The sequence below is a fragment of the Cynocephalus volans genome, chromosome 1, assembly GCF_027409185.1.
Source record: "Cynocephalus volans isolate mCynVol1 chromosome 1, mCynVol1.pri, whole genome shotgun sequence".
Classification (NCBI taxonomy): Eukaryota; Metazoa; Chordata; class Mammalia; order Dermoptera; family Cynocephalidae; genus Cynocephalus; species Cynocephalus volans.
Genome location: NC_084460.1, coordinates 256,694,423 through 256,754,609, shown reverse-complemented (window position 1 = coordinate 256,754,609; position 60,187 = coordinate 256,694,423). Strand labels below are relative to the sequence as shown.

General features: G+C 38.3%; 1 protein-coding gene across 2 annotated transcripts; it reads right to left on the bottom strand.

Moving 5' to 3' along the window:
- Positions 1–7,275: 7,275 nt before the first annotated feature.
- MFSD6 (major facilitator superfamily domain containing 6) lies at positions 7,276–58,865 on the bottom strand. 2 transcript variants are annotated; one of them, XM_063074589.1, is made up of 6 exons: positions 57,304–58,865; positions 25,957–26,054; positions 11,853–12,014; positions 10,866–10,964; positions 9,422–9,702; positions 7,276–7,473 (listed from the first exon to the last, which is right to left on the bottom strand). In XM_063074589.1, the coding sequence occupies exons 1-6, from the start codon at positions 58,863–58,865 to the stop codon at positions 7,276–7,278; spliced, it is 2,400 nt and encodes a 799-aa protein (XP_062930659.1). The 2 variants fall into 2 exon arrangements, with proteins under 2 accessions (XP_062930659.1, XP_062930668.1); XM_063074598.1 differs by lacking the exons at positions 25,957–26,054; positions 57,304–58,865 and adding an exon at positions 19,727–19,742.
- Between the last annotated feature and the right edge of the window lie 1,322 nt (positions 58,866–60,187).

Here is a 60,187-nt window from a genome sequence, read left to right as displayed (position 1 = left end):
CAGATGTATCAACGATTGTGCTCACCAAGTTCACCTCTGAAGAGGTAGTGTATGTAGTATAGAAAATGTGTGTGAATAACATGGGAATGGTCTGCTGGAGTTGCCAGGGGACATCGCAGCCAGGAAGGTGGCCTTGCCTGAAGCCAGGGGGAAGAGGTGTTGTCCATGGAAGGAGGCCACTCCTGGTGGTTCAACACAGTGTAACTATCACAATCACAATAAAAACAGCTGAAGGAAGAGAAAAAGAACAGTATTCCAGGATATTGTTTTTTGTGTTTATTTTTAGATTTGTCAGTTTCTGTTATGTGACTACACTGTGAGAAGCTAAACAATTAAAATCATTACTTGTGATATTTTGTGTGTATTTATGTTGTTTTCATTTGATTTGGGTTTATTATAGCACTGATCACAATGCTAATCTCCATCAAGAAATGCATGAATAACTCTTGTAAGAGATTGTCCCCTGCTTTCCTTCCTCCCTTCCTTTTCCTCTCTCTCTCTCTCTGTGTGTCTCTCTCTCACTACCTCCTTTTCTCTGCCTCCCTCCTGCCTTTCTTTTTAAAGGCCTTTAAACAGTTTAAATGACCATTCAATAAAATGTCTCTGCCCTTCACAGGTGGTTGAAAGTTGGCTTTGTGCTTTACACTGCCATAGGTGTAAACGGAACCCTTTGTTGTGTTACTGCTCATGCTAGGCGCCTCGCTGTTCTTAGCAAGTTAGACTATTCGACACCAAATATGTGGGTGAGTTGTAGCATGGGTGGCCATGCTTAAACAATCATATCATTCAAATGTTATTTTTAAAAGGTTTTAAAACACATTTTACATATCAAAAAAAACTCTTTGTGAATTAGCTGTATAGTTTGCCAATAATACTTAAGGCTGAATTACAGTCAAGTGTCCATCTGACATTTAGGACAATATTTGAATTTATGGTTTTCTTTAAATCTGGAAATTTCAGAGATTGTAGATTTTAAGAGGTTTGGAATAGATGGTGATTACAGCGATATATCTAAATATGTGGATGAATTAAGACCCTGAAATGATGTCAAGAAAAATAATAGGGCCTTATATCATTCTGTATGTGATTATTCCCCAGAATTAAAGATGCACAATTTTTTAAATTAGTATTTTTTTGTCCAACTGAAAGCAGGGATCCTATGCATAGATAACATAATGGAAGTGAAATTTTGAAGCCTGCAGTAAGAGAGAGAGGTATTTTTAGGTGGCCCCAGGAGCAAGCTGCCTTCTAAGAGACTACTGGGTGGCATGACATTGATGAGTTGACCATCTGGGTGTGACTCTTGGCCTTACCAGCTCAGAACCCTGATTTTTGTCATTGCTCCATAAGAAGACCTGTCTCCCGTTAGCCACTTCATACAGTCTGTCCATTTAGTGATTCATAGCCAAAAATATAACTGGCATAAGGATAAAAGTACTTGAATTGATATGACCAGCAGATTTTCTCTTAGAAGACAGATTTACAAGGGGTCAAATTATAAGAAGCTTGCTTGGTGAATAGAAACAGAAGAGAGGGAGTTTGTTTTGTAGTTCACACGTTTAATGTCATGAGGCCAAAGAGTCTAATGCAAAGGGGCTAGCCTTGCCAAGGGGATGGGACACCCAATCGGTTGGCAAACGCCACCCCTTCCTTTACACAGGCCCTGCCAACTTTTCTTCTCAGTGACTGCTGTTTTTTGTAATCTTTTGTTATTGACCATCATCCTACCCCCTTCTGGTGGGCATGTTTTACTCAGATGTGGTAAAATCTTCAGTCTTTCTCCAGCCCAGGAGTCAAGTTGTCTTTTTAAGGTAACTTTGCATATTTTTGCTGTCGTCCCTGAATGTGATTGATACCTTATTACGTTACCAGAGATTTGGGATGAGGGTATATTTACTAGGATAAACCTTGGAAGATGCATTTGGTGAGATAACTGCTCTTTACTATTTAAATAATCTGGGAGATCTGTTTGTTTTTTTTTTTAGATTTGGCCCATTTTCCCAAAAAGGCAGCGAACAAAAGGAAAAGGGGGAAGAGTACCAACATCTATTGTAGATGCCTCAGGCACTGTACTTGGCACCTTCTGTGCCTCTTCATTTGAACCTCATAACCACTCTGGTATGCTTTAGTATTCTTTCCATCTTACAGCTGAGGGAAGACTCAGCGAAGGTAAGAAAAGGTTGCTGAAGGATATATATGGCTAAAGTGGCAGAACCAGAATTTGAGTCACAGTGTGTCTGTGTCCAGGGCCCATGCTTCTCTACTTCCTTTATTGCTATCTTCAAAAAAAATTAGTCAAGGAAATGGCCCCACAGATAATGCATTCAGAGATGACTACATCTGTTGATGTTATGCACATGCCAATCACATGGGCCTTGCAGCTATGTATACTGTTGACAATGATGCAGGTCAGTGCTTCTCAAACCGGGGTGATGGACCAGTTCCCCCCCAACCCCCAGTTCATTACAAGTAATACTGTTATAAGGTACACTAAAAATAAATTATTAGGAAAATAAATAATCTTAAAAAAAAGACACACAAAATATAAGCCCAGTGATCATGTGCTAGGATGTCATGGCAGTGTCAGATTGCCATACACATTTCAAAATGTTTAATTTCTGTTTTGTCACACACCAGCAAGTTTATGGACAACACTAGCCCACAACCACACTTTGAGTAGCACTGGTCTAGGTATTATTTTTCTGAGACTCCACTTATGTTTTCGGGAAACAAAAAAAATTCCTGACCTTTTTGGAATGTTAGTTTTCAATTTAAAAGAATAGCATCCTCAGCTTACTGTTTAGGAAACAGCATGGTATATAATTTGTTAAATGATTAAAAAGTTCTTGTTTACTTTTTTTGATGCCTCATAGAAGAAACAGTAAAATGGAAATTATGGAACAACTGTCTTATAGCCTCTCCCTCTCTGCAGACTTTGCACATTATGGAACCACCGTCATTACTTTCCATCCTCTTCAACGTATGTCTTGCTTAATTTTACCTCTTAACTAACTCATATCTCCAGCCACTTAATGTTTACAGTGCAGACTGGAACTGAACGCTTTATTATACAGCTTACTAGGTATAGGTAAATACATTCAGCATGGGACTGTAGTTTGGGAGAATGGAATATGATTATAGATTTAAATGTTAGCAGAATCCTAAGAGCTGGGCCCTGGTTAGGGAAGTGAGGCAGTACTCCTCCTGCCCTGGGCTCTTTGCCACATGATAATGGCAGTGTTTATGGAGCATGCAGTCTGTCAGGTATCTCATTTAAACATCGAAACAACATGCAAAGAAGATACCATCATCACCTCAACTTCACCGAGGGGATCCCTGAGGCCAGAGAGGTTATGGATATATGGAAGTTCTCATTGGTAGAGCTGGGACTCAAATCCAGACAGTCTGATTCCAGATCCCACACTCCTCACCCCAGCCTTAGGAGGTCCCTGGAGGTCCATCTAAAAACCAGGACCTTCTTGGAGCCACAGTGGGGCCAGTGGTCCTGTATTAGCTACCCAAAGAAGATGGCAGCAGGGTGAGTTAGGTGCCCACCTGGACTGGCTCGCTTTTTCCCCATTCTAGACATCAGCAAGTTTCCAATTACTGTCTTGTCATAAGCCACAGTTTGTCCTGGCATAAAGCAAATTACTTTCTGATCTGTGAAGCCATTCCACCTTTCTCTCACCCTTTATTCTGTCCCCATCCAGGCATCCTCTCTTGAAACTGCCCAGTGGTTTGGAATTCTTGAGCTGAGTATTCTTTAAGCTTTGATGAGATAGCACAGAAGTGGTTTGGGCTTTAGAAGTAGCTTTTGTCTTGTTCCCATGCACCAAAGGGCTGAAGAACTTCTGAATGGAAAATCACCTTCTTCCCTACAGTCAACTTCGTCACAAGAATGCCCCCATCTTCACAGAAGAACATAATTTTAGGGTCCAGCCTCATGTGAAGATGAGAAGACTGAGGCCCAGGGCTCTCCAAGAGTGATCTCTTCCTCTGTACTTGTGCTGTCCAGTATTGTAGCTTGAGCCACATGTGGCTGTTAAAAATTAGAAATCTCTCAGATGCACTAGCCATATTTCAAGAGCTTAATAGCCACACGTGCTCATGGCTGCTTTTCTGGACAATGCAAATAGAGAACTTTCCACCTTCCCAGTAAGTTCTACTGGACAGTGCTAGTCTCTAATGCCATTGCCTCAGGATACTGAGCTGTGGGTTTGCTTGCCTTTCCTGACTCGCGTGGCTCTGGTCTTCAAAATCTCTACCAACCTCTGGGTTTTTTTCTGTAGAGTTGCTAAACCATCCAAGTCATGTCCAAAGGGTAAACGATCTGGCATCAGGAGTTTGAAGGTGCTGGGTTTCTAGGTATCTGGGAATATCTAGAAATCCTAAATGGAAATACAACCACACACGTATCTAGCATGTATGGTAATGGTTCAGGCCAGGGCTGCTTCATGGCTTGCACTACCACAAAAAAAAAAAAAAAAAAAAAAAAAGGAATGGCCTCTCCATCTCCCGGGGTATGGGGAGGTGCTGGATGGACAGGGGCTTTGGAATCAGGATTTGAGTTTGAATCCTGGCTTTGTGACCTTGATCCCATAACAACCTCTGTTATAGCTCCAGAATCCTCATATTTAAAATGGAAATAGTGGTGTGAAGCACCTATGGTTTTTGTAAGGACAAAATGATAATCTCATCAGCACAACAAGCACCCAGTAACTATAAATGTGGTTCCACATTCCCTAGATACACTGCCTCACTGCAGACTGGCTGAGAAGAACAGTGCTTAATGGCCCTCAGCATCCCCACACCAGCAGCAGTGAAGAGAACTGCAAATCAGGGAGGTTTTAGCCAACTGTCTGCTTCGTGTGGCCCATGACAGGATTAATAATAAGCCAGTAAAGCAGCATGGTTCTTCCTATGAATTCCTTAGGCTTTTCATGTGGTTTACCACCTATTGGACAATGTATGTATTATAATCTATTATTCTCCTTAAGGCTTTGAAGAACAATTTAATAATCAGCAACCTCTTTGGATCCATACACACTCAGCACTCTGAGGTAATTTACTGTTTCTACAATCACAGGGGAAAGAGTAGGAAATAAATCATTAAGGCAGTGATTCCCAGCCTGGGCTTTGTAACACCCCTGGAGATTTCCAGGGATCTCAGAGGGATTACAAAATTCTCAAATCAAAATTCAATTTGAATTCACTTTAATATTTTTGAAGTGGCATATGGAACTTTGAAGACAGAAGGAAAATGTCACAAAGTCCCCAAACCCATAAAGGTTTCCCCTCAACAGGCTGGAAATTACTGCATGATCGAGCCCGCTCTCACAGTAAAGGTTGTGTAACAAAGGCATGTTGAATTTGGTCTCATTCATTACAGATTACAAGATTTTTATTTGGTCACATCTTTATCATTTAAGAAATATTTAAAAATGGTATATCTTTTTATTTCAACATGTCAACTGTGCATTTCCAAAACAGCAAGCTTTTCAAAGGAATAAATCAGGACTGTAAACACAAGGTACAGTATAAGTGTTTGATTTCCTACAGTCAGTTTCACAAATCCACATACTGTACATTCATAGGTGAGGTTCAACCTGTCACCCATTGCTTTATATCTATAATTACACAAGCATAATAAATACATCTGATTTTAAAGGTCACTTAAAATGAGTCATGATAACTTACAGTACAGTACATTTCTGTTCAAGTGCAAAAATAACTATTTGCTTAATTCTGTTTCTTTCAGTTTTTTATTTTTAAGCTGTGTTTTGTGGTGAAGCTAGATATCCAGGTGTAGAATTTCTTCTCCCAGATGCAGTATTGGGCAGAAGTATGGTGTCATGGAGAAGCCCTCACTTTACAATTGATCCTGTCTCATCAGGATCAGAGGGTATCAGGATCAGAGGGTAAGACGGGTTGCTCATTTCTAACTCTGTTCTTTTCTTTCCTCTCTCCTGTGCTCATCCACAGCTATTATGCACAATATAACAGACCTTCATTCAGCTAAAGCAGTGTTCCCTTTTCCACAGCCTCCCTGTTAACCTGCATTTTCATGTGTAGCAGCAAGCTTTATGCATGATTCACCCAGCCATTGTTCTGACTGTAGTTGCAATATTTTGTATACCCATATCTAAACTGTCCAGTGTCTGTATCTTTAAGGTAAAAGAATATACTGGGATTTGTTGCTTGAGTCATTGCAAAGTACAGTTACTTCTTATTCCCATCCCTCCCATTCCTGGTTTCCTATTTACTACCTTTTCCCCTCACCAGAAACAAAACTGATCTACTGTAATTTTTAAAAATTGTATTTCTCCCCCAGGCACTTAAATCTTATACTGTTATTTGTAAATAGTACTGCTTTAATTAAAGGAAACCTCAAGAATTCAGTGGGTTTTTTTTTTTTATTCCATAGCTAATTAGAGCCCACATCACTATAAAATAAACAGTGATAGAGGCTATTTATAATGTCAATATGTGTAGTAAACTTTTGCCTACTGCCTATCAAGACACAGGATACTGAGTTGGTTGGTTTATTTGAAATATTTCCTCATTTCTGGTCATTCTTAAAGCCCATTTGAAACAAAAGGCATGTTAAAGCTCAGCTTAGCTTGCAGTAGTAAAACCTTTTGCTGCTCAAAGGACTGACTATTTTCATTATATACCACATACATATAAAAATATATTTGCTAGAGATATGCAAAGTTTCTGATGAAACTTAACTTTTTTTTAGACAAAAACATGCTACTAACTTTTATCTGGTTACTTTTTAAATAGTTCTTGTAAATTTTTAAATGGTTTTCTTCTACAGAAACAAAATTTATTATGGGCGTATTGTTTCTTCCCAGTTTTCATTAAGAATCAAATAATTAGAATAAATAATCAGAAGAAAGAAATTTTATCAACATTCACCTTGGAACACTTTCATTCCCTCCACTTAGTGTAACTACTAGTTTCAACTCTTACTGCACTGGCAGAGAAGTTCTGTCCTCCTTAGTTTAACCTAACCAGTCAAAGAACTGAGAGTCCTCACTGACATCCTTTTCCCTTCTGTACTTCCAATGAGATTATGAAGTTGACCTTTTCCTGCCAATATGTACTGTAGCTCCTGTGTGTGTGTTTCCATGTTAATGAGTTTAGATACTTAGAAGCGTATGCAGTGCTGTGCTCCTCTGGGGGAAGCATGTCCTGGCTTGGGGGCCTTGCCCTCTGTGTCCTGGCCGAGGAGCCCAATTCCATGCAGGGTGTAAGATGAGCAGGACGCCCTCAGTGTCCTCCTGCGGCAGGCTGAGCCTGCTGCCCGGCACTCTTCTCCACGCGTGGATCCACACTGGGTTGAGTGGGGCTGTTCTGTGTCTGGTCTGCATTAGGGGATGGCTGGTCTCTAGATGGGTCAGGGTGAGTCTCACATGCAATGGGATGGGCTTTACCAGCTGGAGAATTTTCCTGATTCTCACTGGTCCCCTGGAAGGAAAAAACAGAAGATACCCCACAGTCAGTGATAGCAGATAAATCCAACTTTTTGTATATGCTTTTAAGTAAGATAATGAAACAAGGGGAAATCATCCTGAAGTGCCCATTTCAGGGGCCAGTGATAGAGGAATAAGGATAGAATGTCTTACCTTTCATCTCTTTTCCAATGTGTAACTGCCAGAGCCGCATGAAAAACATAAACACTATGAGCAGATGTACCGTATGGATAAAGGACTGTTACTACTAGGCAAACAATTTACATCAGCAAATATTTACAAGCACCCCCAGCCACATGGCAAGTCACTGGGCAAGCAACAGGGAATAACTGAAACTCAGGCCACTTGCTAAGACCATAGAACTCAAGAGCTGGAAGACACTGTCTAACAGTAAATAAAGGATTCCTGGCTTTAGAGACACGACCAGGAAAAGAAAGTCCTATAATTAAGAGTACTAATATATACTTGGGATTTCAAAATAGACTACAAGTTAAGGAAGAGAGAACATCCACATAAAGAGAATGTAAACAAGCACTTATGTAACCACCTCTAAGTGACTGTCACTATACATACTTGCTCTAGTACATCACCCACAGCAATTTCTGTAAAGTGCCATATTGGTTTTACAAGCCAGGAAATGTTTTTTTTAAAAATGGATTTTTCTCTGAGTTAGTACCCATCACTTCCAATAGGTGAGCACCAAAAAAATGTTTTATTTCTGTGACTGATTCTAAAATGACTTCTTAAGAATAACTATGCCATACCTTCCAGTTTTTACTAATCTTAACATGCCAGAAAAAAAATTTTAATGCTACTTAGGCCTAACAGGCTTCTGTGGACATGAGGATGAGTATGCAAAGTAACGAAAACATTATCACTCAAGCAGCAGATATCCCTTCTCTTGCTTCGCCTCTCTGCATCAAGGTATTAAAATCTCTATGTGCTTCCCCCACCGTGATATCTATTTCTTGACTGAGCAGAGAACTCATGTGAATTTATTATCTTGATAAATAAACAGTCATGCATGGACCGGCATGCATATGGTTATCAGTGAAGAATCAGATTTGATTTAAAATATATAAAGATTTTGTTAGTTTACAAAGTCAAGACAAATTTAATTAAGGTAGCTCAACAAATTTTCTAAAAGGTAAATTACCCAAATACCCTTTATTTTTTAGTCTTTTCCCTTTATTTTTTTCCTGATGTGTCCTCTGAAGCAACTCTAGATACACAGCTAACATAACAAGTAAAAGGGAGTGATTAACATAAAAAGGGGGGAAGTGGATTTAGAAGTCACACTCATTTTCCAACATCAGGACACAGCTGTAGTTACGTAAATACCCACACTGTTTTATCAACATGATTTGACTTTACTCAGGAGTGACCACCTCTATAGGGACAAGAAAAATCAGACTTTTAAATTTATTTTTCAGTTGAGGCCACCCACAAAACCATTCTTCCATTGAGTCACGTGTCCTATCAGACCCAGTGGCTCAGGCTGTTAATTAATTAATTCAACAAATATTCATTGTGGTCCTATTATATATTACATAATTCCCCACTAGAATTCTGGAATTACAGAGATTTATAAATATGGTCCTCAAAGGCAAGAGCCATATATTTTCACTAACTGGTATCCATCAACACTAAAATTTTAAAGAAATATACAAGATCAGAATGTACTGTTTATTTCTTCCAAGTAGTACTGTCTCCTCTGTGAAGCCTTCCTGAACTCCATAAGGCAGAATTTTCCCTCTATGGGACCTTGTACACATCTCTATAATGCAGTTATCACAGAACACTGAAATTATTTGTATGTCTATTTCCCATATCAGACTTTCGATAAATCTTGTTGGATGAACAATGAATAATTAGAACAGGCGAGCCCACTTAAGGACTCTTCAGTGACAGGTAATATTGCGAGCCCAGCAGAGGAACTTTACCTGCAAAGGCTGTATCTCAGAAGCACGGTTGTCTCTTGTTAGTTGCATCATCTCTTTAATTTGGTAGAGCGCGTAGACAAAGGTCACCCAGGGAGAAGAGCTGACCCCCCAGGCTGGTTTGTTCACATCCTCCTGTTCTTCCTGGTGCTTGGTTTTCTTGGGCGGAAGTCTAGGCTCAATGCGTGGCATGACATCTTCTGTCTGTTGCTGTACCAAGTCGATGGTTGCTATGGGAACGGGACTGGAGGGAACAGGAATCCTTTCTGCCAACATTGTCTTGTCTGGAGAGAAAATAATGCTTAAATAATTTGTCAGGTTTTCTACATATTTAAACAAAGTTTAAAAATTTAAAAAACTGACAATTCCATAAGAACATTCTAATGTGCATGGCAACATTAATTTCTGTTTACCAAGGACGACTTTACTTGGTGCAAATACTGAGCAAGTGAACATGATTTTTATCTTTCAGCCTCTCCTTATAAAGCTTAATCTTTTTTTTTTTTTTTTACTTCATCTGTTTTTCATTTAACTTAGATATAACATCTGTGGGGCATAGGTTATAGTGAATGTTGCCTTACACCCACATTTGCAGGATTGCAATTTTAAAGATATACATCAAGACAGGAAAAAAACACGATAGCTGTTTTTTATGGGTCTTTTATAGACCGCATGGACTGAAGCTGTGTAAGAGAGATGATCCAGTGAGAATTATAAAAGAACAAAAATGAGAAAAACCAGTATTGGTCAATCTGAATAACTCTCTGGGATTAAAATCTGTCTCTGGTGTTTCTGTAACAAGCTAGTTTTTCTCTTAACAGAAGCACTTCAGGTACTTGAGGCCAATGCTCCTCAAAGGATAGGACACCCAAAGAAGATGAGGCCTGTTCTGGGACCAAAGTGCTGAGCAAGAATACTTTTATTCTACTGGTTGACCTTTTTCATTAAAAAGTTGATTCATCTTGGTCTCGTGTATACATCATAGTTAATATAACTTCCCTTTTATAAAACGATTTTATTAAAGGCCATGTCTGGTTCAGGGAAAACTTCACTTTTCAGGTTTAGCCCCCCTTTTTCCCCCCAAATGAAGGTAAAGGCATAGAAATTTCAATACCACTCCCTATCCCTACTAGTAGAATTACTGAATAGCCTTTTATGTATTTGACTTAAATTTGAAATCCCCTTAGAATATCAGAGAAATTTAAAACTAATACTTTGCCAGTAAAAAACAAAAGAAAACCCCAAGCTACTGAAAATAACCTCTTTTCAACATAGTAGGTGGCTTTTCTCTAACAACAGTACATGAGTTCATCGATACAGCCCTGAAAATCTAGCCAAGTAGGCCTGTTGTACACTCTGTTACTACTTCTGGGTTTCTGAGGGGCATGTGTAGAATTCCCCATGGCTTGAACTGTTAGCACCGTCAAGGAAGAATGGGAATGTTTACCTTCATCCTCTTCTGGCACTGCCAGCCACTGGATCAGGGCAAAGAGCAGAAGGATTACCAGGCAGGCCATGCCAATTCCTCGGAAGGTCGCAGCAGCCCCTGTGAAAACAAACAGAGCACTCCACAGAGTAATTCCAGGAAATGCAGATAGCCCTCATCCATAACTGTCCATGTTCTCATGAAGCTGAAGGCAAAGGATGAACCAGAGGAAAGTGGCTGCCCATTAGCTCTATATAATGGGAAAAGCACAGGGGTGGGTAGGTGTCAGAAGACCCAGATGCTGGTATTGGATCTATTGTTGATCAATTATAAAATTGCTTTTATAAAGGATTGTCTGAGTGCCTTTCACCATGATACACAAAATTCAGTAGTGCTCTCCTCTTCATAAAGATCATTTACCTGACTACTAACAAACAGCTGTATTAATCTGCAGTTGGAAGAGCAGAGCTCAAATAGTGTTATAAATTCACACATCCCTGAGCCCACCTTCCATAGATGGCTGAGCAGTCAAGATCCCTGGGGCAGAATAATCTCATTTTCAACCCAGCCCTTATATTCTTAGTAAGAGAGATCAGACAAGGCAGATAGATTCTGTTATCACGGATGCAGTGACATTACCAGTGATATTTTTCCAGTTCAAAATCTCTTGATGGAATAACACTGGTGAATTTTCTTTAGCATTATTATCAGCGGGTTTAGGGTACTTTATTCACACTAAAATCACATATGCTTATTCCCTTGTTTGGCTCCTGTGAGGTATCTGTCTAGCATCTCTAAGCTGTTTGTCAGAGGAGTGTGCACAGTTACAGGCTGCCCCTAATCACTTTAATATTTCCAATTATGACTACCAGGACATGTAGAAAGAGAACATGGATACTGGAGTTTAGCTTCTGGTGATCTTCAGGAGTAATCGGATTTCTCAGTTTATTGAGGTGTGGATGAAAAATGATTTTTCATGAAAAAAAAGGAAAAAATAGCGATTCTTACCAAAATAATTGACTAAAACGCCTCCGATCATGGCACCACAGCCTCTCCCCAGACCCAGGTGAAGGCCCTGCAGGATGCCCTGGGCAGACGTCCTCAGCTCAGGAGGGACGGCCGCACTGAGGTAAGAAATGCATGCTGCCCAGATGGCCGCGTGTGTCACTCCTAAAGAGGAAGAAGAGTGGGGGTGCTGACTGTCTGGTCAGCACTCCGAAGGTCATTCTTTTCTAGAATGTGAATTATTTACTTAACTAGGTACCTATTTTTTTTACCATTTCAACTTTTTAATTGTACACTTTTAAGAACACTTAAAACATTGTAAAGCCATCACCACCATCCACCTCCAGAACTTTTTCATCATCCCAAACAAAAACTCTACCCATTAAACAATAATACCCATTCACCCCTCGCCCCAAACCCTGGCAACCGCCATTCTATTTTCTTTCTCTGTGAATTTGACTACACTGAGTTCCTCATGTATGTGAAATCATATAGTCTTCGTCCTTTTGTGTCTGGCTTATTCCACTTAGCATAATGTCCTCAAGGTTTATCCATCTGTAGCATGTGTCAGAGTGTGACTCTATTGTACGTATATATCACATTTTGTTCATCCATTTGGGCTGGTTCCAACTCTTGGCTATTGTAAATAGTGCTATAATAAACACTGGAGTACAGGTATCCTTTCAGCATGATGATTTCCATTCCTCTGGGTATATTCCTAGCAGTGGAATAGCTGGGTCATATGGTAGATCTATCTGTAATTGTATGAGGAACCTCCAAACCATTTTCCATAAAGGCTGCACCATTTTGCAGTCCCACCAACAGTAGAGTTCCTTTTTCTTTGCAACCTCGCCAGCATTTATCATTCTCAGTCTTTTGGATATTAGCCATCCTAACTGGAATGAGATGGTATCTCAATGTGGTTTTGATTTGCATTTCCCAAACGCTCAGTGGTGTTGAGCATTTTTTTTCATGTGTCTGTTGGCCATTCATATATCTTCCTTTGAGAAATGCCTATTCAGTTCCTTTGCCCATTTTTTAATTGGGTTATTTGTTTTTTTGCTATAAAGTTGTTTGAGTTCCTTGTATATTCTGGATATTAATTCTTTGTCAGATGTATATTTTGCAAATATTTTCTCCCACTCTGTTTGTTGTCTTTTCACTCTGTTGATTGTTTCTTTTGCTGTGCAGAAGCTTTTTAGTTTGATATAATCCCATCTGTTTATTTTTCCTTTGGTTGCCTGTGCTTTTGGGGTCATATTCATGAAGTCTGTACCCATCCCTACTTCCTGGAGTGTTTCCCCTATGTTTTAAGGAGTTTTATTGTTTCAGGATGTATATGTAATTCTTTAATCCATTTTGAATTGATTTTGGTACATGGTGAGAGGTATGGGTCTAGTTTCATTCTCCTACATTTGAATACCCAGTTTTCCCAGCACCATTTGCTGAAGAGGCAGTCTCTTCCCCAGTGTGTAGACTTGGTGCCTTTGTCAAAGATCAGATGGCTGTAGGTGTATGGGTTGATTCTGGGTTCTCTATTCTAGTCCATTGATCTGTGTCTGTTTTTATGCCAGTACCATGCTGTTTTGGTTATTGTAGCTTTGTGGTATAGTTTAAAGTCAGGTAGTGTTATGCCTCCAGCTTTATTTTTTTTTTGCTCACAATTGCTTTGGCTATGCATGGTCTTTTGTTACTCTGCATAAATGTCTAGGTAGTTTTTTACATTACTGAGAAAAATGTTATTGGAATTTTGATGGGGATTGCATTGAATCTGTAGATCACTTTGGGTAATATGGACATTTTCACAATGTTAATTCTTCTGATCCAAGAGCATGGGATATCTTTCCATCTTCTAGTGTCCTCTTTAATTTCAACAGTGGTTTGTAGTTCTCTTGGTAGAGATTTTTCACATCCTTGGTTAACTTTATTCCTAAGTATTTTATTTTTTTGGTGGCTATTGTAAATGGGCAGGCTTTCTTGATTTCTTTTTCTGCATGTTCACTGTTGGAGTATAGAAATTCTACTGATTTTTGTGTGTTGATTTTGTATCCTGCAACTTTGCTGAAATCATTTATCAACTAAGAGTTTTTTTTGTAGAGGCTTTAGGCTGTTCAATATATAGGATCATCTCATCTGCAAACAGGGACAGTTTGACTTCATCTTTTCCAATCTGGATGCCCTTTATCTCCTTCTCTTCTCTGATTGCTCTGGCTGGTACTCCCAACGCTATGTTGAATAGGAGTGGTGAGAGTGGGCACTGTTATCTAGTTCCTGAGCTTTTCCCCATTCAGGATGATATTGGCAGTGGGCTTATCATATATGGCTTTAATTGTGTTGAGATTCTTTCCATCTATACCTAACTTGTAGGGAGTCTTTACCATGAATGAATGTTGAATTTTGTCAAATGCTTTTTCACTGTCTATAGAGATGATCAAATATCTCCACATTCTCACCAGAACTTATTTTGTTTTTGTTTTAATAATAGCAATCCTAATGAGTATGAAGTAATATCTAATTGTCTTTTTGATTTACCTTCCCCAAATGACTGGTGATGTTCGGTATCTTTTAATGTACTTATTGGCCATTTGTATGTCTTCTTTGGAGAAATGTCTATTCTAGTCCTTTGCCCATTTTTGAACTGGTTTTGTTGCTGAACTGTAGGAGTTCATTATATATTCTGGGTATTCATCCCTTATTGGGTACCTACTTTGATATTAAGATTATTTTCATTTTTTCCCCTTATAATTAGCACCGTGGTTAACATTTTTGGAGATACAGTTTTTTACATACCTTCTAAGGTATTTATTTACACTGGCTATAATTTTACAAGTAAGGTTAATGATTCAAAGGATATAGCAATTTTTTGCTTTTTAATATATAGTTGCAATTTGTTTTCCAAAACAGTGTAGAGACAATTTGTAATGCCTCACTACCAGTTTCATTATATCTTCACCATTTGTTAGGCAGCAGGGAGGATGGAGATATCAAGTAAAAAAAAAAAAAAGGTCAAAAGGTCATTTTAATATATAGCAACTGTGCACCATCTGGATTAAAATCATTAAGGCACTGCTTTAAATGTAATAAAAAGATTTTTTATTTAATTGAGATGTATTGATTGTACATATTTATAGGGTACGGTGTTATATTTCAATACATGTATAGAATGTGTAGTGATAAAATCAGGGTAGTTAGCAAACTCATCATCATAAAAATTTATTTCTTTGTGATAAGAACGTTTAGGCTCCTTTCTTTTAGGCATATGACAGCATACAATAAACTATTGTTAATTATAGATGCCCAGCACTACTGTACACCAACAGAACTTGTTTTTCCCCTATCTAGCTGTAGTTTTGCATCCATTAACCAACCTTTCACTATTCTCCCTCCCCCTTCTTTTTCCCTCTCCTGCTTCCTCCCTCTAGTAACCACAGTTCTACTCTCTACTTCTAAAATTAATAAAAAGACACGTCACAACAGGTTTTATAGCTGGAGAGGATTAAGAAATCATCTGGTTCCATGTAGATTAAGTCAGGCCTCCCTCCCTAAAAAATAATCTCATTTAGAGATAATATTAACAGAAACTCTTAACCTATGTTTTGGAAAATTAAACTAAAAGATCAATATTCTTTTAAGATTTGATCTAACATTAGTTTGCTTCTGGCCAGATGGAATAACAGGGACTATATTTATCCTCTTTCTTCAAATAACTAATAAACTGGACAAAATATATGAAACAACGGTTCCCAAGACACTAGACATCAGCAACAAGGACAGTGGCCCCTGAGAGATGGGAAACAAGTGAGAAGCCCCAGCTTAGTGCCTGGTGACAGGCTGAAAGCTGCAGGCCACAGAGTAGAACCAATGTGGTGAAGACTCTAGCCAGAGTCTAGGGAGACCAAGGTGGCTAGAGTTCCAGGGCACGATATCAGAGAGGAGAGAGCTTCACAGAGAGAAAACTCCAGAGATCTACACAGGGTTCCCCTAAGGTATTCAACAGAGTACTGATCAGCAGAAGCACGTGTAGAAATTACCCAAAGCCAGGAAAGAACTACCTAAAAGTATTACAGAGAGCAGTACTCAGAACCCGTATGAGGCTGAGAATAGTACCTGTTCCCACCAGCCAACCTGGGAAAACTCATGATTCCTGGGATTGATAGAGTACTCAAAAGGGTCTTGTGTTAGAATTATGAAATTCTTAGCCCTAGACTGAACACTGCCCTGGTCTCACCTAAGTAACCTTAAAAGCAAGACCCAAAAGGATCATTTTATCTATCTATCTCCAAGTAACTTAGCTTTGTCCCAGAACAAAGCTCAAGAATATTTATAGGAAAACAAAAATATCCAGTACTCAACAAGGTGAAGTTCACAATGTCTGCCATATAATCAAATATTACCAGGGATGATCTTACTTAAGAAGATCAGTAATGAAATAAACATTATTTTTACTGGATATATTAGATTATATGCCTCACAGCTGACTGAGAAACATTGAAATAATTTTCTTAGGCCTTACATATATTTCATTTGGTCATCATTTCAACTAGGTTATTTTCTACCCAGAAAAATGGACTAGTATTTTACTAGATGATTAGCAGTAGCATGCCTTATCTGTTTAAGCAACTGCAAAACTCAAGATAATGCCAGCTGTCTCAGAATTGAATAATAGTTGGATAGAGTCTTAATTATGAGTGCTGACACAATAGTATATAATGGGAACATTTTAAAATACTCTGATTTATATTATTAAAGATGATGCTAACTCGATTTCTTTTCAGATATGCATATTTTTCATTGACGACACTAGAAAAAACTCAAACAGTCCAGGAAATAAAATAATTCATTCAAAATTAATTAGATTCAATAATAAAATCCAACATAGTTTTGGAAATCATTTCATAAAGATGAATCACCAAAGACCTGAAACCATGTCAAATGGTTGTAAGTTAACTTTAATGGTGCCGCCAAATCTACTGTTATGCTTATGTCTGAACAATCGATTGCAGGATTTACAAGCAGACAAAGATGGACCTATGTATGTTGTGACCAAAACATTAAAATATATTTTTTTGTTATAATTCTAGATCAAATATAATTCTAGCAGTTATTCTTTTAACTGTGAAGGTTTGGGTATGGGTATACACAAAATCTTCCAACAATAGGGTTTCTCTTTTTTTCCTTCAAAATTCAAAGCATTTTTCTAAAACTTTGAGTCTTCTAAGATAATTAAAGCATTTCCAGCAGGATGACTTCAGTCAGGATGCTTTTAAATTATTCTTAGAATTTGCTGGCTGGTGTTAAGTGGCAGTTCTGTACAAGGTTCTCTACAGTTATATTTCTGGAGTTTCTTTATTGCTTTTTGGGACTAATTAGATTAACTGAGAACTATATTCTTTAAAGTAACTCAGGGCATTAACTAAAGGAAAAAACAGTAAAGCATATAGTAAGAGAATTTTCTCTGGTACTAAAAGTAGAAGAATGAAAGCTACTCTGCCTGTATGCTCCAACAGTTTTCAGAGAAGATATGGGATTAAAATTGATTTCTCTGAAATGACTTATTTCAAAATATCATGTCAATGGAAGAATCAATTAAATCCATCCCACTTCCTAGAAAAGAAACTTGCAAAACTAAGCAATCCATAAGGAGGGACTGGGTTAGTAACATCACCTGTGTACAAAAGACCATTATGGAGTTCTTGTTCTTAACTTGGAAATGCAACTTTCTAGTAATCTTATTAATAACCTGAAACTTTTGCCAGTGTTTTTAACTACAGTTGTCTTCTGGTTCTCTAGTTTTAAAATAGTAAAACAGCAACCTGGAAATCTAAAAACCCTTCACCATTTCCCATATTTATAAGACAAGATTAAGGAAGTCTTAGCAATTGTGCTACCTAAAACAAATTTCTTAGAAAATTGAGAGGATAAAAGATATCATAAGCTAGGAAAAGAAAATGCTTCTACATTATTTTTGTTAGGGAACTGTGAAAAAGTAATAGATGATTATTCTCTATGTGATGAAATAAGCAAATTTATTTAGTGACACGGATAAATGTGTTTATATTAGAACTACAAATTTTTTAAACTTTAAGTATGATGTAACTACACTGGTAGATGACAGTAAAAATACAAATATTTTACCCCCTGACTGATAACAGTAACAACTGTACACAAACTGAATCTCCTTGCAATATATGTTAACCCTTGCTTGGCTACTTGTCTTAAAACTACTGATATACCTTTAAGTGGTAATTCAACACCAGCTCGCTTAATAGGTGCTTAATTAATATGTTGACTGACAATGAATGACTCAAAGACCAAATAGGTCAGACAAGCTTAGCTTCTCATTCCTTCCTAACCTTTACTAGGGTCCTCAGGATTAGCTTTGAAGCCTAACAAAGAGATATTTCCACATTACCTACTGCCACGACCTTAATTATTTTGGGATAAGTTACATTTAAATAACCTTGAGATACTAAAAATAATTAACATTATTTTTTTCACTAATAATATTATTATAGCATCTTATTCTACAAGAAATTATGCTGTTTTACACAGATTATTTCATTTGTTCCTTTCAATAATAGGTACTATTTTTTCTTCATTTTCCAAAAACGCACAGAGAGATTAGAGTGCCTTGTCCAAGGTCACACGGACAACACGGTGGAACAGGATTTGAATCCAAAGTTCTGAACTTGTGTGCTTAAGTACTATACTATATGTCCTCATAACAGCTATTAAAAGTATTCTATAGTAAATGTAACCATCTACTTTGAGAGGTTTTGTTGATATTATCAAACGTGCCGTGCCCAACAATCTACCAATTTAAAAAACGGATACCTTGCTAAAATGGATCCCTTCCTAAAGAGCTGACATAGCATATATATTACCAAGTTTTTTATATGCCCCAAATAACTCTTTACCTTAAAATATTCAACACTGGTATCTGATTCTGCAACATGCATTTCAAAATTGTTCAGTCTTGGTCCACAAGAGTGCTCTAATAAATGGCATGTATGAGCAAGAAAAAAAAATCCTTTCTTCTCAAGTAGACAGCTGCTCTTTGTAAAATGCTGCTTAGCTTGGGGAAATCTCATCAAATTGGCTGGGAGGAATGAGAACTGACAAAGTACTGGGGAACTAGTATTGTTTTGTTTTGTTTTTCTTGCTTCTGCCACTTATGCTCACTGAACAAAACATAAGTATCCCCTTAGCCCTGGCACACAGAATCAACAGTGACAAAAGTTTTCCATTGAAAAACCAAAGCATACATCTGAATTAGTTTAGTGTACCTCTCAAATGCTGAGATTAAAAAAAGCTTCTGAAAGATGAACCTGGTGAAAATCATAAAAGACTGTTCTTCCTAACAAAAGGCCTCCATTGGGCAGGCAATAAAAAGAGTCTGTATTGGTTAATGCTAACTATTGTAACAGATAAACCTTGGAATCTTAGTGTTTTCACACATTAGACGTTTTCTTTTCTCACTCACATAAAATCCAATGGGCATGAGACAGGAGGAGAAGCAGCTATGCTCCATACAGTCATTCAGAGACTCAGGCTGCAGAGACTCTGCCATCTTCAACACCTGGTTACCCCAGGTATGGATATCCAGCTGACAGAGGAGGGAGAAGAGGATAGCACATGTACATTTTATGGCTCAGGTTTAGAAGTGACACACATAATTTCTGCTCAGTCTCCACTGGCCAGGATCAGTCACACAGTCATATTTAACTGTATAGGAGGCTGGGATATAGAGTCTATCTGTATGTCCATGAAGAAAAGGAAATAGGTGAATAGCAAGCCAGTCTCTCTGCTAGACTTGGGGCTACCAACAACAATGGACCTTCCTAAAATAGCAAAGGAGCCTACAGAGAGTGATGGACCTTGAAGCAGCAGCATGAAAGACTTTATATAAGCAACGTATCAATCATTGTTAAAGGCCAGCATTCCCATATCTACCACTGTACAGCACTGCAATAATCTCCTTCATGCATTCATTCAACAACATTGAGCATCTATACCTCAAAATGCTTAATTTCTCTCATACCCTGCTATACTTTGAGAATATTACAACATACAAAAAGTGTCCCCAGCCACCAGGGAGCTTATAACCTGGTAAGTGAAAAGGGGCAAGGTTTACCTGAAAGAGGAGCAGGCTGAGCTCCTTGAGGAAAACAGACATATCCAGCACCCAGCACAGGGCTTGACACAACAGCAGCTGAACAAAAGGACACTGTACTGAAACTAGGTAGACATTGGTCTGCATGTTGGGATGTAAGAAAGAAAGCATTTATGGATAAAAGGAACGCTAGGTAAGTGTAGCGGATTCAATTACATCCACCAAAACTCACGGAAGCTTGAATTGAGTCCCTCAAATTTTCTGTATTAGAAACTTGGCCCCCACTGTGACTGTTAAGAGGGTGGGAAATCCTATTATGGTAATTGAAAGGTGGAGCCTTAAAGAGGTGATTAGATTCTAGGACCAAGCCATAGTGAATGGGTTTAAAATGGTGGTCAGGGGCATAGTTCTGAGGGCTTTAAAAGAAGTGAGAGGAGAGTCTGTCTCTGTGCTTCTGCCATGTCTACCTTGTGTCACTGAAGCCACACCAAGACCTTCACCAGAAGTATTCCATGAATTTTGGAGTTCCTAGCCTCAGAAACTGTAAGCAATAAATTTCATTTTCTTTATAAAATACCAAATTCCATGTATTTTGTTATAAGCAACAGAAATGGACTCATACGGTAAGGTTGAAGAAATCTTCCAAATCCCATATATGAGTAAAAGCGGACAGAGGAAATAAAATAGTAGGCCTTTTCTATAAGCTTAACTTGCAAGTTTAAAAAAAAGAAGTGAGTTGCTTTAAAAAAAAAAAAAAAGTCTATAACTGATGCAACAATGTTTTTGGAGCCTTCACCTTCATCTTCATGAATTTTACATGCTGGCATTATGCCTTTGGCATACCTTAAATCAGATTTTAGGAGACTATCACCCAAAACTGAGTGTGTTTAATGTCAGGACTTGGCAGTACTGTATACTACATACTCAGTGTTTTCCCACATGAAGCCATACATGAGAATTGCTTTTATATCAAAGCCAGTAAAAATTTCACTTCCCCAAAGATAACTTTAAGAACAGTGTGCTCTGACTATCATGCTTCCCTTATGCTTTGGTTACCAGGCCTCAGAGCCTAATTTATGGCCAGGCTTTAATGCATAATTGCAGTTTAACCTCTTAGAACAGAATTTCTTAAATTACATTTCCCCTGGTCCTGATTTTTATTTACTTATGATTTATATTACTTTTTTGTTATTGTATATTATCTAACATTTATTAGAGGCTAACTATGTGTCAGGAACTGGGCTAAATACGTTACATGGATTAGTTTATTGAATACTCTTATCAACCTCTTCTATAGCTCAAGAGTCCGAGGGCTTAGAGAGATTATGCATCTTGCCCAAAGACATAGAGTTTATAGGTAGGAAAGCTGGAATTCAAACCTAGATAGTATAATTCAAACCTAAGCACTTTACAGTTTCTAGATTATTGCACATTTTGGTAAGCCGCCTGAACTAACTTATAGACTGAGGTGGGCATAGAGAATGAGATGGGAATGTAAGTACATGATCAAAATACACTGATGTTTTTAGAGATGTGCCACAGATGGCAAGATGTCATCCTAGGAAGAGCTATCATATTGAAGGTTCAGCTTTTAAATTGGGTTTTCAAGTTTTCTTCAGATGTATATAAATTTTTGAGATAGAATTTCCCATATTATTCAAGAGATTTAAAAATTAGAAAACACCAACTATAGTAATGATACAGAGGACTGTAAAATCAAATAACAAGCATTTATAATATATCTTCCTATTGTATATCTCTGAATTCAAAAAGCATAAGCATGGTCCTTGTGGTCAAGGGTTTAAACTAAGTTAGGAAATAAAACTAGTATTTGTAAAATAATTGGGGACTATTAAGTGCTAAACCAGAACTAAATGTGGGATGTGATTGCCAGAAAAGGATTTTTGGACCAGAAGACATTTCTAGTGAAATCTAAATGGACAAAAGAAATTCTATTTTGAAGAAAATGTTTTATAAGAACATTCAGTAACTGTAAAACATGGGGTGGCAAAGAAAAAAATTGCTGTATTACAATTTATAAGACTATTCTGATTAAAAATTAATTTTAACAGTAACACTAATGACTTTCGTATGCCAATTTATCAATTTAAATGCTTAACTTAGGGCATTTGTCTACATTACATATCCATGTAGCAAGTTAATTGTGTTTCAAGGGATAGGCCAGACAGAAAATTTCCAATATGAATGATAATAGATTGGAATCATATCTAGAATTTCCACTGTCAGATAATGGCTGCATATTTCTTCATGCTCTTAGAGCAGAACATAAGAGAAGGAAAAACATGGTTCCCACTCAGCTGAATAGGCAAGCTAAATAAGACAGAGTAAGGCTTCATAAATGTCAGCTCAAGCCCGCCTATTGGTGACATTAAAAAGCCATTTTTCATCAGAATCTCAACCCAGCTCCCACTGGTAGAATATCCTACAGACAGGTAGCTGACCCAGACCTCAGTCTCCCCTCAGTGTTGAAGCCATTCATTCAAGTGACTCTAAAGGACTTCTTTAGTTATAGCAGCCCCTGGGCTGGCTTTACTCTCCACAAATGCATTTTAATAGTAAGAATAATCTCAATCACATTCATCTCTGAGTTTTGCTAGCATTCACAACCGATATCTGCATAGGAAGGAGCATAACAAATGAACTGAGCTTGATTTTTATCCAATGTCTATATTCCTGGTTGCAATCATGAAGGTTTAAATGTTTTTTGTATAAAAGTAAAAGAGAAAATTTCTATGGGTTCTTTAAATGAAATCTTGAAAAATAAATATAAACTAGTTCCTCACCGCCACCACCACCATCCAGCAATGTTTTTAGGCATTTAGACCCACCGTCTCTTTTTAAAATAAGTTGAAGAGTCCTTTTGGGCAAGAAATATGTCCTCTGCTACTTTATATGGTGCCATTCGTTGCCTTATAAATTGTAATAGAGCAATTTTATTCTGTGCCACCCCATGTTTTACCATTACCAAAAGTTCTTATAAAACATTTTCTTCAAAATAGAAATTATTTTGTCGACTTAGAATTTATTAGAAATGTCTTCTGGTTCAGGAATCCTTTTCTGACAATCACATCACACACTTAGCTCTCACTTTTCTGAATTGTTCTCATTATGGACTGTGTTACTTAGTTTAGCACTTAATCATTCCACCATTAGTTACATGCCACTCAAAAAAGGAAGGGATGGGCGCCAGAGATAGGGAATAGAGCACATCTCTTGTGTTCCTCCCCTTCAGCTGCCCACTAGGGAGTACTAGTTCTCATGATGGTGTGGGGATGAAGAACTGAAAGGATGAAGAGACAGACTTTACTTACATCTTTTTAAGAAGACCCTCTTGTGTGGGGCTGGTTGGGAATCAAAGAATGGACGTGCTGCTGCTTGTTCAGTGTCAAAGATCGTCAATGATGAGGGACAACATCCCACTTCCCAACCTTCCCCTTCCCAAGACTTTAGTAATCATCAGGTAACATTTCCAGTCAAGAAATTAAGGAGTATCTATTGTGACAGTGGGCTTGTCCCATAATTAAATCATTCAGTTTTGTTATAATCATTTCCTGCGTAAGTCTCCTTTAAGAACAGGGAATTTAAAGTCTTCTGGACAAGCCTTGTAAAGGTAGAAGAATCCAGACTAGCAAAACAAACCTTTTTGGTCAGAAGTGTATCCTGTGACACAGGATTTATTCCACATGCATGATCCACTGTTTTCTGTGGGGAGGGCATGGGTCAAACAAAGGCAAGGGATTTTGTTTTTGTTGTACAGCCGAAATACTCAGCACTCACTTCTGCCAGGGAATGAAACCATCTCCTCTAGCTTTTGAAACAAAGAGCTCTGTGGAAACTGGTCACAGAGCCCTCTGTTGGACTAGATGACTTTATTTACAGATCCTCTTTTTCGCATGCTTCAGATAAGTAACTAGCGCAGGGGGAAATAAAATGAAACAGAAGTATAAATTGTAGCCTGCCACGGGAAGCAAAATTCCTGTTTAGATTCAGAACATGGCCAGCTCCCTAAATCCTAGGATAGATAATATGCCCTGAGGTGCATACAAGTATTATAAAAATATGTTCTGGTTTGGCAGCTTGAAATGATAAATGCACTGAGCCCTAGCCACGGCACACCATTTATGTTCTCTGAAGATACCATTCTGTGTTCCTTATGTGCTTTGGCATATGACTCTTTCCTATGCCAGAATGCCCACACTTTTTAGACCACATGCTGGATTTCTATCTGCCCTTCAAAATCCAGCTATGTGATTTCCTTACAGAATTTTTCAATAAAATTTCATCCTCCCACACCCTACTTCAAAAGCTAATTATTTCCTCCACCAAGCTCCTTGTCTGTTATCTAGTACATTTTTCTATGATTCCATCTAACACACTGTGTAGTAATTACGTGTTTACACATCTGGCTTCCAGAACAGATGGTAAGACCTTGGGGCCTGAGTTAATTTTTTTTTTATTACATTCCCAGCAACCAGCAAGCTGCCTGGCTCTGAGTAGCCATTTAATACATCCTCAATAAACTAACAGGAAAAAAAGAATTTTAAAATTCATAACAGCATTTATTTTCCCCTCTCATGTAATTCTTCTGTTGTTCCTTTAACCATTTCATGGATACTCTTTCTTGAGTCACGCAAACTGTCCTTTTCCATGTAATTCATATTAAATTAAAAGGAGAAAAGGATATATGCATATATTATTACAATATGCTTTCTTTTCTGTAGGCATACAAATCTTTATTTATAGAGTTTGCACACTTTTGCTCACCAATAAACAAAGCAATTAAACCAGGAAAGGATAGAACAGTAACTAAAGGTAAGAAATCCTAAGAATTGTGTTGCATAGACCTTGTTATTGCACGATTCCTTCCTGTAGTTCATGTTTAGTGCTTTGTTATTCTTAAATAACACAATGCTGAGATGTGTGCCTCACCTCAAGACCCTTCCAGAGTTCTAATTACTACAAACAACAATTTCTTATTATAAGAAAAATTTCCATTTTCTGTATTTTTGTAAACAAAATCTCCTTTCACCTATTACACCATTGTATGAGACCTAAGAAAAGCACCTTTAAAGTGTGCATACATTTGAATTTTATAATTATAAGGTAAATATAAATTATATCCCCTTTCATTTAGGATAAGTTCTTTTTTTCATTGCCACGACTGGATTTGATTAAGGAGCTTGCATTTTGTACACTCTGTTTAGACGGGTAATTGTGAATCTTATCTTAAAAGATTGAAATCTTCAATCTTTCATCATGATAAGAAATTAATTATGTTGATTATACTTCATTTGGATCCTTAGGATTAGGGAAAATAATAATGGAAATCTATAAAGCTAATGAAATTGTATATAATCACAGACTGTTTAGTACAATTAATCATTTAGAAGCCTGATGGCTTACATGACAGGAGTCTCCTAGAAATTTTTTCAGTTATATCTTGATGAGAAACAGTACACTGAAGCAAAGAGAGGAACTCAAGTCAGGATATTTGAGTAAAGTTTAAAAGGTTCATGGGAAAACAATAGTGTGACTATAAAGCTTTAATTATAAATCACCAGATGTGATAAAAGTAACAGATAAAATAATTATGACAACAGTCTTTTTTTAATGAGTATAGTTAACCTACAAAAATAAAAACACCAACACGTTTAAAAGATAAGTTCTTTTATATTTAAATACTACATTTAGATGTCTAACAATTGCACACAGTTTATTTTAGAGTTCCTCTTTCTTTGTTTAATCACAAGGGTGTGGGTCATATCAAGCTTTGTTTGGCTCAACATAGAACAGCTCTCAGGGTAACTGAGGAACCAGCCCCCCTGACGTCATTTCTCCCTTAACAACCACTTCAATCATATAAAAAAGTAGCTCCACCCTTCCTTTGTAGAATCAGTGCTGAAAGGCACTGGGCTTTTTTATACAGTCATAACTCAGGTAGAGAAGTAATTCTAATCCCAGCTGTTTACTCACCTTGAAGAACTTCCATGGGGAGAACAGTCCAGGCATTTTCCAGGTAGGAAATATAAATATAGCGAGCTGTATTACAGGCCAGGCCAATGTATAGAACCCTATTTAAAAAAAAAAAAAAAAGGAAAATAAAGTGAGGCCCCAGAATGAAATACAAAGTTTGCAAATATTACCTACTTTTTACCCTCCCCAAACCATCCACCATCCAGCACACAGTGTTCCAAACTTAGGAGCAGGACAATTAAATTTAACCATGAATTCAGAAGATAAGAAGATAAGAAGATTGCTTCTCACATATCTGCTCTCAGCCTTTCCAAAATGCTTGTTAATAGAAAAACGAACATCATTCTTCCTGAAACTTAATTAGTAGCAGAGATGATGCTTTTCTAAGATAATCTGAGCACACTGCCATCTGTAATGACATTACTGGCTTCCTTCCAGGTGGCTGTAGGATAAATATGCCTGGGATTGTAGCCACTGTACTATGACGGGGAAGGACAGGATAAAAATGAGAATGTTACTGTGAATGTGGCCTTGCTTACAATACCCAAGACGCCAAGCAGTTTCACAAGGAGAATCTCTAGGTCACTGAAAACTATCATCCAATAATTAATAATAAACTACAGGTGGTCCCCAATTTACAAGGGTTCAACTTCAGGATTTTTCATTCAGTAGAAACCACACTTCAAGTACCTGTACAACCATTCTGTTTTTCACTTTCAGTGCAGTGTTCTATAAATTACGTGAGATGTACAACACTTTCTTATAAAATAGGGTTTGTGTTAGATTATTTTTGTCCAACTGCAGACTAATGTAAGTGTTCTGAGCACGTTTAAGGTAGGTTAGGTGAAGCTATGATGTTTGGTAGGTTAGATATATTAAGTGAATTTTTGACTTATGATATTTTCAATTTATAATGGGTTTATTGGGACATAACCCCATCATAAATTGAGGAGCATCTGTATTTGGAAATCAAATACTTTTTCCTATCAGTTCAACAGATACATGTTCATTATTTCTAAAAAGGTCCATAGGATCATATGTTCACAAAACTGGCAAATACATATCAACCTCTTGCTTCCTCCCACCCCCACCATCAAAATATAAGTAAACACAAAATAAGCAGAGGCCTAAAGTGGTGCGCCCAAGCATAAGATTAGGATCATTACTGTGAACTGGACAGGCTGGTTTGGAAGGAAATAGTGGCTGCTCTTCCGTACAAAACACAGCCTGATGTTAGGGATTTATCTTTCTCAGTTGTTTTCCATTTTCTGTTAACTTTCCTAACCTTAATGTCTTTTTGCTTTCTGAATCCAAGTGGATGCAAGTAGAAGGTAAAAGAAGTAAACCAACATGAAAATCAGTGGTATTTTCCTAATCTTGCTTAACTATATATATATATATATATATATATATATATATATTTTTTTTTTTTTTTTAAAAGATGACCGGTAAGGGGATCTTAACCCTTGACTTGGTGTTGTCAGCACCACGCTCAGCCAGTGAGCAAACCGGCCATCCATATATGGGATCCGAACCCGGGGCCTTGGTGTTATCAGCACCGCACTCTCCCGAGTGAGCCACGGGCCGGCCCTTAACTATATTTTTATATTAAAATCATTTCTATAAACACCATTCCCTTTACCTTTTTCCCAACACTGAATCAAGGAAAGGAAATGCTCTCAGGCACCCAGCTGTCAATCATAAATATGGAACAGAAGGATGGGGAAAAGACAAAAAAAAGGGGGCGGGGTGAGGGGGTGAAGATGCAATAGGAAATGGATGTCAGAAGGGACTTAGGAGTCATTCAGGTATTAAAGCTCTCTGGGCCATCTTGTTCTATAGACTCTTTTAATGACTCTATTATGTTCTTTGTACTCTTGTGTTTTAAAGGAAAAAGTATATGTTTCAATCCTGTTTGATAAAAATTTTGCTGAAAAAACTTGCTACACACAGGTATTGACATTCAAGGCTGTACCCCAGAAATATGTACAATCAATTATGTTACAGTAACCTTAAGAAAAAAGAAAAAACTTGCTACAGATCAATCTCCCTCTGCTAAGAGGGGGAAAAAAAAACCCATGGGGAATTAAAATGCAACACACAAGTTACACAAACCTATGTCTCCTTTTTAAGTTCTAAACCAGCTCTGTGGATGATCTCTAGTTAGCCTAACTCAGGGGTCAGAAAATATTTTACTATAAAAGGCAATATGGTAAATAGTTTAGGCTTCGTGGGCCACATGGCCTCTGTTACAACTTCTCAACTCACTTTGTAGCATGAAAGCAGCCACAGAGTAAATGAATCAGCATGACTGTGTTCTAATAAAACTCAAATTATGAACACTGAAATTTAAATTTTATATAATTTTCATGTGTCACAAAATATTATTATTCTTGTGATTTTTTTTCAACCATTTAAAATTGTAGAAATAATTCTTAGTTCATGGACCATACAAAAACAGGCAGTGGGCCAGATTTGTCCAGTCGGCCATAGCTTGCCAACCGCTGGCCTTGCTCATTAATTTTTAACCTTGGGTGTGTATCAGATTTACTCTGGTAACTGTTTAAAATTACAGATGTCAAGGCCCACACCCATCTCAATAAAGATCTTTATGGGCAAAACTCAGGTGTTTTGCTTTTGAAAGCTCCCTGGGTTATTCTGATACTGAGTGAGGGTAGAGAACCACTGATCTAGTTTATTCCAAGTTGTCCCAGTAATACTTTCCTATAATCCCATAATAAAACAAATTTGGTAATCTACCTTCCTAGCATTCATATTGCCTATCCTGAAGCTTTCTTTTGAGCCCACCTCTGAATGAGGGTTGCCATGACAACCATTATTCAATCAATGCCATAGTCCAAAGCTCCTGGCCTAAAGTAACCCAGAGTCAATCGACCCAGTTTAAGAGGTAGATTGTGCTATGCCTTCAGACATCTACGTGTGTGGAACTTAGTCACTGGAGTTACTGGTCCATAGCTCTGGGACCCTTTGTTCTCAGACTGCCACCAACAAGCTGAGTGGCTATGAACTTCATACATCCTTCACTTCTTTCCCACGTTCTAATCTCACAACTGACAGTCCTTTAGAACCAAACAGGTGCCCTAAAAAAAAAAAAATAGAAAAATAAAAAGTGTCCAGGGCAAGTTACTTCATCTCTTTGAGACTCAGATTCCTTATATATCAAGAAGGGACAATAACATCTACTTTGCGGGTTTGCTGTGCAAGTTACAACACAGTGACACACCCCCCCAAAAGCATTCGATAAATGTACCATTATCATCATAATCGTTATTGCTATTATTATTAGGTTAAAGGAAAGTATTTAAGTACGCTTTTGTTTCCTGACAAAATTTTTATCCTAGAATTCCAAAGGAGAGCGGCACTGATATTCCTTCCTCACCAGCCATTCTGGGGAGGCCCGTGACTTCAAGAAATCAGCAAGGGTAAAATTATGAGCAGAAAGGCAAGCAGCATTTGGAGCTATGGAAAGGCAAAAAAGGAAACATATATTTATTGAAAAGTCACTGAAAAGCATTTCAGCAATCTAGGAATATCTTTAATATCTGAGTGGGATATTTCAATCGCTGTATTATTCACTGTTATGGGCTGAATTGTGTCTCTCCTCGCCTGCCCCCAAATTCATATGTTGAAGTCCTAAGCCCCAGTCTCTCAGAATGTGACTGTATTTGGAGATAGAGCCTTTGAACAGGTAATTAAGGTAAAATAAGGTTGTATGGGTGGGTCCTAATCCAATATGACTTGTGTCTTTATCAGAGATTAGGACATGGGGAAGGGGGTACACCAGGTGAAGACAAGCCAAGGAGAGAGACCTTCACAAGAAACCCTGATGACACCTTGATCTCAGACTTTTAGCATCCAAAATTGTGAGGAAAGAAATTTGTTTTTTTAAGCCACCCAGTCTGTAGTACTTTGTTATGGTAGCCCTAGCAAACTAATTCATTTACTCTCATGAAATTAAGCATTTGCTGATAAAAAGGAATTTATAATATGTTTTACTAGATCATCCTCTGGACAACCAGATTCTTCCTTATGCTGAATATAAAACACATGTGCAGGGTCCTAGAATTTCCTGGGCACTGAGGTCTGGAAATAGAGAATAGTCTGAAAAATGCCACTCAGTGAGATAATAGATACCTACTGAACACCTATAATAATAAAGCTAAGAAACATCACCTTCCTACTTCCTAACAGGATGTCAATAAATAATAAAAGCAGGCAAGAGACAAAGGTAATTTTAGAACAGGTGGCTGGTCTAAGTGAAGTTATCTATAAAGAGGAGCACAACTGGTAAGGAGCAAACGATTTAGCTGAAAACACTACACCATGGAAAACCCAAATCACTTGTCGAACACCTTGATTCTGTATTTGAGCAAAATGCAGGAGTAGGAGAAAATATGGTCGTGACATTCTAATTTCTTACAGAACCACAATTCACAGTATTAGCAATTTAAGTTGATTGGTGGTTATAATAAAACAGCAATTTTTTTCAACAGTGTTCAAGATGTAGATACAATTAATTAATGACTAGTTCTGCAATTCCTAACAGAGTGTACATTAGTTACGATGCCGTACTTTTCTCAATTTAACCAACTATAATATGGCTGAGTGCCCCCCAAGAGACACTCAAAAGCACAATGAACATGAATTTTGCTCAATAAGCATTTATTGAGATACCACCATGTACCATACACTGTGCTGGGCTCAAGGAGAATAAAAATGAAGAAGAAATCCTCCTTGCTTTCAAGGAACTTTCAGCCTAGCGGGGAGACAAACACATAAACATGTAAGTTAAATATAATACACTAACAGATACATACAAAGTACTATGGGAGCACACAGGAGAGGCCCTTAGCTAACCCTAGGAGTTCAGGGACACCTGGGTTAGTAGTAGCCGGACGAAGAAGGCAGAAGAGCATCACAGGCAGAGGGAACAAAATGAGCAAGGAAGGCTTCACTAACCACAGAAAGGCAAGCATCTGTGGCCAGATAAGGTGCGTGAAAGATACAAGAAAGATCACAGTCTAAGGAATTATGAAGAGATAAATGAGATTTTTCGGTCCAGATCCAATGTGGAAATTATTCCAGAGACAACACAGACCTAAGCAAAGAAAGACCTAAGCAGGATTATCCTACAATGCTCAAATCGGAGAGACAAAAGAGCAACACCACAGAGAGCCCTATGGGCAGCAAACATTTTGCAAAAGTCTCTGTTGCAGAAAAAAAAGTTCTTTAAAAAACAAAACAAAACAAAACAAAACAAAACAAAAAAACACAAAAGCACTGGATAAAAACAAAATGCCCTGGATGAAGACTGTTTTTATCAATCAAGTGGAGTATTTACAGATAGAGACTGGAGATTCTCAGCAGTCTGGGTTATAAGCCCTCACTCAAAGACGCATGCATTCCAGTGCATACAGGTGTGACTCAAGGGCAGGGCAGGAGTTGAAGATAAACTAGCAACTAACCAAGATTCACAAAACAAGATTTCAAACAGGTTATCCTCCACTACACCTGGCTAGAGTTTTTGCCAGCTCCTAATGAGAAAGAATTGGTTATTAATACAAGGGTACTTCAAAAAGTTCACGGAAAAATGGAATTAAAAGATAATGTGAATCTTTCCAAGAACTCTTTGAAGATGCCTCATACTACATAACTTGGAGCATAGTCTACAGTCTGCCTCATAGATGTATCAGCTTGGGTTTTCCGAATGGTAAACAGTATATGGTCTCACCCTTAGGTTGGGTTCCATCATTCCCAGATCATCCTTTTATGGGCTATATACACTTGCCAGTAAAAACAGTCCTTCAGATATTGTCAAAGATGTCTTTCTAGACCAGGCAGACATCAGCTGCTGACCAGAGTCAAGATTCTGGCGCTCAGTGCAAGCATTCAATGTGAGCGGCACCCTCTTCCCCAAGAATGAAGCTTATTTCCAGCTTTCAGTAAGGTGGTGTTCTCTATAGTCAGCTTAAGATGGTAGAAAAGATATATCCAAACTCTTTAGAAAATAATTAAAATACAAGGTTTAGGCCTTGAAAGAGTTAAATTCTATTCTAGAAAACTTGTTTTCTCATACCTATACCCTTCCTCCCAGCCAGCCTCCAAGATAAAATATTACTGTGGATGTCAGGCCAGAATTTCTCTGCCCCTGTCTAGCTGAATAGGGTTTTACTGTAACTGTCTGGAATTTCTTGTCCTCCCTCTTCTTGTCCTCTCTGGCATGTCCTGACATCCTGTGTCCCACCTCCAGGGCTGGCTGGTTTGGAAGAATCAAAGCCAGCATTCCTTAGGATTCCCAGATCAAGTATATGGCCTGAACTACACTCATGGTATACTCCTCTAATGCTATAATGTAGCAAAAGCAGACAAAGGGGAGGAGACATGGGCACAGAATCAGTGACCTGGGTAACACGTGGGCAGGAGCTGTCACATTTCATCTTCAGACCAAGCACTTACCTGGAAGTGGCAGAGACGATGACATCTCTCTCTTTTTTCAAGATTCAAATTTGGGCACTGGTACCCCTGATTGAGAACGTCCTTTGGCTGAAAGGGATCATCCCGTCCAAGAAACCTTCTGAGATGTCTCTAGGTATAACTGATCCCGTCTCCCCCTGTTCCTGTTACACTCTGTTTCCATTAAAGGACTTGTCACAGTCTACAACTGTTGCACACAGAAGATTGTGAATTCCTGGGAGGCAAGGGCTATGTCTTTTTCATCTTTGTACTTGTAAAGAACCTGCCTTGCTCAGGTAGTCAATGAATTTATAATAACAATTTAATATAACCTTATGTAAATTGATAAAATATGAGGGCAAAAAGAAGCACTGCTCTCATGAAAATAGTGTCTCTCAGCAGGCTACTATCATTTTGGATGGTATAATTCTTTATTGTGTGGGACCCACATGTTCAGTGCAGGATGTTTAGGATCCAAGACTTTTGGATGCTAAATGCCAGTCTCTGAAACAACTAAAAATGCTCCCCCCATTTCTAAATGTATCCTGTTGAGAACCACTAAGTGAGTCTCTTAAAACAACAGCTACCCTTTTCCCATTTCTTCGTAAAATGTGTGTGTACTCCATATTCAATATGGAATCAATCAGTATCCGTATTCAAGTTGTATTAGTACAAAAATAAATCTAGAAGGAGAGAGACACCAAATCGTGAACAATGGTTATCTTGGAAATTTGTGATTACAGGATCCTTCACTGTCTAAGACTGATTTTGTATAGTGAGTTGTACACTTTTTGGTAATCGTATAACAATAAAGATTTAAACTGGGGTGGGGGGACCACTATCAAATTAGGCCTGGGAAAGATGACCTTAAAAATTTGGATTAAAATTAAAAAAAAAAAACAAAAAAAAAAACCTAAGAGACTTCTCTCAGATTATTTTGAAAGTTTCAAGTTCATGGTCCACACTAAAGAAATCAAAACTGGTGGAAATCATAGATTATAGGTGCTATGGTTTGAATGTCTATATCCCCTCCAAAATTTACATGTTATACTTAATCACCAACATGATGGTATTAAGAGGTGGGGTCTTTAGAAGGCAGTTAAACCATAAAGGTGGAGACCTCATGAATGAGATTAATAACCTTTAAAAGAGGTGCAAAGGAGTTGTTTCCCCCTTTTGTGAGGACACAGCTTTTAAGGCACTGTGAAAAATAAATTTCTATTATTTATGAACTACTCAGTCTCAGGAATTTTGTTATAGCAGCATGAACAAACTGAGACTATTGGCATGGTTTAACCCCAATCAGCAGAAGTGTTTTCAAAGAAAAGGTCTGGCCCTAATCAAAAGATTAGCAAACATTTTTACATTTTTATATTTTAAAATGTGAATATGTTATATGTTAGGCAATTATGTTTTAGCCGATGTCTAAGATGGTGGCGGGCGGATGGGAAGAACACCCAAAATGGCTGTGGAGAGTTTCAGGTCCCTAGAACAGCACGTTTTCCTTCCCCCTTCTTCCTCACCACCACATCCCCTTCCCGTGCACGAATTTCTCCACCTATAGAAAAATCCCAACTCAGCTTAAACCCCACTTGCTTCCCTCCCCTTCCTTCTTAGCCAATAGGAACAGTCCAGCTCAGCCTAACTGGATATAAAAGGCCACCCCGACTCTCCCTGCTGCTGCTCCCACTTCTGAGAGGGCAGCCCCGCTTGTTCATTTTGCCTGCCTAATACACTTTGGTTGAGTCCCTGTCTCCTGGTGTGTTTCTTTTGCATTCGGGCCGGGGTTTTTTCCTTTCATTATATTTTATTATTAATACACCAACTACTAATGATTCCTGATTTGGCCAGCTAAGAGAGCATCTTTATACTGTCACCTTAAGTGAGCTAAAAGCCACTGCAGAATAGTAAGTACAGGTTGAGCATCCCTAATCTGAAAATCCAAAATGCTCCAAAATCTGAAACTTTCTGAGCTCCGACATGACACGTAAAGGAAACGCTCATTGAAGCATTTTAGATTTTCAGATTAAGGATGCTCAACTGGTATGTATTCTGCAAATATTCCAAAATCCAAAAAACTCAAATCTGAAACACTTCTGGTCCCATGCATTTCAGGTAAATGATACTCAGCTTGTACAGTATTCTGATACTTATGTCAGAAAAGGAAATTACATATGCTGCATGCACTTACATGTGAGAATATCGCTAGAAGGATACACTTGAACCTCATATAACTTATGGTCTCTAGGGAGAGGAATTGGGGGACTGTCTTAGGGGTGGGAGAGAGACTTTACTAGTTAGCTTTCAGTACTCCTTTTAAATATTTTTCCATGTGTCTATCTACTTTCTCAAAGAATAGGAGTCACCATGTTTCGTGTAGCTATAAATAGACACAGTAACTGATGTATGATGTTTGACCCATGGTTCTCCAGCCTGAAGGGATCATTGTCTGGGTTTATATTTTGACTTAGCAACAACACAACATCCTAACTAATATTCAAAATTATTTCTGTCTTTTGAATATGTTGGGAGATTGGGTGTGAGTAAACCATACAGTTGTTCACACAGTTGAGAGGCACATGGAATAGTGTTGGCATAATTGTTTTCTTTCCAGACAAAGGAAACAGTGGTCTGTAGAGACAGACTTAAAGAAAGTGCCTGTTTTCTTCAAGAGCCACTTGGATCATCAGAAAGTGTATATAACACAATGGGAATATTTGAACTCAAACTGACGACATGAACAAGATTCTATTATAAAACATCTTTCCTTGTAGCATATCAAGAACAATGCTCTCTGCGTAGCTCTCTGTCCTGCAACAACGCATATGATACCAAATGGATCCCTTCGGCCACAGTCCCCACCCATCCCTGTGCCCTGATATCCTGCTCCACCTTCAGATCTCACTCAGCTCCGTCTCATACCATGTCCATTTCATGTGTGATCATGGCATCATGTGCCTCTCTTCCTAACACTTATCTCAGTTATAACCATGCATCTACAACCTGCCTGTCTTCTCCAGGGAGGGTGAAGACATTTGTATCATGTTGGCTCAGTTTAATCCATGGTGCTCGACACACAGTAGGCCCTCAATAAATATTCACAAACTGGAGGGAAAATATGAACACTTTAAATAGAATATCAATTATCATATATTTGTTGAACACACTGTGCAAAGTGCTAAGGATAACAATAGTGAACAAAATATAAATATACACTATGAACATATTATAATTATATGTGTGTGTTTATTTTAAGATACCTGGTTATGCTACAGGATAAGTGATGTAAATGTGAAAGAATGAACTGATATAAAAGAGGCCTAGAAACAGGACGATTTCAGGGATTTTTTATTAAAAAAATAGGTGTCCTTATTTGGCAACATTTTTGACTAATGTTAACAGGCTCTGGTTGAAGATAAATATTGTCATTTGTGTGGACAAGCAATAGTTCAATGAGTAGCTGACTATAGTTTATTTGGGGCCTCCTGAAGCACTGTGCAATGGAACCTAAACACATATGCATAAGCAGATAACAGGATTCTGCTTACCACAGGCCTATCTCACCAGAAGAGTAAGAGCTAGCATACAAGCCACAAAGCTCAAAGAGTCAGTGGCATTCTCACAGCCTAGTGAACATCCTGGAAGCCACCAAGCCTCTGTCACCAAGCAGGTATAGCTGGACACTGACCCATCCCTGTAGAACAGAGAAAAAGAGACACATTGTGTGTCCTAAGAGTAAAGAAGTAAGAAATAATATTCATTCAGTTCTGTATGTTTTTTGCAGCTACCAATACTTCCTTCTATTGTTTCTGCTAGAGAAACAAAAGGTAAGAGTGAAGTCTGAGTCTCTGCTGGTCTTAAATCATTCTTTATTTTGCTGCCTTCAGATCTTCCCTCTCTAAATGACTGATAAGCTAAGAGTGTAATTATGGTCACCATCAGCAGGGTCACTGTGCTGGTTTTCTGGCCATATTTACATCTCTCCATTGTTCTTTCAGCTTATTTGTCTACTTTTTCTTAGGCTGTCTGTATCTCCAGATAGAAAACTGAAGATGTTCAGAACAAAAATAGAATCTTGATTCATGGAACACAACCACTTGGAAGACAAAACTTGGCTGTTATGTTGCTGCATTTTCTATGAAGAGTCAAATGACTGAAAACACACATGTGTGGGTGCACACACAATTTTGCTTTAAAATTTTCCATGATATGGCCTGAGGTATATATACAATACAAATGCTATAATCACCAGAGAAGAATCATTGACATTTGGCATAGCAATTCATTTGAAAAAGGGCCTTAAGAGTTTTAGCTGACCCTAGTTTTAGTTGAGGGAACTAAACAAGTTCATCAAAATTCAGGCTGAAGGAGTATCAAGACCAAATAAAAAGGAGACTGTAACTCCACTGCTCTTGACTTTGGCGGGTCCATGGCAGGAGTGGGTCCAATTAAGGGGACCACATTTTAAGAGATCATGGACGGAAAAAAAAAAAAAAAAAGAAAAGAAAAGAAAAGAAAAGAAAGGAGCCAGAATAAGAAGGGGAAAATAAAAAGAAGAGAGTCCTGATAAGATGTTCTGGGAGAAAGCCCTGAAAGAATTGGAGAAATTTCAGGAGGGACATATAAGTACGTGAAAGGCTTTTCTGTTTAAGAGGAGGTTGACTTACTCTATGTAAGCCCGAAGTCAGACCTGGGAGCAGTCAGTACAACAGACACTCTTGCTTTAGCTGCTATGAAGAAACTAAGGGAGGGTATCATTCTCTCTCTTTCAGCTGACTCGATCCTGAAGTTGTCTGGGACCTCCAGCAGGCCTGGGGAAGCCTACCGAATAAGAGACAGAGCTAACAGATGGAGAGACCCATGTTCTGATCGCATCTTTTGAGACCTGGTTAAAGTTACACCTAAGGCCATTTGCTGGACTTTTCAATCAGACAATACATTCCCTATTTTGCTTAAGCCACTTTGGGTAAGGTTTTCTGCCACTTCAACTGAAAGAGTTCCAAGTGACAGAAGATCTTAGCTTCTTTGTGAGGTAACAAGTTCCACATCACTAGAAGCAGCCAAGCAAAACCTAAGTAACCATCTGTCAAGGATTAGGGCAGGGGGTTCTAAACTGGAATGAAGCTAGGCCCACATGACTGTATTAGTTTCCTAGGGCTGCCATAACAAATACCACAGACTGGGTGGTTTAAACAATAGCAATTTATGTTCTCACAATTCTAGGAGCTAGAAGTCCCAAGATCAAGGTGTCACCAGGGTTGGTTTCTTCTGGGGCCCCTCTCCTTGGCTTGTATGGCCACCTTCCTCCTGTGTCATTGTCTAGTCTTCCCTCTGTGTGTCTGTGTCCAAATCTCCTCTTCTCATAAGGACACCAAGTCATAACACATGAGGGCCCACCTAACAACATCATTTTAACTTAACTACCTTTTAAAAGATCCTAACTCCAAACACAGTCACACTTTGGGGTACTGGGGATTAGGACCACAATATATGAATTTTCAGGGGCACAATTCAGCCCATAAAAATGCCTTCCAAGGTCACTCACAACTCCCACTGTAAAGCAAAACTAGTAAGATGCTAGTGATTTCCTCAAGAGCCATTTACGCCATATATCAGCAATAAGAGTAGGTGATACCAGTGGCAGCTCCCAGGCCCTCTGCAACAGAGTGAGGCTGTATCCTTCGAGGACGACTGTTAGCATTTTGTACAGCCCAGTTCAATTATTGACTCATTTACTTTATCTACGGCACTGCTATTTACTTTTCCAGTGGCTGATGTAAAACGAAAGGCTTTACAAACAGTGCTAATTAATGTGTTTTCACAATGGGCAGCACAGTGGGGCACAGGCCGCACCCTGGCTGAGGTGGTGGAATCCATGGCACAGGCATACTTGAAGTGGGCTTTTCTCAGGAGTGGTCATACTACAGGGGTTTAGAAAAGATCAAATCAGCATGTAAAGAAAAACTGCTAAACATTGTGCAAATGTGTAAGCTACCATTCAACAAAATGAAAATATTTCAGGGAGAGCAGTCTCATCTTTCAAATTCTGCCTGAGAAGATACATGGAGAAGTGTCTAAGAGTTTGAGTCCCAACTTCCATTCAAGTCAATTGACTTTAAAGGAAAAAAATTCTCTGTACAGACCCCAGTGACTGCTATCATAAATCACATCCCCTATCACTGGTTACTTGGTCTGTTCTCATGGCATGGCCTGGATGAGTTTGCATGAAGTCTTTGTGCACATTTTTGACTTACCAGCAAAAACCGTTCAATGTCTAAGTGTGGGGGAGAAGGGTACACAGGGAGGGGTGAGGTCTAAAGACTGGTTTTTCACATACTAAAACAACCAAAGTAGAAAGTTAGATCATTAGAGTCAGAACTAAAAGAAGCCACAGCATCAACTCCAGCCCTCTCATTTCATAGAGAGGTCTAGAGACATGGAAGGTGGCCACAAAGTCTCTTGGTCAGTGGAAGGTCAAGGTCCTTAGCCCTCTTGCCCTAAGGAGCTCTTTTGGTAGATAATAGCAATATGCTGTTTTCCTACTCCAAAGTCCCTACATAAAATGAAACCTAGACAATGGCTTGAAGAAACACCTCTAGATTGAATCAGAAGAGACAGAAACTGGCAGTGTTACTGCAGTTATCCTTCTGGACACAGCTGTGCACTGGGAATAAAGAAGTCGGTTGTATGTTTGTGCTGGCTTTAGAAGATGGTTGACATTTTAAACTTTGACAAATCTTTGGGAAGTCTAAGGTAAGAGGAAACTAGAAGAGCAAATGCTACTCAATAGCTGTTCAATATCCTGGATCACAAAAGAAAGATTAGTCAGAAGCAAAATTTTGTGTTATGAGATGAAATGGGCTGAAAGACCATTTCTGCTGGTGAAGCTGCAGAAACCGCAGGAATCAATGCTGAGGCAGGAAGAAGGGTGAGCCAGGATTTCCACCTCCCACCTGCACGTGGGCTGCCTCAAGCAGGCAGACTTTGAAATTAAATCATCAAAAGTTGACTGCTTAGCTGGGTAAGGAGCAGAAACTTGGGAAGGATCGCGCGCGCGCGCACACACACACACACACACACACACACACACACACACACACAACAAACAGGATTGTGAGGGGAGAGCAATGGGAACAGACCACAGAATGGCAGAGAAGGAGCTGTCCAGAGTCCCCACCTTGGGCATGGTCCAACCACGGGCACAGGCTGTGTCCAACAACCCTGCAGGTCTCTAGAGCAGCCTGGGAAGCTCCCTGTGAGCTGGGCTCACCCTGCCAAGAGGTTGAAAGGATCTCTGATCTTTTCCATTCCTTAATCTGTGATGTGGCTTCACAGAACCCACTGCAAAGAGTCTTCATCACCCCAGAAGCAACACTGGTTTTTGGAACAACTCCCTCTCTTTCTCTTTCTTGAGCTTTCACTAGCTTTCAGACTTCATTCAATGTGATCTGACTCACAACACTAAACACCTTTTCTGTCTGAAGTGTACTTCATGTTATGAATTTTTCAAGTAAAAAAACAGTGTAAATACAATTACAATAAACTCTTACCCCAAACCTATGAACTAGTAAACTTTTACAACTAGAAATTTGGTTCTCTTATTTTTTTAAGTGGAGAACTCTAAATGAATAGATTTTGTTCAAACCACTCTTGTCCTTCTTTTTGGGACATTAATGAAGAAAGAACACCAATGTCAGTGATCTCTGAGACCTCCACTCAATACAGGACCCACACCATGCCCACCCCACCCTCCACTGTGCTAATATTTCTATAATGCTCTCCAATTATTTAGCATTTTTTTGCTACTTAGTATCTCATGTATTCCCACCAATAATATTCTGAAATAGAACACACAAAGGTTATTACTAATCCTGTTTTACATCTGAGGAAATCAAGGCCCTGAAAGGTTAACCAAGATGCCAGGGCCATGCAGCTAAGCAAACTGCAGAACCAAGACTCGATGAGGCTTCTGCTGTTACATCCCCTGCCTTGTCCACAGTCAGCAGAGCCTCTTCCACCCTCATCCTAAGACTTTTAGGGAAATTTAAAAGGTGCTCATTTTCACAATAATTAATGATCATTTTACTTTAAAATCTTCTTTCACAAAGATTTGCTATAATATTCTACTTGTATCTGAAACAGATTTCTAAAAAAATTCTCATTAACAGAGTTAAGAATAACATAATGGTAATGAAATAGACATAATTAATAGTAACTTGATTAACAGTAATAAAATACTAATGATACTAGTATTTATCTACCAACATTAGTGTCTGATATATATGTATGTATAAAAGAGCATGGGATTTATAAGCCAGAGAACCTGGGCTGAAGTCCCCACTCCACCACTCAGAAGTATAGACTTCGGGCAAATCATAGCAAATCTGTTTCTTTCTAGGCTTGCATGTTGGATCTGCCCAACCAATGCACATGCTACCAGCAATGTGTATACAGGCAGAAAAATAAAAGTTTGCCACTGCTGGACTCACTTCTATCATCCCACTGTATTAAGCCACAGGTCCCTATTCTAGTGTCTTCTGTCTCTTTGGGAATCCCACCCTCTATACCCACCTCAGACTCTCCTTGCTCTGACAATCTAGACATGTATACTAGTCTGCCCAGGCTGCCATAACAAAATACCATAAACTGGGTGGCTTAACCAACAGACAGTTATTTCTCACAGTTCTAGAGCCTGGAAATCCGAGAACAGATTACCAGCATGGTCACGTTCTGGTGACGGCTCTTTTCCTAGCTGGCGGATCACTCACTACCTTCTTACTACTGGGGGTCGGGGGAGGTGGAGAGAGAGAGAGGGCGCTGGCTCTCGTCTCTTCTTATAAAGGCTCTAATCCCACCATGAAGGCCCCACTCATGACCTCATCTAAACCAAATTACCACCCAAAGGTCCCCCCATCTCCAAATATCACCACATTGGGGGTTAGGGCTTCAATATATATAAAAGGGTGAGGACATAATTCAGTCCACTGCACCCTGTTTCTCTGTCTTTAATATTCACATTCTCTAACACAATTAGGAACCTACCCCGTGGCTCCATGAACCCTGTCTGTAGACTCTCAGGTACTCCACCCCAGGCCCCCAAGGAATTAACTTGATCTTTCCACCAATGGAAAATATCAGACTCTTATCAAGCCTCTGTAAAATGAATATAATGTAACAACTGTTTTTGCAAGGTTGTTGTAACAATAAAAATATTTTTGAAAACTATAAATTGTAAAGCATACAATAACTATTTTTATTAGAGATCTAGAAATTATGATCTGATTTAGCCTAATTAAGAAACCGAACATAAAAAATTTTCCCTATGAAAGATGTAAGAATCTTTTCTGTGGAATAAGGTATATTACAGGTATTGGTAGCATTTCTGAGGTAAGGCAATAAAGAACAATGCTACTCTCAGGCATATATGTTATAAAAATAATAATTGATTTGTTGGCTGGTCTAGTCTTGGTTTGTTTTCTTTCTCAATTTATTTCACTTATCAGATAAGCCCTAGACTCAGTAAATCACAACTAAGTCATTAGGCTATTTTGGGCATCATATTCTCTCCAGTCCCACAGAAATGCCAAGGCCACCATTCCTAAGGGCAAATGGAGGCTAGCCCTAGGATGAAGGCCTGGAGTAATCAGTGATAACATTAAGAGAACATTAGAGATGTATTCATCAAGACTTCATGTTCTGACATTAGGATATAATTTTCAACCTTATCTTGGAAGCACTCAACTTGTCTCTTCCCAACAGCCCTGCTATAAGGCACTGCTTCCAGAATAACACTGAGAGTAACATATTCTTTGTTTGAAAAAGGTTTTCCAAAATGGATTGACCAGCTGAAGGGAGAACAGGGAAGGAAAAGGAAGAAGGTAGTTATAGAAAGCCTCAGATCATGGGATGGAGCCGACTGTTCTCTCTCTACATGCCAATGTGCCCCAAAAGACACCTCCAAGTTCATCCTTTCTTCTAAGATCTGGACTTATGAACATAAATTCCCAACAGGCATCTCCACTATCTGTTAGGAGTTCCATAAATTCCAAATTGCAGTATCCTCCTCCCCTGCCCAGAACCTATGCCTCTCTCCCTGGGTTCCCTTCTTTGGGGAGTGGCACCACCACTGATCTGGTACCTAATACATAAAACAACTCTTCTCTCCCTCCGTCCCCCCCTACACCAGGCCCTGCCCAAAAGAACTCTTGATTGTATTTGCTTTACTTTATTTCCACTCCCAGTGCCTTAGGCATCTAACATAACATTTCTGTAGTGCCTGACATTTTCTTTTTTGTTTTACTGTCTTCCACTCCCTACCAGAACACGAACTCCATGAGAAATGGACCTTTTCTGTCTTGTTCAACACTACATCCCTAGAATAGGAACTGATCATTTAATAAAATCTTCTCCAAAATATTGTGTGAATGAACACAATATTTAATTGTGAATGAACTCTTTCTATATGATACATGGTCATAATTAGAAACATTTGTTTTTGCCACTTACATCCTGTATGAATTAGTGTAATCAAATTACTCTTATCTTAATACTACTAAGGAGAGCTAACCTGGAGGAATAAGAGTTTCCCTGAGAGTAAAAGGAAGAATTGGGGGGAATGGGGCACTTTAGAGGAATAGAGATCTCACCAGGAAGACACAGGAAGGTGCTTGGAACAGTTGAAAATGTTGTACCAGACACTGGTCACTCATAGCAGAAACGAGGAAAACTTAGAGGTGAGGCTGGTTGCATAAAGGAACAAAATACTCGCCAATCTAATTCTGTGCCTATGAATCTATAAGGTAGCAGCCAGGAACATGAGCTCTGGAGTTTGACTGGCTTGGGTAAATCCCACCTCTATTGTTTACTAGCTGTGTTACCATGGGAAACTTATTTAACCACTCTAAAATTCTCATCTTTAAAATGGACATAGCAATGCCTAACTCACAAGACGGTTAAAAGGATTAAATAAAGGCTTGTAGGTAGAGCATTTGGCACAGTGCCTTTATAAGTACATTATTAAGCACTCAGGGGGTAGTGTAACAACTATTATTTTTATAATATTATCCTGTAATTATATTATTTAAGGTTGAAGATTTTTAACTTATTTTTATTTTTTCACTTATCTTCTAGATTACATGGTTATTCTGAAGTTTTGAAGTTACTGGAAAAAAACCCAAAAAACTTTTATCTGGGTTGGTAGAAGGCACTAAATCAATAAAGGCAGTATACGAATCACCAGCTTAATATGCAAGAAAAAATAACTCACAATTTCTCTGAAACTCAAAGAATGAAGTAAATGGGCCTTTCTAAAGTAAGGCAAGATAAATAATGATAATAAATTCTCTCCCCAAGTAATTGTTTTAAAAAACATAAAAGCAGAAATCAGTTCATGCCACTCCCTGCTCAAACCCAACTTCCCTTAGAATACCATCCTAACTCAACGGGATGCCCAAGGCCTCGCAGGAGCCCTGCCCACCTCACTGACTTCCAACCCCTCCCCTCTCTCAGGCCATAAACACTGGTGGTTTCCTCTGTCCCCCAAGATCTTCACTGGGGGGCTTCTCTTCAGGAGTCTACTCAAATGTCACTTCCTCAGAGAAAGCCTCCCAGCCCATCCAAGCTAAAACCCTGGCTTCTCCTCAGTCACTCAAGGACCCTTCACCCCACTTTATTTATGCCTTATGGCACACATCATTATCAGAAGTAAAATAATCTGTCTACCACTACTGTCTAACCCTATAGATGTTAGTTCTATGGGGACTGGCATTTGTCCATCTTATTACATACTCCATATGTCCCCAGAGTCTAGAAGTACATGTTACCCAGTGTGTGTTTAATAAATACTTGTTGAAGGAGGGAATTAGTAACAATAGTAGTAAAACTGCCTACTGTTCACAGTTGAACACTTACTATGTGCTGTATATTACCTCATTTAATCTTAATAACCGCTATGAAGTTAGGTACAATTATTACCCCCATTTTACAAATGAGGAACCTGAGCCTCAACAAAGCTAAATTACTGACTTATCCAAGGTCAGACACGTAATAAGTGTGGGATTTGAATCTAAATCAAATGCAGGCACTTTCTCTCTCTCTCTCTCTCTCCCTCAGTAAACTGGCAAAAAATAAAAAAAGGAATAAAAGGAAACAGGATAGCTACCACACTATCCAACAGTCCTACCAGGGCTTAGGAAGATAACTGAAGTCAAGCTAGACCATTTTGCTCTCTTCTCTTTCACTTTCTTCTAAATGGAATGAAACCTCTGGCCAATAGTTACAACCACGGACCATCCGCCAATGCTCTATCACTGAGGACTCCTCTCTGTGCTCAGCAGTGAATCACAATGCACAGTAGCATGGTCCAAAGACATAGCACCTAGACAATTGCAACTGAAAGTTTATTCTTTTTGATAATGTCAGAACTCCAATCTATATATTAACTTTTTATTTATTTATTTATTTTTAATTTTTTTTTTTTTAAAAGATGACCGGTAAGGGGATCTTAACCCTTGATTTGGTGTTGTCAGCGCCACACTCTCCCAAGTGAGCCACGGCCAGCCCCATATGTTAACTTTTTAAAGGAAAGAAAAAGTTAGCAAGTTACTTTTTGTTTTCTATAAATTACTGTTCAAAGATGTTTTCAGCAGAAAAAGGCAAAGAAGAGTTACTTGATATTTTAGAAATAAGAATGGAATGGTATGCTTCCTTCAAGTTGGAAAGACTCTGGAGAGGTATGCTATGAATTGAGCTTCCAAGACAATTTCTTTTCTTATCCACTTTTCCAAACTATTCTACAAAATTATATAATTGCATCATACCAAATATTTCCATGAATATATAGAAATACAATTAGTTAAATTACTTAGGCTTTTGACTTATACAGTAAGAAGGCAGTAAACTGACACTATGACTCAAGATAATTAAATAGCTGGTGCAAAACCCATTTTTGAACTCACTACCAGTAACAAACTTTATGATCTTTGGGATAATACTAAGATTTTTAGTATCTTTTTTATATATATAAAGAAATATTATAATTACTACTCAAATCAGAGTTGTTGAGCACAGTTTGATATTAATCTTAATGAGATACTATGAATTGGAACCTGATCTCCTTTGTTTGTTTGCGGCTGGCTGGTAAGGGGATCTGAACCCATGACCCTGGTGTTACCAGCACCACGCTCTCCCAAGTGAGCTAACCGGCCAGCTCTGTACCTGACCTCATTTTAAAGTGAAGGAAATAAGACCTGAGGCCATGGTAATTATATGAGGGTACTTCAAAATGTTTGTAGAAAAATAGAATTAAAAGATAATATGAATCTTTCCATGAAATTTTTTGAAGTACCCTCTTATAAAATAGACTTTTAATCATTTATGTTTATTCTATTTATAGAAGAATATATAGGCCATGTACACATTAATGACACAAAATCTCAATGTTTACTTGATATATTTGAATAAATTTGTCTTTTTAAAACATATACAGCTATAATTAAATATACACACACATACCCTTAGCTCTTCTATAGGAGAGTGATTATATTGTTCCATAATAAGTAGACATGGGCTTCAAGCTATTTTCCAATAGAAAATTCCCCCAAAAAGTAGAGAATATCTAGCACTAAGAATAGAAACTTATGAATATTTTGCCATATTTCTTTAAAGAAAAAAAAAATTGCAGATAAAGTAGAGGTCCTTTTTTTCTTCTTTGTTCCCCATCCTAGTCTCCTTCTCTTTATGTCCTGTCCAGAAAGCTAGGATTAATATGAATTTAGAATGTCATCTTCTCCAAATTTAAATGTATTTCTATATATGTAGGTATATCCATAAAAATATGTTTAACTTTTAAAATTTGTTGTTAAAATTTGCATAAACATACCAAACTGTGTATCATTCTGAAACTTGCTTTTTTCCCATTCAACGTTATTTTTATTATCATTACTATTAGTGTTATTTTTTTGGTGGCTGGGCAGTACAGGGATTGAACCCTGGACTTTGGTGTTTTCAGCACCATGCTCTAACCAACTGAGCTAATTAGCTGGCGCCATAACACCATATTTTTGGAAATGTGACATATTGATCCAGTCCAATTCTTTTAACTCCTGCATAATATTCCATCCTATAAATATACCATATTATATGTATTAATTCCTCAACTGATGGCTCTTATCCTTTTCACTGTAAGAAAGACACAGTAATCAAGTAAGCATCCTTGCACACATCTTTCTGAATGTTTTTAAGAGTTTCTCTAGGCAGGCATTTACTTTAAAATTCAATGTCAAGACCACAGGGAGTGTCCAGCTTGAGCATCACCAGAGACTGCTAAACTGGCCTCCACAGTGGTTGCCCAGATAATGAATATGTAGAAGTCATCTTTACTCTTGTCTGTTAGAGGCCGGCAGTCTGGCAGCAATCTACAACTGCAAAAGCTACACACATATGGACTTAGTCCTGCTCTCTTGAACTTAGTGAGTGCCTCAGTCAATGCAGCCACTGAAGGTGGAAGAGAAAACAAACCAAAAGTGACACCAATAACTAAAAGCCCTGGATTCATTTACACTACCTTGCAACAATGGCCTTTGTTCTAAACTATGAATAGATCAGTTATAAGTAATGCTATTAATAATAAGTCAGCCTAGTAACTATGATATAATATGGTAACACATTTCTTTGCAAAGATTTTCTTTTCAAGGGATTATAAAAACCAAATTACTCCCTTTCATCCTCTGATCATAAATTCTTCTATTTTTGAGACTCTACAGCTTACAGTTTAATAATAAGAATACAGTTTAATAATAAGAATCTATATTTGAAATAGCTCTAAGAGGCTTTTCCTATAAAAATAGGTATCAATGTCTTTGAAGGTAAAATGAGAAAGGAATAGGAAAATAGAAATCGACCCAGATATAAATAATAATAGCTGTAATTACAATTATTTTGCATGCCAGCTATTACAGAGATGGTAGCTTACAGTCACCAAGCCCTAAAGAAATGACACGAGGGAGTATATAAACAATTTACTTTTTATGTGTCTTCTTTATATCACCAAATAGTTTTTCTTAAATGCTATGATACAGCCTACATGTCTTCCTTAGCAGGACAGAAATATAAAACTATAGAAATATTATATTTTAACAACTCCAATGCTCTCCAGTTTGCACAAAATGAAAAACAGAATTCAATGGTGATAGACTCGCACTAACCTACCCTCACATTCTCACCCAATTGCTCACCTGTAAGAGAACACTGCTGACTGTACTTCTGGCTAAAATCAAAACAAACAAACAAAAAAATCTAAAATTGCTAACTTTGTGTTCTCTGATTAGAAAAGCTCTAATTAGCTCCATTCTGTAATATTCATTATGTTAAAATAATAATTAATAATAATAATAATTAATAATAATCTCAAATGCACTAATATTTTTCAACACATACTTTGTGTTAAAAAAATCCTTCTATTTTTATTGTGCCTATGAATCAGAGAGAACATATCTGTTTAGTTTCCTCTGATGTGTTTAGGATTGTGTTAAACATGTGGTGTCTTAATAAATGTTTGTGGTGATGGCTTATAATAACGTGTTCCAGTGGCTCCCAAGCCAGCCATATTTTCAGAACAATGCACTGGGAGATCCCCAGAGTCCCTAAATCCCCACACCCTAAAATTTGGCCCATTTTAAGCTAGAATTAGTACAGTCGTATATGGCTCTCCAGATGGTTATCATTAATCTCAGCCTTAAAGCAAGAGTATAAAGGCCAAAGAGATCAGAAACAAGCATTTATCTCTTATATTTCCCACCAGTATCCAGTCCTGGGTTGGGCAAACCCAGAACAAGCATGAATAAATGTCTTGCTACTGTAGATTTTCTATCTTTGGCCAACTTCGAATTTCTTGTTCATAGTTCATGTTTCATTAGCTTTTTCATACTCATCACCACTACTCCCATCTTAGAAACATCATGACATTGCCAAGTAATTTCTTTTCAAATTCAGACCCTGGTAAGTCACTAGGCGGATTCTACTATGGATACACAACTCTCCCAGTTAGAACCATTTTTCAATTGGGTTTATTTTTCAGGAAGCTAGGGATCTGTAGCATTTGCAACTACAGGATCTAACAGAGTAAAGTGCCTGTGCCTTTCTGTTGGACAGAATACTCTGCCAGGGCGTCAAGAGATCTGAGGGACTTCCCAAACTGTGCAGGCTAGGATACACCTTGCCTCAACCTTTCTTTCATGTTGATAAACTAGTATACTCTGTACTCCCAAGATTCCTTCAGAGTTTGTAATAGTCCTGTGTTGAATAAAACTCAGATAAAGTTCAGCAAGGCTAAATCTCAGCTTGGTCTCAGGGAACTAAACCTCATCACAGGACAGGGAAGAATCCCAGAGATCATTTGATGGTGGCAAAAGTAATATCACTTTTGGAGAGTGGTATTGTATGGGTGAGATTTTTTAACTTAATTCACAAAAAAATGTTAAAAATATTAAAATTCGTACCCTCTGACTGATCGAGAGGGAGGTAGGCTAACATATTTTTTTCTGGAACCAGAGTTCTATCTCCTTTGACTAATCACCTACCCACGTAAAATCAAAGACTTCAAATCTCAGCTCTGTAATCCTTAGAGCTTAAAAGAAAAGGGAGAAAATGACCTTCCTTTTGTCCATATAATTAATTACAGGAAACATTAAAACTCCTTCCACATTACAAAGTTATGAATTTGATTTTAAAGTTATTTATTCTAATGAAAATTAAAGAATTTATCATTTTTCCCCCAAATTAAAGAATTTATCATTTTTTTTCCAAACTGACTCTGCAAATAAAATTTCTAAACCAAGGTATATGGAGAGGAATAAGACCTTATGTTCTAAGGCATCCATCGTATGAAATGAATTATTTTCTCTTTTATGCATCTAGAATGGTGCTAGTTATGTATCATCCTTGGGAGAACTGAAGAAACAGTCACGCAAATCATTCTCTGTGTATTGTGGTTCTGAGGAATATCACAGTTGAGAAAGTCTGATAGAGTCAAAAAAAATTCTAGTCCTTTAAATAGGTCCTGGTGTTTTTTTTATTTTGTTCTACGTAAATAGAACATATTTGAGTCCTATTTTTTTAAGCATGTGAAATAGGTAGATTCTACATCTTTTTAAATACTCTGATAAATTATAAAAAACTAATACTCAAGTGTCATAGAATACCATCACCACCAATATTAATAACAACAGCAGCTCCTACTGCTTCCTGCCTACTTGCTAGCTGTTTGAATCCATGCTAAGAGCTTTCTCATGTCATTCTCTCTAATATCCCTATGAGATAAGTACTGCCATCCAGAGTTACAGACGAATAAAACTAAGACTCGGCCCATGCAGCACGCCCATCCATTTAAGTAAGGAGCAGAAGCAGGATGGAAGCCAGGTCAGTTCAACTCAAAAGGCCTCACTTAGCACCAGACCAACGTGGAAGGGTGGCAGACTTCAGGCCTGTATCCTCAGGCAAGCTGGAAAACAAGAGGCCTGGACTATTTTATCTCTACACCTATTTCAGATTAGCATGCTAGAGTTAATTCATCAAAATACACAGTGTAAAGAAAGGGAAAATAATAATGTCACTTCTTTTCATTATGTTATTTTGCATGAAAGGATTAGAATTTAAAATAAGACATAAAACATTGTTTTTATGAAATAACTGCTTTTGAATGAAATGGGGGATTATTTTAGTACACAAATATTCACTTTTGAAATTGTAACAATAAAATTACACATAATGATGTAATTGTTAACCTACGTAGAAATATTTGGCTGTTTAACCAATTTGGGGAGTTATATTGTAGCTTTACATTTGTTTTCTGTTGTGTTTCACCATACTTTTCATATCATAAATGAAAAACTACATAACAAAACTGGGTTGTGGATAATGATGACTTCAATAGAACCATAAAATCTCCCTTACACTAAAAAGAACACAGTCACTTTAAATCTGCACTCTACCTTCCTCAGATCTTGTCCGTGAGCTTCTAATCCACTGCAACAGAGCACTCATTTATTTCACATTTTATAAACTGACACTGGCGTTACAGTAGAACTGATGTTGTGGCTGCACTACATTCAATAACGCCTATATGTTGGTTGGCAGGCTTCCATGTGTAATATTCCTGCTTCTGAGAACGTCGTGCCATGACCAGAAAGAATCACACACTGGGCTTGAAGCCACAGTCAGTGACTGTACACTGCTCTGGCAAAGAAAACATGGGCAAACAGGCTTCACTGTACCCGTGCTAAGAGTCATTCACATTTTATTTCATTGACCAGCCAGACTACATCCAATCACCAGTTTGTTTTTTTTTTGACCAGTAAGGGGATCGCAACCCTCGGCACAGTGTGGTCTGCACCACGCTCAGCCAGTGAGCGCAGAGGCCATCCCTATATAGGATCCGAACTCGCGACCTCGGCACCACCAGCACCCTACTCTCCCGAGTAAGCCATGGGGCCGGCCCAAATCACCAGTTTTTTGCACACACCCTGTAATATCTAAAAGATCAAAGTACCTCATTTTCTAGTACTGATGAACTTTAACTAGAATGGACAAATCTTTAAGAAGACAACCTTACGGTTGATAAGAACAAAACATTCTATAATATAAAGGCAATATCGGGCAGCACACTTCCAATTTAATATAACTCCATTTCATGTGACAACCTATAGTCATCACAAATTGGGAGAAAAAATATCAATCTGACCAAGAGGTTTTTGAGGAGGAATGTTAGTTATTTTGAAAACTACATAAACATCTTGACTTGATAGCCTTAATGAACTGTACACTTCTGAAACTGCATTTTTACCAGATTCAATGGGTCTTGTAATGATGAACATAATATATCAGAGAGTTGATAAAGTAATAAAAAAAAAGCTGAACTACTAATACATACCAGCAACTGTTGTAAGCAATTGCCATATTTTATCTCATTTAGTCTTCATAAAAAAACCTTAATGGATAAGTATTAATAATATCCCTATTTATAGATGACAAAATAGAAACACAAAAAGGTCTGTAACTTTTCTGCCAAATGGTTCCAAGAGGCAGAGCCAGGCTTGGAACCAGGCAATGTGACAGCCTGTGCTTATAACCACTACGTAATACTGTCTTTCATAAATAAAAACATTTAGAAATCTTCCCCTGCAGTGAGCGGTTTTTTCCTTTCTCTCTCTCTTCATTATATTCCTGCTCCCTTTATTTTCTCTCTCTCTTGCTTATGTCTTAGACCCACTTATAAATACCCACAGAGGTGGCCTGGCTCAGGCGATGGCACTGGAGGCGGGGGGTGGGTACTCAGAAAGTTAACTGCTACTGAAGCAATATGTGGAAACGGGTTACGGTAAATATCACAATACAATTCCCCCCAACATAAAACACTCTCAAGCATAAGGATACTTTAAGCAATAAAGCATAGACCAACATTTCAATAAGATCAGAAACTTGGAATACTATCTTGGAGACAACTATAATTTTCCTCAGCCTATTTCTCTTCTTAGACCACAAGATTTCCATTTGATCTTATCCATGCTCATGGTTTCAACTGTCCCACATCTGCACCCCCACTCCTATCTCTCCATTAGCTTCAGGCTTATAATAGTCACTGCTAGACAGCTCCACCTAGATGCTTCAACTTCAAACTAAACAAACCCAACACTGAATTCAGATTATACCCCTGCCCCCCATCCTACATCTTTCTGAAAATCCTATTAGGTTTAGCAGAACCATCATCGCCAAGCTGGAAATACGGGGTCTCTACCTCACTTCCCACATCCAAACCATTCTGTCAATGTTGCCTCCCAAATCTATAGCTCCCCTCAAAATCTACTGCTACTGCTGTACAGGCCTGTACCATCCTCACTTGGACTATTTTAAGAAACTTCTCAGTGGACTCCCGTCTTCAAGTCACCTCCACATTGCAAATGAGAGTGATCATCCCAGATGAACATCTAAAAAATGAAGTTCATGTTCCTGATCTCAGCATCTATCTGGCCTTCAACTCCCCTTTAGTGCTCTTCCCCAATATCCTATTAATCTGGGATTCTTTAGGACTATATTATTGTTTGACTCAACTGAACAAATATGCAGTTTTGGTTTTTGAATAATGGAGTAATACTTGCCCCTCTAGAGCATGTATAACTAACTTATAGTTTCAAATTTACTATGAAATTAAGTCTTTTAAAACATTTCTTATGGAAGCAAAAATCATTTTTAAAGAAGAAATAATCCTCCCTTAAGAAATCAGAGATGAAAAAAAGTTTTTTAAAGTCCACCATCTTTTTGCACTTTAATCAAGAATTGAGTTATTCCATTTCTATTCTTTTTCTTCACTGTGGCAGTTGCCATCAGAAGTCTTCTTAAGCAGTGGAGGACGGCATATGATTCAGGATCTAATCAGGGAAACAGGCATCAGTCTGTGTTAACTCAGGGACCTGTTTAGATAGGTGACAGAAGAGCTGATAAGCCAGAGTGCTATGAGAGAACTGCAGGCAGCCTCTACCCGGCCCAGGTTAGAAGGATGAGGGAGGAGATGCTGTTGCCGGAGCTCAGGGTCACCCACAGTGGGTGAAGCCTTAGGTGAGATGCTGCAGCTTGGAAAGATGCTGTTCAACAGAGATAAAGGTCTCCCAAGTTGATGAGACAGGGCTGAGAGTCTGGGAAGCAAGGAGTACCAGGGTCGAGTGAGCTACAGAGAGAGAGAGCTGTCGAGATCTTCAGAGGGTTCCCCTCGTGTCTTCATTTGATAACTGATCAACCCATGCATGTGAGGAACCTACCAGAGGCCAGAGAAAAAAGCCACCTGAAAGAACTAGAAGAACAATCTCCAAAGCTTACAAAAATATGAAGCATGAGCTAGAAAGACAGAAAGAAATGCCCTGAATTTTTTCCCTTGCTTCCCTCCCTCTAATCCTCCTCTCACTTAGGCCTCTGATTAGCTTGGTGGTTCTCAACCTTGTCTGCACACTGGAACCAACTGGGGAGTTTTAAAAAGTTAGAATGTCTGGGTACACCCCTAGTGTCTGATGTAATTAGTCTGCATGCAGCCTGGGCATTTGGAGCTTTAAAGGCTCTCCTGGTGAGTCTAATGATTAAGAACCAATACATTAGCTGACTCCAGGCAGAAGACAGGAGACCAGATCCTGGGAAAAACACCCTGCAGAAATCAGTACCCTTCCATACAGGGCAAGGAGAAGAGCTGAGATTCTGCAGGCCCAGGAACAACAAAGATGGCACAGAGATGGGTAGAAACAAGGGAGACTCAAAGCAGCAAAAAAGATACACATGATCCTTTCTAAATCCTTCAGTAGCCAGCTCAAATTGATCACCCCAGCTGCAGAGCTTCCTCCCACTCATAATACTTACTGCTATTCATCCACTGACAATACGTTTATCATGTGACACCGCCTTGTGTCCTAGCTGAGTAGAAGCCCAGTATCTTGCTATCTGTTCTGGCTCTTCCTGCAGTGCCCTAGCAGGAAAGACTGGTGTTCCTCCTCTTGCTATTTGCATCTTGTATTTCCTTCTTTCCCAAACTGACTGGCTAGCTCATTCAGATATTTACTTGCTATTAAGTAGTAGTTAATGGTTAATAACAGGTAATATATTACCCTCTCTGGATAATATTTGCATGGCAAAACTGACCTTGAGTGTAAGAATTACAGGGCAAAGTCACAGATTGATTAAGTAGACTTTTGTGTGTCCCTTATAATGTAAATATATTTAAATCAAATAACATAGGTGGCAGCCTAACATTGGATTCAAAAATTTACAAATGATTTATTGCAATTTATTTTTGTCACAATCCTACTCATGGGTGTTGAGATGTTCAGTAAGGTAAATATACCCTTAAAATACATTTATATCTCTTGTGAATCATCTTTACGTAAATAAGCCTAGAAATGTACTTGCTGTAAATTCCAAAGTCTTACGGTTTCAAATCAAAAGAAATTTATTTTTATTGGAAATATTAAGCATTATTCTATTTGCCTGAGAAAGTCACTTTCCAGAGTAGAACAAAATCCACGGTCAAAATCAGAAATCATTTAGAGAGAGAGAGAGAGAGAGAGAGAGAGAGAGAGAGTGTGTGTGTGTGTGTGTGTGTGTGTGTGTCTGTGTGTATTTGGCTGATAGGTTATTCCCTGAAAAACTGGGCCCAAATTGTGGAAAGTTAAAATACTAATGGGCTGGCCCCGTGGCTCACTCGGGAGAGTGTGGCGCTGGGAGCACAGTGGTGCTCCCACCGCGGGTTCGGATCCTATATAGGGATGGCCAGTGCGCTCACTGGCTGAGTGCGGTGCAGGCGACACCAAGCCAAGGGTTTCAATCCCCTTACCAGTCACCAAAAAAAAAAAAAAAAAAAAAAAAAAAACTAAATGGTTCAACACTGGACATGCTTTTTTAAAAATTGTTTTCTGCTATGAATTTTTCCTATTATGAATCTATATATGAACTTGTGAAAGTCCACTTCTGACTACTTTATGATATTTACAATTTGGTGGTGGGGGCAATGCAGCTGGCTGGTACAGGGATTGAACTCTGGACCTTAGTGTTATCAGCACCAAGCTTTAACAACTGAGCTAACCAGCCAGCTGATATTTACAATTTTTATGGTTGTGCTGACTCTTAAAACTCCTAACAGGATAGTCATGAACTACTGGAAAAAATGTACATGCACACATAAGGGCCACAGGTAAATCTCTCTTTATGATCCTACAAGTAATACATTAGGAGTAAGAATTCATAGAAAGATAATTTCTCTTCATCAACTATTTAATATATGATATTCTTCCAGTGAAAAATTTAAGCTGTCATCACTACTTTTAATCTACAAAATCTCAACCACCACCACCTGATTGGGCTCCCAAAATACTCATCAAAAGAAGCACATCCATTCTACCTGGGTATGTGAACATAATCTCACTTTAGCTATCAGATTCTTTTAAAAGTACTTAAAATAATTAATACATTTTAATGAAAATAATTAAAATTCAAAAGAGGTAAATGACCACATATGGATGGAATTTCAGTAGGCTTTTGGGAGCAACAATGTGACTACAAAAGCAATCATCTCCCATAACATCATTAAATAAGAAAGGGGAGATGCTTTTTGTACATAAAACCAGAAAATTAAGGTTAAGTGAACTGTAGGGATTTAAATAATGAGTAATACTACTCAGGAAAGAAAAACACAGTGTAAAGCTTATGTAATTACCAAAAGTAGCAGTAAACCCTGTAGGATTTTATCATGAAAATATATAGCTTGGACAAAAGTTGGACGAGAACTGTCTATTCTTAGCATGTGAGAAGAACCTAACAATTTCTTTGAAAATAGATCCTAAACACATACTCTGTGCTGAGTCATCGTTCAAAGAACGCTATTGACTTATTAAATAATGACTAGAAACTCCACTCATTGGTAAGACCTAACTGGGTACCTCTTTGGCAATAAATGACAGTGATTTGCAAGATCCTACTAACTGCCGTGAGATCTGCTCACACCCCCAAGCTGAACAGACGTATCTAATTGATCATGATCAATCTACACAGCTCAGAGAAAGTAAACACAGCCTGGGCAAGGCTAAAGGATGTACCAAGTCCCTAATATTATACGGCTCTTTTTGAGAATGGTCCCAGTGGATATGCCCCAAGGATTCTGTGGGTCCGGGAACCATCCACACAGTGCCTGACTTTGTTTAGTGACAACAAAGGGGTCAAAGATTTGAGAAAGAGAAGGAACAGGACACAGCCTCCCAAAGCAAAACCAAACAAACAAGAAAAAGTATTCACAATTGTTTGGAGAAAATGATTCTAGACTTTAAATTAGAAAATATCTTCCTCAGTTAGTAGAAAGGAAAGAAAAGGAATAAAGATCAATGTTCCTCAAATCTTGTCATTGTCTATTTCTCCTTCTTAATTTCTTATAGAAACAGCAGGTTTAAAGATTACCACACACACAAATACATACGGTTGCTCTCCTTTAGTTATAGCAACTTCAAATTTTAGGGACAGACTTGTCCCACTTTTCCATGAGGCAAGAATGCTTAAGTGTAGCTGGACCCACATTTTACAACTGACAATAGAGCAGAAAGATTATAAACAAAGAACTATTCAATCAGCATCAGGCAAATATTAATGGTGAGAAACGCTACAAAATAAGAAACACTAGAAATTGATTTTTTTTTTTTTTTACTAAAAGTATTATATGAGCAATTTTAGGTAGAAGAGACATTTTTTAACTATCCCATGTCTTCATGCCAGACAAAAATGTAAATGAGTTCATGAAACAATCAGAAAAAAAATTATAAGAATCTCCTCCATGTAATATCATGGATTAGGAATTACGGAGGGTTACACAACAGCTTTATTAAATATAATGGACATGTTTACATGCTATATATTCAAGCTCCATCTGTGTCAACAAGTGGCTGAGAATAATTAAAGACTGAAAAAACACAGTCCATTTTATCCACTTAAGTCTTCCTTCATAAACGTCTGAGAGGTCCATGGAATAATACGTTCACTAAGTTGGTGCTCCTATACCTAAAAACATTTACTGTACAAGTCTCCTAGCACAAAGCAAAGTAACCTATAGATCTTTTCTGAGGGGCGGGAGAGAGGAGGCAGCCATTGTTTATCTGTCCGTCTGTTTTAGACAATCCAACTAGATTCATGACTTCCTTTTGTTTCTATTTTAAGGAGGAAAAGCAACAGAAAGTCCCATTCCTGTCCCAATCCTACCCCCAACACAAATTATAACATCCTTAAATGTGCTAAAAGGAGCTATGAACTATAAAAAGATAAAGTTCAATTGCTGAGGGGCAGCCATCGTAAGCATTTTCTTACCTGATGTGGCCAATCAGTTCGATAAGCTTGTGACTAAAAAAATAAGCTGTCAGCTCAGACACATGACTCAGGACTGAACAGACCCCAAAAAGGGTTGTAGTTCCATTCAGGTCTTCCAAATGCCAGTAGAGAAAGGTAAACACGAAGCCGTATCCAAAACCCATAAACCAAGCCACGAACAACACGGAGCCATACTGCACACTGCAAAGCAGTTTGATTAAGTCCCAAAAATTGAAGGTCTGCAAGTGGCTTGTGGTGGTTGGTGTCTCCTCAGAGGACTCTGTGGAGGTGTTCCTCTCCACCTGAGCGATCTCAACCTCTTTCCCTTTATTGTCATCATTTTTGAAGTGGTTATACCGGAACCGGAACTGAGTAGCAACGATCAAGGCCATGGTCATAAGAACTCCAAAGACAATGAAGACGATCTGGTAGTTCCGGTACTCAGGGGGCTTACACCCCTTTCCATCGATGAGCACTTCTATGTGGGTGTAGTCGATGCCGATGCCCACGGACAGCATCGCCAGGCCCCAGCCCAGCGAGCCCCACATGCGCTGCAATCCATAGCGGTCTCTGTGTTTTCCCAGATACTGGAGTGTTACTGTGTCTACAATCGTGACAGAAGAGGCACTGAAAAATTCTCCTATTATGACGACTACCAAGATCACTAAGAATATAGCTTCAACTTCTTGTTGATCATAAACAAGAGCGACTTGGTTGGAAGGTAAAGATTTGGTGGTAGTGACCATAGCAGTGGTTGTCTCCCTGGTTACATTTCCTGGGGGCGCAGAGGTTGCTATGCTTGGTGGGTTCAATGTCAAGTCCATAATATGGTCAGTAATTTCATCTGTCTGGGGCTGCAGGGTGGGTTCACTGCTCTTGTTTGGAGGTGTTGAAAAGATAAAAGCATCTGAGATATTGGGCCCTGTTTCTAACACTGATGGCCAACTGGAAGAAGGCAGGTTCCTCTTCTCACGCATTTTTGGTGATGTGGTAAGGAAAGAGATAATGGAAGAATTCGTTGGCAGGGTGGTTAACAGGTGACTTGCATTGGTGGGGCGAGCTGTTGGGGGGATCTTTGGTACACATCTCAACGTAGCAGGTTTGACAAATCCAATTCCCAGGTTGAATAAAACCCAACATAAAAGAGAAAAGAGGAGGACAATTTTGCCTTTTTTAAAGCGATCTGCAACTACACCCCAAAAGGGAGCGCTGCAGAATTCAATGAAGTATCGAATGCCTACTAGCAGTCCACTCTGGCTTGGTGACATTCCCAGCTGTTTATAATACACAGGCAAAAGTGGGTAAAGAGAGCCATAGGCAGAGTAAAAGAAAAAGTAAAAGACCTTGGAAATTAGAAGATCGTTGTTTATTTTAACACAATGTTTCTCTATCCAGTCTATTTCTTCCTGGGGAACAGCAGATGTTTCTGTGGAGGAGGGTGTTTCATTTGAAGGTGGTTCTGGTTCCCTGGAAATGCCATTAAAGGGATCAGCAAGCACATATTTTCTCTTCTGTTCCTCTTCATCATCAGTTAAGATAGCAACTTTATCGTCTGCCGCCATGGCTTACCACCAGCATCAGAAAGTTTGTGAGCTTCAAAGTGTTGATTATTGATCTGTAAAATAAAAATTAAAAGATGGCTTAGTAATGAAAATCATAACATGTAAACATAGAACCTCAGGAAACTGAGGAGTTTCAAACTGCAGTGAAAATAATAATTGTAAGAGAGAATTCGCTTCATTTATCACTTGCAACCACACAATACTTACTGGTAAAGAAAAATAGCTTTTAAAAAAATCAAATACCCTTTGTGGCCACTGACTGACTAATTACATCTTCCAATGGCAGGTGTATAGCTCAGATTCATTCTCAATCTTTTTATTGATTCCCAGGGAAAATTTACAAATGATAGGGATGTCTAAACCAAATATAGGGAGTTGAAAATAAACACTCTTCATCGTTTCTGGCAGTTCTTCATAGTTCTTGGTTTTACTATTCAAACAAGTCCACTGCATAATGAAGTCTAGAATTCTTTAGGAAATAAAGGTACCTAAAACCATTCAGTTTGTAGGGACAAATAGGTTGTGTTTAACCACAACCACAAATATAGTGAGAAAGAAGGAGCCAACTGCACTTTGCAATTGGAGTTGATCACTAAAGCCATGACAAAAACATCCAGGTAAGGAAGCGGTCTTCACATTGCTTATAGGACGTGCATTTCTCCAAATGTGCTTTTATGTATTACATCATAAGAAAATGCCAGAAAAAAATAGCAGATAATATTTATCAAGCACTTACTCTGTGCCAGGTAACATTTAAAGATCTTTACATATATTAACTCATATTCATCAAAATATCCCTATTATCTTGTCCATTTTACAGATGAGAAAAGCGAGGTAATGGCAAGTTTAATAAGTGGTAGAGCCAAGATTTGAGCCCTTATACTATGGCTTCAGGATATATGCTCTAATATAATACAACAAAATGCCAAATAACACATTTTGGATAATAAAATGCTACTAAACTTTTTTAAGAGACAGTGTTGTACATGAGAAATTAGCAATATATCAATAGTATAAGTTTATAGGAACTGTGCTGAATTCCATCAAAACTTCCCTTTCTTCTATTATACAAATGATTAGAGAGTCAAAAGGTCTTGCTTGAATCAAAATTTATAATGCTGAGTTGCAATAAACATATTCTGATGGTAGGAGGTGTACACATTAAACATTTGTTAATTCCTTTCACTTTCTCCACCAGAGAGAAAAATCAATTTCATTTGCCACCATCTGGAATAGATCTTGCTCTCCGTTTTCCCAAAATGAAGAATAACATTTTGAAAATCTTCCAAATCGTGTTTGTATATATATTTTAATCTCTACAA

Excerpts from the sequence above, each read along its gene's own strand:
- MFSD6 (XM_063074589.1), bottom strand. The coding sequence starts at position 58,865 with ATGGCGGCAGACGATAAAGTTGCTATCTTAACTGATGATGAAGAGGAA. Across the intron at positions 12,015-25,956 it reads CCCCATGGAAGTTCTTCAAG|GAGTGACACACGCGGCCATC; the intron begins GTGAGTAAACAG and ends CTTCCTCTTTAG. Across the intron at positions 10,965-11,852 it reads CGTTTTAGTCAATTATTTTG|GGGCTGCTGCGACCTTCCGA; the intron begins GTAAGAATCGCT and ends TTGTTTTCACAG.